Source organism: Theropithecus gelada, chromosome 12, assembly GCF_003255815.1.
Source record: "Theropithecus gelada isolate Dixy chromosome 12, Tgel_1.0, whole genome shotgun sequence".
NCBI lineage: Eukaryota > Metazoa > Chordata > Mammalia > Primates > Cercopithecidae > Theropithecus > Theropithecus gelada.
The window spans coordinates 58308256-58380344 of NC_037680.1; the positions used below are offsets into that span (position 1 = coordinate 58308256).

Below are 72089 nucleotides of genomic sequence, written 5' to 3' on the forward strand. Positions count from 1 at the left end.
TTCACTGCAAGCTCTGCTTCTCGAGTTCACGCCATTCTCCTGCCTCAGCTTCCTGAGTAGCTGGGACTACAGGCACCTGCTACCGTGCCCGGCTAATTTTTTGTATTTTTAGTAGAGACCGGGTTTCACTGTGGTCTCGATCTCCTGACCTTGTGATCCGCCCGCCTCGGCCTCCCAAAGTGCTGGGATTACAGGCGTGAGCCACCGCGCCTGGCAAAAAACAAGTTTTGAAGACTTCTCAAGTCTTTAACATTCATTGTGACTGTGCTGGGATGGAGGAAGAGGAGGGGATATAATATGCAGTGTTTTCCATTCTTATTTCATATAGAATTTTTTTCTCCAGGCAATACTATCAAAACATAAAATGCTACTCTATTCATTTAACCTGATATTCTACTTACCTTATACCTCTCAGCCCCCTTTTGTCTTAATGAAAGGTGAGAATTTGAAGAAATAACTGCAACTCTACCACTCTCTAATCAGATTCTAAATAATTAAGATTGTGATGCACAAAATGCAATTTTTGAGTATATAAATATTATTAAAGAAACAATACCATAACTAGAACCAAAATGGCTTAGCCTACTCAATAGTAAATCTTGTTTTGTAATTTTAGATATCTAATTAAACCAAGAACAATGTTTCCCTTATGATTTACACTTTCCCATATAAAACTGCCTGATTTAACCAAAGTATATGTTTTCTATCCTTGCCTGAACTTATGCCAATTTTAAAATACAGCTGCATAAGCATGATGATAGATGCCATTTGCTAATATGAGAATTATTCCCCCATATGAAATTGATTGACTTTTGCTTTCTGCAATATAATCATTTTAATAGCTATACTGAGCCCCTACATTATTTCATGTGAGATTCACATCAATTTGGGAAGGTAGTTATCATGATTACTATTTCAAAGATGAGAAAAGTCATGGCCCAGGAATATTAGCTGTCTTGCCTTATATACCATGCAGCTAGAAAAAGAGGGAAACATTTCAAACTTCAGTCTAACACCAAAGACCAAGTTGCTTCCACTATGTAATGGTGGATGGAATTATCCACACTTAATATACACTTCTTTCTTTTTCCACCTTGCAAGCATCATTGATTCAGACAATACTCTTGTTTTGTTTTGTTTTGTTTTGTTTTGAGACGTAGTTTCACTCTTTTTGCCCAGGCTGGAGTGCAATGGCACAATCTCAGCTCACCGCAACCTCTGCCTCCCAGGTTCAAGCTATTCTCCTGCCTCAGCCTCCCCAATCGCTGGAATTACAGGCATTTGCCATCATGCATGGCTAATTTTGTATTTTTAGTAGAGATGGGGTTTCTCCATGTTGGTCAGGCTGGTCTCAAACTCCTGACCTCAGGTGATCCGCCCCGCTTCAGCCTCCCAAAGTGCTGGGATTACAGGTGTGAGCCACCATGCCTGGCCCAGATAATACTCTTTATGTAGAGCTTTGCAATGTATACTTGCAGTTGGTGTACAATATAGTACTTGTTTGGGAAAAAATCCTCAAAGAAGCAAACATGTAGACTTTCTTCATGTGTAGTATTCATCATGGAATAAATGAAATACTCTGGGCATTTTAAAACATCTGTAAAAGTTGAGAATACAATGAAAAAACCTTACATTTCAAGGCAATAGCATACTACTTCAAGGGTTTCCTTCTCTATTACTTCTATACCCTCAACATATGTCACTAAAAAATGCCATGTAGAAGAAAACATACATTTGTGTTACTGGAAACTGAAAATGTATATACTGTATTTTGTTACCTGCTGGTATTTTTTCCCCGTTATTACTTGACTCTGGTTGTTTGATTTTTTTAAAACTATGGCTCATTATTGCCTTTCACAAGAATTCTTTGTTGTTGTCATCTGAAAGCGTATTTAAACAACTGCAAACCTAAATAAAATATAAGCATTATAGACATAACATGACACAAATTTTTAAATAATCAATTTAGGTGTCTCTTTGAAGAACACACAAAAAAAGAAACTACCTCAAGAAGACGCATTATCCCTTGTGGGATCAGCATTTAAAAGTGTAGGGGGTACAAGAATACTGAAGAATGTTCTATCATCTCTCACAATTTACAATCTGGCTAGTAAGCCAAACATACCTTCCAGGGCCAGTCATATTATTTACTGTACAATTCAGTCCCCAAATAAATGACGTAGACATGTTGTTGTATATCAGATCCCTGTGGGAGTGGTGTGATCAGGAGTGGTGGAATAGTGGAGTCAAAAAGTTCTGGTTTAGCTAGATTTTGAAAGTCATGAAGATAGTGGATAGAAAGAACAGGAATGAATTAAGAAGCAAAGACAGTAGGCAACAGCACTTCGATATGATAGAATTGAAGCTGGGAGCAGCAGAGGAACAGGGTGGGATACATAAGAACCCTGGATAAAACTTTGAAGGCAGCATATTTTGTGGCACTTGACCAGCCCTTTCAATGCCTCTTCCTAGGTACCTTCTTTATTCATTCTCTTTTTCATCTTCCACACGGGCAGCGAGACTCTGGCCTATTTTGGAGAGCCATTAAACTGTTAGCTGCATCCTACTACAGGACCCTTGAAGGCTGAGAAAGTCTTATAAGTTCAAAGAAAAGATTTTCTAGTAGTGAAATTTCAAGCCATAGAGATACTAATATCACGGTTCTAACTCCCCTGACATTTGGCAGTACATATATGAGGGGAATATTATGATGGTTTTGGAAAGATAGCCTGGATTTTGGATTTGATCTTGGGGATATTAGTAAACCATCAGAAGATGTCCTGGAATTGTAAATCTAGAGCAATGCGCTAGAATGGAGATAGGAAAGAATGAAGGCAGGAAAATCAGTGTGCTATTTTAGTAGTCCATGACTTACGTGTAAATGCCTGGAGAAAAACTAGGCACTATTTCATCTCCAGAGCATTCTTCATTCCAAATTCTCCAAAACTTATGGTTTCCTGTAGCTATCAATGACAATGCACTTACTTACCTTGTAATTCGAATGCTTCCATTAGGACTTTTACTATGCTCTTGACTTTAATTTCAAATGAAAAATAATTCCTTCCTTAAAATATTATCTCTATGCAAAATACTCTTTTCAATCAGGTTAAGATTTTAAAAAGTGTTCTTACTTGTTCTTCAGAGTAGAGTACAATAAAATATTGGAAGCCTTACTTATATGTATAGTTTAGATGTAACATTTAGGGGAACAATGTTGCTTGATAGGTCTGTCACATTGTGTCTGGTTTTGGATAGAATTTGAGTCTTTTTGCTAATGAGAATTTAAACATAACAAAAGGGAATGCTGAAGCTGGCTTTAGAAACAGTTTTGAACCCTGACATCATTTGTTTCTTGTAGCATGCTGTCTCACCAAAATCCAAGCAACTATCTCCACATTGTCCCAATTATTGTTTGCTCTATTCTCCCTCCCCTAAGTCCAACTTCAATATGAAATTTCCAGATTAAATATCCTTTCACAATTCATTATCATTCATAACCACGATAAATAACTTTAAGTATGAAAGTAGCACTCCAGGAAGCTTGGTCTTTTGCAGTTTTAACATTTTTGGCTACACTAATCAAGCACCTCTCTTTCGGTCCTTACCCCAATTCCTTGGACACTAAATAGTCTACATTCAGGCGACTCTTTGAAGTGTACGTTTCAGGGTGCCTAAGCAGACACTCGTTTTCTCGCGGGGGCAATTTGTGAGACTTGGCCTCCCCACTTTCTTTCTATTTTTGGGCGAGGGAGGAGGAGGAGAAGAGAAGGAAAGATTATTAACAAGCAAACTAATCTCGCCCATTCCGCGGGCAGCAGAGGAGGGCTGGCCTGCTCCGCACCACGCCCCGCGCGCCCCCGGCCGGAAGGGGGCGTGGGCCGCCGCCGAGGGAAGGCGCGCAGACGCGCAGCGGCCGGCCTGCCCGGGGCGCGTCAGGCTGTGGGTGGGGAGCAGGGGCCGGGCGGGCGCTCGGCTCCCAGCCGCGCTCCCTCGGGCCACTAGCGCTCCCGCGCCGCGCCCGGCCGGCTTCATGTGAAGCGCCGGCCCTCCGCCCCTTCCCTCCCCTTCCTTCCCTCCCTCTCTCCCTCCCTCCCTGTCCCCTCCTCCTCCTCCTCCTCCTCCTGCGGCGCCCGCTTCAGCTCCCCGGGGCCCCCTGCCCGGCCGGGCGCTGACAGCAAGGGCGGGGGTCCCCGCCGCCGCCGTGTCTCGCACAGGGTCCGGCTGGGGTAACGGAGCCCCCAGTGCGGCCATGGACCGACCCTTGGCGTCGTCGGCGGAGGCGGAGGAGGAACTGGAGTGGCAAGTGGCGAGTCGCAGGAGGAAGGCCTGGGCCAAGTGCCGCAGCTCCTGGCAAGCTTCAGAGACGGAGGATCTGTCCACAGAAGCGACGACGCAGGACGAGGAGGAGGACGAGGAGGAGGACCTCCCCGGCGCGCAGCTGCCGGCAGCGGGGGGAAGAGGTCGGTGCGCCCGGCTGGGCTGCGGGGGGAGGCTGGCGGGCTGGGGAGAGTCTCGTGCGCCCTGGGCGCCTGCCACGAGTTCTGGTAGAGTCTTGGGAACCGTAGGCCGAAGGGAGAGGGGACATTTCCGACCTTCAAACGCGCGCGCTGGATGAGGCGTCCCCAGCGTCAACACAGACTACTGGGTGCCATCCGATTTCCCTGCCAAGGGACACTGAGACGTGTCGCTTAGGCTGCATTTGCCGTGGTGGATTTTCCTGCTTGGGAGGGTCCTGGGTGACCCTGCTGTCGGAGTGCTTCTGTGTGGTAACGCGCTGTCCCCTTGCTCTACCCCCCAGGAAACGTGCCCAACGAGAAGATCGCGATATGGCTCAAGGACTGCCGGTGAGTGCTCCCTGGGCCGCCCGCGTCCTGGAGGAGATCCATGCGGACGGGACGCTGGAGCAGAGCCACTCGGGCCGCGTCCCTGTGGGTCCCGCGACCGTTGTAAGCTACAAACCGGAAAGTGAGCCGGCGGATAGCTTCCTCCTCTAAGCGATTAGAAATGGAAGTGCTGTGACCGCTGATTATTTGGTGACCGTGTTGACTTTACAGTTAGGACTTCAGCTGCTCGCGCGTGGTGTTAGCATCAGAGATCAGAAATCCAAAACAGATGATCGTGCCGTATTATGTTTGTTCTATTTTTATTTGAAAGAATTCTCACATTTCATAGGATATTTTATTTTGCTTTAGTTTTGGCATCTGTACAACTGGCACGGAATCATTTTCCTTTCCAATGTGTTTTAAGATGAGTTTAATTTACCTAACTACACTAAATGGGCTTTAATTTTATTTCTGTTTGGGGAGCTATTAAAACTAGCTAACTTTGTACTTATAGTTTACTTCTTGAACATGGAATTGTCAGATGACACTGGAATTCTCAGGGAATAGAACTTTTAAAAGCATTCAGACTGCATAAATCTGTTTAATTATATGCTTTGGCAAGTGTTACAAAAATGTTTGATAAAATACAGAGGAGATGAATCATACTGCAAGTAAATCTGACTACAGCGAAATGTGCTTGTTTCCCTTTTTTTCCACTTTAATTGCTAGTTGTAAAATCAAGAATGTAGCATTTAAACTTTTGTTGGTGTTTGCTTTTGAGCATATTTTTGCCTTCTCAATTTAGGCTTTCTTAATATTTCGTTCAAATATTAGAGATGGGGTAGTTTGTTTTGTTTTGTTGTGGCAAGTGATTCATATGCCAGTTTGCCTCCTCTAAAGACAGAATATTGGCTACCATGATATTAATGCCCTGTTTTGATGAATCGACTGGAACCTTATTGAGCACTCTTTATGACAGAACTCGTATCCTTTATTGGAAGTGTCATAGACCCTTCTGAAATATGATGAAATATATGGAATAACTTCTCTTTAAAGTTGCACAGAGGCAACTACACTGCTTGAAGTCCTTGGACCCCAGATTTACAATCTAGCTGTAAATCAATCTCCCGGTTTTCAGATAAGCCTTAGATATTAGATACTTCACTCAAAGTATGGATCAAGAAATTGTATTACTGTGCTACTGGTTCATTTAATTGTTAAATACCAAAACAGTCTATAATTTAAAAGCTTGAAATTTTGAATATACATGTTCAGGCCTTTTGGGTGAGATCTGATGAAACTAGTATCTTTTGTTTCCTCTTAGAAATGTATCTGAGCAGTTGTTTTGTTACTTTTACTTAGGTCTTTTAAAGCCTCCAATCTGACTATTTACCTACAGTCCTCAGTACAGTAGTGGCTTACTTTAGGTTTCTTAAAATAGGCTTAGCATTACAAATACGTTTATAATGTTTTATTGTTTAAGTTCAAGTGCATATTAAAAAGAATTTAAAAAATTAAGAACAAGAGAAGAATCACACTATGTTTTAATGACCTATAGGATTTAAGATTGTATAAGAGATCATATCAATTAGATAGTAAATAAGTGCATCTTTTTTGAGACAAGTGCAGTAGGCAAATGTTGACATTCACCAGGACACAGTCAATCCCTGACAATTTCAGAAGTTTTGTTGCCAATACTGATTTATGTGGGAAGATTCTGTAGTTTGCTGCTCCTTCCCTCATGGATTTCCTTTTTGTTCCTACAGTTGGCACCTATTCTACGCAAGAATGGCATTCATTTGTATCCAGGAAAGCTAGAACAAGTAGTCTTTTAATCTTGGCTATATTATCACAGGTTCGACTTAGGATATGTTGCATCTGTATTTTTGTTTTAAATAACAACTCAAGTTCCTTCCCAGAGTTGGACATTCTGTATGTTGTTTATTATGTACAAATGACCTTAAGACAGCATTTTACCCACTTGATAAGTTCTCAAATAGTCTGTTTTTTAGTGCCGTCCATATCCTGAATAAATATACCGTGTTTTCTTTCCTTAAAGGGAGTCTTTATTTTGATAACCATTTGTGGGGGGACTAAGTAAAAACTGCTTGAATTAACATTGAAGAAGTGATAGAGATTTTGATAGAATTTGGAAGGGAGCAACTATAAAAGGAAGATATTTGTTTTCGAAGGAGGATTCCTGTTATTCTGCTTATCTACCATTTTCTGTTAGTGCGTAGACCAGTAGAGACATCTGTGGACAGAGTAATGCAGTGTTTACATCCAAGAAAGTAGCCATCAGGAAAGGATGGCTTTTTAAAGACATACATTAGAATTTTATTAAAATATATGCAAAAAATGGATTAAAGCTTTTATGAGTATATTTATAGTAATTGCTTGTGATTCTTTTACATTTCAAAAGTACTAGTTTTTTAAAGAGCTGCCATTGTTAGTATACTTGTAGAAAGTTTTAACCTTTAATTGGCATTTCCTTGAAACTGGTATTTTCATAATTGATCCCATGTCTCATGTGAATTTTTAACAGGTATAAATTGTTACTGAAGAAAGGTTTGTATCACAAAACAGACTCTCCAATATAAAACAATGTGTTTCTTACTATAACTTGATTTGAGAGAATTAAAAGTGTTTGTTTCTGTATTTGAAAAACAATATTTCTCTCATCTGTATTTGAACTACAAGAATGAAAAAATTTTAGCAATGGCTAATCTTAATGTTGATTCTCAAGTCAACTTTTTAGTAATTTTCCAAGTTAAATGAAAAATGTATGTATTTTTTAGCTAAAAACAGAAAGCAAATCTCAAGCTTCTACATTTAAATAAAGAAAAAGTTGGGGCAAGGGGGAGGCACTATGTGATGCTTTGAAATGCTAATGATAGATTAACAGATGAGGTTTAAGGAAACTGTTGGGCCTCATTTCCAACTACTCTTCACTTTTTAATTTTATTAAGGTTAAGTTACCTATGACTGAAGATTTGTTTTCTTCTAATTTTCTTTTTTGATGGAAGGGGTTGAGAGGAACAGACATTTTCTTAATGCTTATTGTCAGTCATTCTCTCTTTTTTGCAAAGAAAAATGCCAATTCATATGATTTGTCATTGCCATTTTTGCCCCTAATTGTTGGCACATCAGATGTGATTAAATCATTCCTGCTGAACTGACTTGATGATAGGTATTTACTTAGTTACTGAATATTACTTATGTAATCTACTTGCATTCCTTGTGTGTTTTTGGAGGAGAGTTTAACTGTGATTAGAAGCTTATTGAGCTATAACTCTTTAAGTAAGGCCATGTAATGACAACTTTCCAAACAGCCTTTCACAAGACTAAGGCTAATATGTTTATATGGTTTCAGTACACCTTTGGGAGCCTCACTGGATGAACAAAGCAGTAGTACACTCAAGGGTAAGAGAAGGTTGCCTTTCTAAATCTGTTCTTTATGACAGCTCTACTTCTTTGTCCTCTGGGTAAACGTGTATATGTGACTGATAAAAGTGATATTCATGTTTATAATGCTGTTCTGAGCTAGAAGCAAAATGGAAAAACTTTGTTGTAAACTGTAAAACAGTAGGGAGTTTAAGCAAATTGCCTAGCCTTTTCACAGCGTGAAACTTACATCTTTATTGTCCAGTTAGATATTATAAAGACTAATTAAATATAAATATATGCAAATATAAGGAAAATACTTGAGTGAACAAAAGTTGAGTCAACTTTAGTGCAGCATTTTTTTGCTTACATTAACTGAAATTGCCACACCTAAAATTTTACCACCTGTTCAAGACAGAATTCTAAAGTTCAAAGTACAACAAGCATGTGCAGGTAGTTGCAAGGCATATAAAAATATATTTACAGTGTCAGGAAAATCCAGCTCCTGACTTAATATGAGATGGATAAGAAGAATATTTGCTCCAGAATCTGGTTTTCCATGAAACTATTGGTATGTAATCTAATTGAACATCTTCAAAAATATAAGTTTAAAACAGCCTGTAGGTTGGCTTCTGATAACTTTATGTTGCTGGAAAAGTGGTTTCTTTACGTTAAAGTAAAAGCGTATACCTGCTTCTTGAAGTTACATAATCAAAATAATGTCTGAGTACGTTCAAGTCTGAAACATTTTACTGTATAAGATATTTTGCTGGGTGAATTTGTTTTAACTAAAATAGTGATTTTATATGAGGGTAGGGAGGAACAAAACACCAGGATGAGTTTTCAGATGTTTTTTTCAGGTGTGCTTGTGAGAAATGGAGGAAGTTTTGAAGATGATTTGTCATTGGGAGCTGAAGGTATGTTTGTTCGGAAGAACTGTATTTTTGTTTAGTTTTCAAATTTAAAAATGAGAAAGCTCAGGTTTATGATCCTCAACCTAAATTTAAGGGTCTTGAAAATGGCTCAGGTACATTTCACATTACCTTTCTATGTTAATAATCTAGTCATAGTCTGTAGGATATATGTAGGCATGACTCTGAAGAACCATTTGAAGTGTCCATCTGTCTTTCTTGTACTAAATGCTTAAAGGAACAGTTTGTAACAAACCGTGGTAATATAACTGAGGGAAGAAATGTCCTGAAAAAGGAAGGACGCTTAAATATTTATACATGGGAAAATGAAATTGAAGCTTATTTTTAGCGCAAAATAGACTTATGTCATACTTACAGCTGCAGCTTGTCTTTCTCTTTATATTTAAGTGTCTCCTGTCTTTTCCCCGTTTTCCTGATTTTTAGAAGATTAAAGGGGAAAGACAAAATAGCAGAGCTAATAGAATTTTATTAGAAATCATGCTGGTGTTTATTCCAGAAAGCATTAGATTTTAAAAAATGTGTTGTGCTATTTAAAAATTTTTACAGGTTATGTAATGTTTTCCAGTAGATTTATAATAAAGGTTTCTCACACAAAAAATTAAGAATTTTAAATTATTTTACTGGTATTTTAAAAGCTATTTTATAGCTCATTGATCATATTGAACAGATTATTCATAGCTGTATAGCTCAGTTATTAATATGTACTTTTTTAAAAAAACAAGAATTAAAAAAAATCTTTAAAGCTTACAATTGATGAATAGTGAATTTATACACTTAATTTAATATCCTTGATTTTTTGCTGTTTTAAATGCATCTGTAAGGTAAATTACTATTTAGAACCTTCTAACATTTAAAACTCTGGAATATGTGAATATATTCATTCTTATTATATCTGTTTATATGTTTTCAGGCTCTATAAAAAGCTTAAACTTACTGCTTCCCAGTCAGTACAATTGAACATGTTGTGAATCCCTTATTAAAATGCACTTTGCACTTTTGATATTTGCCTTGGTAGTTTGATAATATTGAATGATTTTATTGGAAACCAAAACCTAAAAAGGAATCTCATGAAAGAGTAAAGCTATTACGTTGTTTTACTGAAAATTATTTCAAGGCTATTTCCAGTCATTAAGTAAATAATTACTGAGTGCTGTGAGTTAGGCACCTTTCTGGTGGATGTACAAAGAAACGCAAAATTGTCATGACTTTGCAGATCAGAAATGAAAAGCAATTCATGTGTGCTGAAATAGATATGTTTATAATTAATTTTATTCTTTATATTTGTCTGTAAAAGTTAAATGAACTAAAGTTAACTCTAAACATTGACAACACGTATCTGTTTAGAACTTTAAGCTAAAGTTGTATTATAAAGTTGAAAGGCAATTTTTAAAAGAAAATTTATGTTGAAATAAGTAGAAGTTTTCAAGTTATATGTGTGAAAAGTCAGTTATAACCTTAAAAAAATCTACATTAGAAATTGACGTATACTATTGCCACACTTCATGTTAAATCATATTTTCCTCTTAAGATATTATTCATTAATAGGTTTTTTTTTTTGTTTTTTTTTTTTTTTTTTTTTTGAGACGGAGTCTCGCTCTGTCGCCCAGGCTGGAGTGCAGTGGCTGGATCTCAGCTCACTGCAAGCTCCGCCTCCCGGGTTCACGCCATTCTCCTGCCTCAGCCTCCAGAGTAGCTGGGACTACAGGCGCCCGCCACCTCGCCCGGCTAGTTTTTTGTATTTTTTAGTAGAGACGGGGTTTCACCGGGTTAGCCAGGATGGTCTCGATCTCCTGACCTTGTGATCCGCCCGTCTCGGCCTCCCAAAGTGCTGGGATTACAGGCTTGAGCCACCGCGCCCGGCCCATTAATAGCTTTTAAATTTAATAATTAGTACCACATATATGGTACATATCTTCCTCATTACTTATTTCTAACTTGCTAAAGAAATTTAATTGGTTCCCTATACTTTTTTTTATTTTAAGCACTCAAATGACAGTAGTTAGTTTTATGTTGCCAGAACACAAAAACACCCTTTAAAAGCTCCTGGCCCTGTTCTTATCTATCTGTATATTACTTTTAATGATGCAGATTTAATGGACCAAGATAAGTGTTTAATATATTAGGCATTTAATTCTAATATTGTAGGTAATTTGATTTCTTGATAATTGTATCGTAGTAGTTATAGTCCTACTAACAATTGTGCTCTACATTTATTGTTTTTACCTATAGCCAACCACCTCCATGAAAGTGATGCTCAAATTGAAAACTGGTATGTAGCTGTTTTGCTCTATTTCTTTTAAAAAATGAAGACCATTAATGAAAATAAAGTTTTATAGAATCTGATTTTGTTTATAGCAATAATATCTTGGCCAAAGAGAGACGATTACAGTTTCATCAGAAAGGGAGAAGTATGAATTCCACTGGATCTGGGAAAAGTAGTGGGACAGTCTCAAGGTAACATATTCTGAAATTGTGTTGGAATTACACTGTGTTGTAGATGACCTACTCTTATCATTTTTTCAATCTTGAATTTTACCTTGATAGTATGAAATCAGAAAGAACACAAAAAGAGTGTTTCCTGAACCAGCACAACTGATAGGAGCTTTTGTTTTGTTTTGCTTTATTTTGAGATTAAATAAAAAGCAACAAGTAGGTTTATAATGCTGCCGGAATCCATAAATGAGTATTTGGAGCCCCCTCAACAACCTGAAAGAGGAACTCCATAATGGAGTAACTTGTAATTGTGGAGAACCAAAATTCATTCTGTTAAGGACTTGAGTTAATTCTGACACAAAAATCAGAATAAATTTTTCTAAGTTACAGCTTGATATGTAAGCATAATTTTTTTTCAACATATTAAACCAAAGATCTTTCAAATATATAGTATAGTCAGGCACAGTGGCTCACACCTGTAATCCCAGTGCTTTGGAATGTCCAAGGTGGGTGGATTACTTGAGCTCAGGAATTCAAGACCAGCCTGAGCAATATGGTGAAACGGCAAAACCCTGTTTTTACAAAAAATGCAAAAATTAGCTGGGTATGGTGGGGGCCACCTGTAGTCACAGCCACTTGGAAGGCTGAAATGGGACCCAGGAGGTTGAGGCTGCATGAGCTATAATTGTGCCACTCCATTTCAACTTGGGTGACAGAGTGAGATGCTCTCAAAAAACACAAAAAACAGCAACAACCCCCCCCCACAGAGTATATTAAAATACATCAGTATATGTGCCTATGGAATCCAGTTTAAACTATTATCCAAATTATAATATTAGAATCTGAGCATTTTCTCTGAAACAAATTGAAATGTCTCTCTGTTGAAGTTCCATCTCTAACTTTCCTGTTTTCTTCAGTGACTCTTAGAAAGCTTAGATTATCACTGGTATGAGAGAGAAGGGATACTAAATATTTAATTCCCAATAGAATTAGAGTAGTTACCTTTGTGTAATCCACACTCTGTGAACCTTACTCCTCCTACTTCCTAAGTGGAAGTGGTTGGAGAGAAGTTGAAAGTAAGCTCCTCCCTCAATTCTCTGAAATCAGCTTGTTATCTTTATTGTCTCTCCGAGGACAGTTGCCACTCCTAGGACAAGGATAGCAGAAAAGCTCAAGTTTCACAAAATGTCCCTCAGTTCCCTCAGTTCCTTTTCATTTCTTCTTTAATCTGTTTATTCCTTATTCTTGGTCATCTGTCCTCTACTTGTTTTAGCTGCTTTACAGGGAATCTCTTAAAATGACAAAAAAAATAAGGTGAGGAATCACATAGGGAATCTCTGAATGTGTTCTTTGGGGTTAGCTCTTTTCTGCAACTCTAGCAACTTGAGACAATGAACCCTTTATAAGGGCATTTATTCCTTAGTACACATGTGTAAACATGGTAAAATAATGGTTTACAGAGCAGAAGCTGAGAAAAAAGATTTTATTACAGGAAATCAATAATATGTATTCATTTATAATGTGATATGGACTATCAGTTTATTTTATATTTTCATGTTTCCTTTTTTACCCCCTTTTTTTGTAGTGTTTCAGAATTGTTGGAACTTTATGAGGAAGATCCTGAAGAAATTCTTTATAATCTTGGATTTGGACGTGATGAACCAGATATTGCTTCTAAAATTCCTTCCAGATTTTTTAATTCATCATCCTTTGCCAAAGGGATAGATATTAAAGTATTTTTGAGTGCTCAGATGCAACGGATGGAAGTAGAAAACCCAAATTATGCTTTAACAAGTAAGGTTTTTAAGTGTTAGGCATACTATTTTCTTAAATTATAGCATCTACAGCAAGATGGTCTTATTTTAAAGCCTTAATAATTTTCAGGAATAGCACTGGAAAGTAAAGAGATTGATCAACACAAAAGCCATTTTTACATGTTAAAATTAAGCTATTTTATTACTCTTTATAGTGGTTAATTTGCCTATTTTTTCCCTCCTCCCCAATTCTTGACTCAAGTGTTACCATAACTTACTTGCAGAACCTTATTCTTATCTACAGATCGCTTTTGTTCAAGAAGAAAAGAAGTAGGGAAGGAGTCTTGTTAATCTTAAATGAAGTCAGTTAATTTCAGGAACTAGTCTGGCTGATTTGATCAGTTTCACTCATATCTTTGATTATTTTCTTTCTGTTAGCCAAAGATTCCAAAAATAGGATTCCCTGCATTGTTCATGGATCAGTTTTAAGAGATTAATAAATCCCCCCCCGCAAATTAGGTATAAAATATATATTTACATGCATTTTCTTAGAAGAATTTTGAAAGAGTCTTAATAGAGTTCAAGACTTAAGAATAGAATCACAGCTGTAGATCCAATAGCTAGTTCTTTCTGTTTTATTCAGTGTTGCCATTATGCTTTGTGTTTATTTCTGGTTTTTTAAAAATACAAATTCTAGTGCTTAGAGTAAAAATCTTGCTCCTTCTTCCCACCCAGTGAATGTAGAGAAGGTTTAAGTGTTAGATAAGGAAAAAAGAGAGTTTTATAATCTTTGTGATCTAAGGGTAGTTTTTGGAATTCTAAACAATAATATACATTTAATATATGTGTATGTGTATATATTAAATATAAACATATAATTAATATTTTTTCTTTTGGTAGGCCGTTTTCGTCAAATTGAAGTGCTTACTACTGTGGCGAATGCATTTTCTTCTTTATATTCCCAAGTCTCCGGGACTCCCCTGCAGAGAATTGGAAGTATGTCCTCAGTGACCTCTAACAAGGAAACAGACTCACCTCCACCTTTAACTCGAAGTAACACTGCAAATCGTTTAATGAAAACACTCTCAAAACTGAATTTATGCGTCGATAAAACAGAGAAAGGAGAATGTAGTAGTCCTTCTCCATCAGTTGAAAAAGGAAAGATTCTAAATGTTTCAGTGATGGAAGAAAGTGGCAATAAAAATGATCAAAAGTCTCAAAAAATTATAAAGAAGAAAGAGTCATCTTCTATGTTGGCTACAGTTAAAGAAGAAGTGTCTGGTAGTTCAGTAACTGTTACAGAGAACACTGATAGTGATAGAATTTCTGATGAAGCAAATAGTAATTTTAACCAAGAAACTGAAAATGAACAAAGTAAAGAAACTCAAAGTCATGAGCGTCAACTGGGTGAGGAATCTGGTATTATAGAATCCAAATTAGATAGTGATTTCAACATACCCAGCCACAGTGAGCTAGAAAATAGCAGTGAGCTGAAAAGTGTCCATATATCCACACCTGAAAAAGAGCCATGTGCACCACTGACAATACCATCCATAAGAAATATAATGACACAGCAGAAAGACTCCTTCGAAATGGAAGAGGTAAGTAAAAAATTACTGAGACTGGTTTCAAGTTGCAAACTAGGAAAAAAAGTACCAAAAATGTTTATAAAATAAGAGGTAGCTAATAGATTTATACCAGAAAAATTTATCCTAATTTTGACTTTCCAGGTTTATGTTTCACAAACCAAGAATTGGTCTCAGGATTATGTGATTTCGAGGTAATGGGACAGTTCAGTAGCTCCTCCAGATGTTCATCCACTTGTTGATATTTGAACCTTAAGCCTCTTTTCTCTCTCAAGGGTAAGATTTTGATGCTCAAGAAAGCCCTGAGAGAGTATATTTAAATTCAAAGCAATATTGCATAATAGTTGGAAACACAGGCTTTGAAATCAAACAGGGGTTTGAGTTCTGTCTGCCACTGAATGGCTATGCCTTTGGCCAAGCTTTTCTTGACACATCTCAGCAGTAAGGATATGTGAAGAAGGCTTTGGGGATAGGTCTTGGTATATGACTAGAAAGAACATGAAGATGTTATGTACCTGCATGGGAAGGATAGGGACCCTCGAAGAAGAAGGTTTGAAAGGCCACTGAATAGGGTTTCTGCAAGCCTAGAAGACCAATGTTTGGTTACTTTTTATTTGTGTCCAGTAATACACCTGCTAGTTAACATAAATTTTTAGTTGGAAAAGTTAAAGATACTTATTTTGAATGAGATTTAGCTAAAACTGCTTCTGAATAGTAGGAGCTGAATACTTTTGTGTTGGAATTATATAGCTTGAGGCAGGAAAACTGATGTTTACCAAGCATCTACCCTGTGCTGGGCATTGTTCTTGGCTCTGTTCATTGCAGTCTATGAGGCACATAGTAGTGGTCTCATTTTATACATGAGGAAACTGAGGCATGTGTGTGCTGATGAAGAGTTGTGGCTATAAATTATATAATGCACAATTTGTCTTTTGTAATTTATTACATTAGATTCGTTTTAGTAATAGTTCACAGTGGTTTTAACATCACACATCATTATTTTAGGGAATTAGAAAATGAGATAGTTGATTCAGCTCATAGATGTCCTCTTAGGTGAGTCTCTCTTTCTCTCTCTCCCCCTCCCTTCTTCCCTCCTTCCCTCACTTTAGTGAAGATTTTTCATTTATTGTAAAATTTCAGTTGCTGATACAGATTTTTGCCTTTTTTGTGGTCTGTTAATACTTTAATTACAACTGAATAGTGAAATAAAAAGGGAGTAGGAGCAGCACCTTGGAATATTTTACATTTTCTTTTGAGCTGTTTTTCCTTTATTTCTTTGTATATATTTATATTTCTTCTATCTCTTTACCTCCTAGTATAATTTATTTATCATCATAATGAGTGTGGAAAATGACTATGATGACACATTAAAATCTGTTTGTTCTATTTCACTCTGATTCCTTTTTGACTTTGTTTTGGTCTAAACTTAAACTCGTTCTAGCACTCATAATTAAAGTGTAAATTTTTGCCTACCATTAGAGCCCTTCTTCTATGACAATTAGATATGACAGTTAATTTCCTTGTTTAATACAATAGCAGAGCATAAAGATCTAAACAAATTATGTTAGGTAATTGCAAATCTGATGCTGGTGATTCCGAATGAACAACACTCATATTTTCAAGTAAGTCACTCTTCAAAGAAGTCAAGGAAGTTTATTTTTAATTTATAAAATTCCTGAATTCTAAGCTATAGTTTGTTTTTAAAATTTTTTATGATACCAGACACAAAAGGTTTTTAAAACACTTAGAAAGTGCTAGATGTACTTTTGTGACAAGTTAACCTTTAATGATAGTCTGGGGTTTTTTGCCCCCTCTACTGGCAAAAAAGGTTAATGAAGAAAGTATTGTGGCATTGACTTGAACGTTTTTTTGAAGTACAAGATTACATGCATTGGTGGAAGAATATGGAAGATTATTATTTTTTTTTCAAAAAAAGTATGGTCGACCACAGCTACATTGTAAATATGGGGAATTTTAAAGAAAATAATGTATCTTCAGATATATTTAAAATATGGATAAAAACCTCCTGGAATTATGTTTTCATCCCTTAGGGGACATTAAAGAGAGCTGGTAGAACAATGGATAAAGAAAGGAAATAATGTGTTACTTTAATTTCCTCTTCTCCCAAGCATTTGAATCATATTGACAGATGAAGAGAACAATCTTAGTGAAGCTGACTTTCAGATCCCATTCAGTGTAGTTTGTTACTATTTTTCTTTTGGACCTCTTTCCATGAGGTTTGATTCTTGACGGAAATTTTATTCTTGTGAAAACAATGAGTAAATATAGGTTAGAGCTTTCTCTCTCTCTCAGTAAATCAGTTCTCAGAAAGATATCTGAGCATGAGCTGCTTTGGGAAGCTAGGAAGGAGAAAATGTTGCTGACATGTTGACTGCATGAAGCTGTCTAATCCATCTTGAGACAGGAGGTAAGATCCCACAGTCACCAGAAGCAAAGAGACAAAATACTTAAATGTAAAGAGAGCTAAATAGATGATGAGACTGATCCTGGCCTGGTACAATGAAAGTGTCTATTTCTTATGTTAGAAAAAGTAAAGGCCAGAGACTACTTTCTGACTACAAAAGTCACCTTGCCTTATAAGGGGTCTTGTAGACTATTTAAAATAGTTGTGAATGTTTAGAATGATATTTCTTTTTTTTTTTAGACGGAGTCTTGCTCTGTCGCCCAGGCTGGAGTGCAGTGGCGCGATCTTGGCTCACTGCAACCTCTGCCTCCTGGGTTCATGCGATTCTCCTGCCTCAGCCTCCTGAGTAACTGGGATTACAGGCACATACCACCATACCCAGCTAATTTTTTGTGTTTTTAGTAGAGACGGAGTTTCACTATGTTGGCCAGGCTGGTCTCGAACTCCTGACCTCGTGATCTGAGCACCTTGGCCTCCCAAAGTGCTGGGATTACAGGTGTGAGCCACCGCACCCAGCCTGTAACTATTTATAAAAAGTTATTAAACCCTATTATTGAATTTTTAATTCTTCCAAATGACTTGCTTCATTAATTCTTGTGTTCTTTTTGAATGGCTTATTTTGAATATGTCGTCGTAACTCTCTGAAGCCATAGATTAGTAGTGTGAATGATTCACATGTTAAACCAAAATGATCCTTCTCAAGCAGATGTTCATCTTTTAAGTGTAAGGGAAAAACTTAAGAAGGAGAACTTTTAACTCAGCGTTTCTGTAAGCAGTTGATTGTGTGGTCTTCTTGGCCTATAAATGAATTTTTATTTAAATATAGCCATTATTGGATATACACATAATCTTTTTTAAGCTACTGATGTGTTAGTAACTGTTTCTAATCCTGTCTTCATACTAATTATTGATTTAACTAATGTACCTCACTACTCATTTTTAGCTGTTTTAGGATTTTTCTTTGTTTATTGGACTGAGTTAAAATAATCCCACTTCAATCAGATATTTGACAGATAATTAAATTGTTCCTTTGGCCTTTTAAATTTAAACTGTATATGTTTTGAAGATAAATCCGCCCTAGAATATGAATTCTAACACATGACACGCACAGATGTCTGCTACTCTAAAGCCCAATTAACCACTGTTTTGTTATTTGGTATTTACCTAGAAGACCTAAGTTAATTTTTATTAAAAAATGATTTACCTGACAGTAAAAATAAATGATATTTTTGTGTGTATGTGTAAAACTCGAGAGTATTTGTTTAAGATAAATATTTGCAAGTAATTTATAGAATCATAAACTAGTACGGAAAGAGACATTTTAATTCATTTTCTAGTTTCTTCCCTTTACAAATGAGGAAGCATCCCCTCCCTCATTTGATATTGTTTTATAGCAGTGATTCTTCATCATCTTTCTGAGGGATATAATATTCCCTTTGATATCAGTGCTTCACAGGGGGAAGGAACACAGCAGGTGTCAGTGGAGGATGGTAGAGGAGGGTCTCATGTTGTACATTCTTACTACTTTACTGTTTCAAAGTACTTTGACTTATAGTTACATTTGATCACCCCAAGGACCTGTGAGGTAGAAATTTTAATTTTAATTTTAATTTTGCACTTTAAGTTAATTTTGAGGCTGGGCATGGTGATTCACACCTGTAATCCCAGCAGGTGTGGAGGCTGAGGCAGGAGGATCACTTGAGCCCATAAGTTAGAGACCAGCCTGGGCAACATAGCGTGACTTGTTTCTACAAATAGTTTTAAAATTGGCTGCACAGGGTGGTGCATGTCTGTGGTCCCACTTCTCCCAAGGCTGAGGTGGGAGAATCACTTGAGCCCAGGCAGTCGAGGCTGCAGCGAGCCATGATTCCACCACTGCACTCCAGCCTGGGCAATAGAACGAGACCTTGTTTCAAAAAAATAAAAGAAAAAAGAAAAAAAATGGATAATTATTGCAGATAATTGTCAGAGGCCATTAGCCAGTAAGTGGCATGAATAAGACTTGAATTTGAGTTATTTTTGACTATATATACAACTTGCTAAAGGTCGGATATGTTGGTATGGTCAGGCGTTGTACAAGAACTCATCATCTGCTACACAGCACCATGCTACTACTTTGGAAAAAGAACGATTTCCTCTGACATTTTTTGAGCTGTCATTAAAAATTAGAATTGTAATTTCTAAAGCTCTAGTTTTGATTTTCTTTGAAAACCATTTTGATATACAATGTTTATACAATGACAACAGCTATACAGTCTCTTTTTAAACTTTAGAGGAAGGGTTATTTGATTTAGAACATCCACGTATTGCTATTCTGTGGAATACAATACAGTAGTATTGTGCTTAGAAGATCCCTCTTAGTCAAGGTAAACATGACAGCTATAAAGAAGCCAAAGTGGTTCACTGAAACAAAAAGTACATTTTTTAAAAAAGAGAAAGAAACCAAAGTGAGTGCCTGTCATTTTAGCAGAACATTGATTAAGAAAGATACAGTCGTTATTTCATGAAAACTTTTTTAAATGAAGTAACCCAAATGTGTGGGTTATTCTGAAGCTGTTTTTCATACATCTTTAAATCCCAAAACATTGAGACCAAGCAATTTTATCACTTTGGTTTAGTGTTTTTTTTTTTAAATTATGAAACTTTTATTATGAAAAGTTTCAAACTTACCTGAAGATTAGAGAAAATAGTATCATGAACACCCATTATCCATCATTCTAATTCAGTTTTATTTGGCTATTCTTGTTAATTATGAAAGGCTGCTTATAGCAAATGACCAGAATTCTACGGATCATTTGAAACCATTGAATAGGGAAAAATCTTGTCACGTAAATCTAAAGTCTATGTTCTATATTTGCTTCATAATTCTCTGTGGTATACCCCATCTCAAATTTGACTGCCTTCTTTTGCACAATTGTGACCGATAATAAAATAAGAAATTTACCGGTTATCACTAACATGTCTATTTCTCTCTTCAGCAAGTGAGTACTCTGATTTTGCTGAGTAAACAGAAGAATCCCAACTTTAGTAGTTTTATTAGTAAAATATGACCCTCTCAGCTTTTTTAAGTGCTCCTTTCTTGCAATTAATTATGGAGTTTGTAGTAAAAGGAGAGAGTAGATTTGTTTTTGCCATAGAGTAGCATCTTGAAGAATAGTACACTGATGATATGTGTTTATTAAAGTCATGTTATTTTGTGATTAATTTCATAAGTCTAAGGAAATAGAATGCATGATAATTCTGTGTTTATAGGTGAGCAGCCGGGTGCCATGGCTCACACCTGTAATCCCAGCACTTGGCAGTCTGTGCAGGTGGATCGCTTGAGCCCAGGAGTTGAGACCCCAGCCTGGGCAACATGGTGAAACCCCAGCTCTACCAAAAATACACAGATTATCCAGTCTCATAACCTGGTCTCAAAATAAATAAATAGGTTAAATTGTTCAAAAAATAACAGTGAGAGATTTGGTATATTAATGCCGTGCCTAAGCCAGTATTCCTACAACATAAATGAAGAGGCATTGGAATTCTATTATAATTTTTTGATCTGGTTGATATTTACTTTACAGAAAGTTACTTGAAGTAGATCGAGCCTGAATAGAAGCTAATAATAGACCTTTTGTTGAATATAAAAAGAAAATGCAATTGTTCCCTTGCATATAAGACAATGGTTTTCCTGTTGAACATGTGTCTGCTGCTTTGAAGAATTATTCTAATTTTAACATAATAATAAAGAATAGTAGAATCTATTTTATGTATCTGATTTACAGGTGATGGTTTTGCATGAGCAGTGTGCTTTCAGTTTTCAAAAGGTTTATAAACTTGCGTTCATGAAGCTATATAGAGCAAAGATAGCACAAATTAGAGCAAATTTTAAATTGGGTAATACTATCTTTAACCTTTGGGCTTTAAAAAAATGTTGGTTATTTCACTCTTATGCCTTTGGAATATTTCTTATTCTTGAATAGCTTCATGACTAAAAACTACCAGAGTTTTCCCTAAAATGTGTTAACTGTTAGTGCTCTAATTTTTGTTTTCAAGGTTGAAAACCCACATGTTCAGCTAGTTACCACGCTTTACTAGGATGTTCTTTGTGATTTAAGAACAAATCATTACAGAGTAAAGTGACAGAAATGATTGTGCATCTTCCCCATTCCCCATGTATTTAATGTTGACATAGAGTTAATTATGTCAGAATAGACAGTGTTTGTGGGTTGGAGGTGGTGATTTAGGAATCTGAAAATTTCTAAAGTATGTACTAGTGCAGATAGAAAAATAAAGCACAAAATGACAACTGGGTTTGATACGTTCTTTTGAACAGTGTTTTCAAGGAAGATTTATGGTTAATATCTTTCATTATTTTAGTTCTGTAATGAAACCTGCTTTTCCACGTACAGATCCCAAGTTATGTCTTGAAAGAATTTCAGGACAAAGCAGTCTTACACATGAGCAATTTTTGATATCTGAAAGTTTGGAGAAATTTAGAAATTCTGCAGTGGTAGCACTGTGTTCCATTCTCAAAGATACAAGACTTATAATTACCTCAACTGTGTGTTGGTCATGATGTGCTGTAGTGAGTGTATTAGTATTTCTCCTGGGATTTACCCTACTTTGAAGTTGAACTTTTAGAGAATTTTTCCTTATGGATCTGTTTTTCATGTAATAGCAACATTTTTTTTTGAATGAAGTAGTTATTAAAATTTATTCAAGGTTGAAAACCCATATGTTGGGCTAGTTTGCACACTTGACTAGGATGTTCTTTACTATTTAAGAACTAACTATTACAGGGTAAAATGATGGAAGCTAGTGCACGTCTGATGCACTGATTTCCATCAGTTATTTTTCTTTGCTACAAACTTGAGTGCTATTGTTAATTGGAAAATAGATCAGAAAATTTAGTTGTGGAGCATTCTAATAATTTTGAGGTCAGACTTCTTAAAGTTTGAATATACATAATGTTTTAGTGCACTTGAGTTAGGTTGATTTGTTTAATGGATGATTATTCAAGAAGCTATACTTGTTTGCCTTAGATTCATGTGGTTTTAACTGCTTAAAACTCTTCTTTAGGTTCAAAGTACGGAGGGAGAAGCTCCTCATGTTCCAGCCACTTACCAGCTAGGTCTTACGAAGTCGAAAAGGGGTAAGTGGACCAGTACCCACTAGTTCTGAGCACATTATCAAATATTAGTTGATTTGGAAAAAGGGGTTTTATGTATCAGTATCCATAGTATTTATGAGTGTAAAAAGGTAAAGAACACAGGTAGGCATGATGCATTACTGTTTGGTTGTAGAACTTTTTCTGTGTTTTTTTAAGACTTTTAAAAAATTAGTTTGCTAATTTGTTTGCTTATTCTGGAATGACCTCATTTCACAATTTTGTGTGCTCTAAGTATTTTCCACTTTTGCATAAGAGCTAGTTGGGAAGTGATAGAGCAATGGATTAGGAATACCTTTTACATTGTTATGACTGAAAAATATACTGGTATTATCTGTCTTTGGTGTTTCACTATATAAATATAGTAATGTATTTATAAATATAAATAAATATATTCCTAGGTATAACACATGAATATTCCTCTAGCAAAAACCACCAATTTTTTAGCAATAGTTAAAGCTAGTTAAATTCAAACTATGGGTTGAAGGTGAGTGGTTGTAGATACTGTTCCTCTCTTAAATTATTAATTATTGACCAAAGAACCTTTGAATCCATTCCTTTCACTTCTGACTTGCAACAACAGTAAAAAAAAAATGTCTGATCTTTGGATTTACAAAGCTTTTGAGCTTTAGAGAAAGGGAAAGAGGAAGAGGTGAAAATGACTACTGAAGGTAGGACTGTTTATTTTTGAAACTTTACACATGCTGAACCACCCTGTTTTTTTTTAAACAAAGATTCGTATGTATGTTCCTAGAATAGGAAATTACATGTTTGTTGTCTCCTGATCTCTGAAATTACTTCACAGGAGACAATTTGCATAATTTTTTTTTCTTTTATTGCAATATGGTATTAAGAAACAAGAACTTCACTCTCACTAGGTCACTGCAGATCTGGTTAGACTCAAAATGAACTTTACTATTTAATTTTCTTCCCCTTGTAAGTTCGTAAATTTATGTATGTGTTTCTGAACTGAGTTCATGGTCATCAAGAAGTCTTTGCTTTAGATGGGTACACCGGGGATACATTGGAAAAAGCAGCTTGCCATGCATTAAAAGGAGGATAAGAAAACAATAAAATTACTTTAAGATGTTTTAAGAGCAAGATCCCTGTGGTAGGAATGATTGGATGTGGGTTATATTCGTATCTGGGTTTTTTCCTTTTCTCAGTCAGATTTTTATAAATTAACAGTAAAATGGTTCTGTGTGTTTGTGTGCATGAGAAAGAAGAGAGAACAACATAGTGTTTTCATCATTTTGAAAAGTAGCCTATATCCCATGTAAGTATCTTAGATCATAACTGTAGAGTTAGAAACAGTGGTAATATATTTGCTTCAAAAGTTTAGTACAAATGCATATAGCAGTTTGGTAATAGGACTTTTGAAATTAAAATTATCTTAATCTCAAATCCAGTCCAAGATTTATATACTGAAGCCAAGAGAGGTTTAATGACTTAATGTATGTTACAAGTTAGCATTCGGTAGATATGTTGGGAAAAGTTCAACCATTTTTCTTATTAAAGAGGACATACAGTATTTTCTTTAGTCTAGCAGATAGTAGATAGACAGTTGTTCGGTGTCTTTATGATGATACTAGACAAAGTTTCCAGATTTTTTTCTCACTTTAATGTTTCCTTTAACTTCCTAGTTTTTTATTAGAAATCATATATTGTATCCTCAGGACAGAGATCTAATCCTTTTTTTTTTAGTTCCACCTTTTTCTGTTAAGAACTGTGTTTTTGGAAACAGAAATGCCTGACTGAAGAACCTAGATTGTGATTTATGGTTTACAAAATAGTTTCCCCTACATTCTACTTAGTTTCTGAAGTAGCCCTGTGAGATAGATAGAAGAATTATAATTATCTCATTTTACAGAGGAGAGAAGCTATTGCTTATGATGAGGAACACAGCAAGAACTTGAACCCAGGCCTCCTTGTTTTACCCATTGCCCCAAAACTGCTCTGAAGTCTAAGCAGTCTACATACTTTATGACCTTAAACTGTGTATACTTAGGGCTTAACAACTGTGAGGTGAACTTGGCACAGACTGTACTCTCTTGCAGATAAAACAGACCTTAGCCGAGAGAACCAGTCAGAGCTGCTCACTCTGGCTGCTTTCTCTCTGAATATTTCCCTGTGCTCTCAGACACCTGACCCTGCCCAGCCAGATAGACAGTTTCACTTCTAAATCATTTAAATGACTGCATTATTCTTTTGTTGCTTTAAGAAAATAGGTATCATTGATTGACTCAGCAAACATTTATTGTCAGCTTATTCTAGGTACTGGGATACAAAGAAGAATAGTTTCTGCCTTCAGAAGGCCCACAGTCTAAAGACATGAAAATACATAATTATAGTGATAACTGCTATAGCATAAGATGTTAATCATTTTACCAAGTAATATATTGCCTTATCAGTACTGGCGGTAACAGCTTATTGCAGTTTAGTTTCACAAGTATTACAATTACCTAGGCTTATCAAGGATATGGAATAATTCCTTGTATTTCATTTTGCAGTCTTGTTACTATCAAAATGATATTACAGAATTATTCTAAATTTTTAATGAGAAAATATTATTCCATGGAAACTGAGTCTACAGTGGGGTGTTTTTCAAACCAAGTTGACTTTAATAGATTTTAAATTTTATTTAATGATATTATCTGGCTCTTTTTCTATGTGATTCATATCTTAAATTAATATGGTTTTGGCAAATACACTTTAGCCCTTTGCTTTTGAAGTTCTGCAGAACTTTGCTGTCTCTTGAAGCTTCTGCCTTGATGAATGAAGAACTGTACAGTCTCTCCCATTGTGGTAGTTGTAGTGTGGGTGGAATGTGAACATACTTACTATGCTTAGTTGGCCTTTTTACGTGTGTAAAACATTATTTATAGGTCACACCAACCAGGAATTAGAATTTCGAGGCAGAAAAATAAGCAGAAAGATTTTATAAGGTTAACAATATTGTGTTGTAGTTGAACCTATTTGGTTGAGTTTTATGTAATTGTTATGAAATAATTGTTTCATACCTTACACATTTGCATCATTTAAAACATCATAAAACACCAGAGACATTTAAGTGTGCTTGCATTTCAGATTATTTAATGTACTAGCCTTTATTGTATTTTTTTTTTTTTTTTTTTGTGAGACGGAGTCTTGCTCTGTCGTACAGGCCGGAGTACAGTGGCGCAATCTTGGCTGACTGCAAGCTCCGCCTCCCAGGTTCATACCCTTCTCCTGCCTCAGCCTCCCGAGTAGCTGAGACTACAGGCGCCCGCCACCATGCCCGGCTAATTTTTTGTGTTTTTAGTAGAGATGGGGTTTCACTATGTTAGCCAGGATGGTCTCGATCGCCTGAGCGTGATCCATCCGCCTCGGCCTGGCAAAGTGCTGGGCTTACAGGCGTGAGCCACCATGCCCAGCCCTAATTGTATTTTTTAAATAGAGAAGATAATAGAAGTCTTTACACACTATACTCTCTATTTGAACTTCTAAATTTACCTCCTAAATATCTTTACATATTTACATAATGGAAATAGTTTACTTTGGGACTTCTGTTTTTATTAGAGCCATCTTTTACTTCATCCAGTTTTCCTCCAAGGATAAGACACTGATTGGATTTACCAAAATAGATTATAATTAGAGCTTAAATAATGAGCGAATACTGAGAGATTCTGATAGAAGATCTGATACAGTTTTTGTTTGAATTTGAGTTACCTCCTGTACTTTGAAGCCATAGTTTTGCATAAGTAATGCATACTTTTCTAAGAAGCATTCAAATATTGTGTGTCTTTTATCTGCTGGGAATCATATCTGTAGTAATATTGCTCTCTGTAAAGTCTTATTTGGCAGTTTTTTTATAGCCACTTTTTTTATTCATAGATCATCTATTACGTACTGCAAGTCAGCATTCCGATAGCAGTGGTTTTGCTGAAGATTCTACAGACTGCCTATCCCTTAATCATCTTCAGGTAAAATTTTCTGTTCTAATAGGCACTATGATTAATTTCCTCATTTTAAGGTAATTTTTCTATTACTATATATTTTAATATTGAGTCTGTGTCATCTTTATTTTTCAAGTGACAGAACAAAACTCCTGGCATGGAGATGTTATCTAAGCATTTGACTATAAATTTTAGATTTCATTAATTCTTCTCTCTGAATATTTTTTTTAAATATCTATCTTACCCTTAATTTTTGGACCACCAGTAAACAGAGATTATTGTGATCATTAATTTGTTTTGTCTGTTGTTTTTCTTATTTTTTTAACCATCATTGTATTTCAGTATTTTACAGTAATTGTTTTGCCTATTTAATAACTGACATTAATTGTGAACCTATAGCTTGCTGAGTGTTATACTGATTTTTACACTAGGCTGTATGAGATAACCCAGAGAACAGGCGCATCTTTATCCTCAAGAAACGTAGAGTCTATGTGTAGAGTACACAGAATGCACACAAGAAGCATTTGAAACATTTTTAAGCAAATGCTAAAGAAAATCGGGATGAGAAAACTCCCAAAGAGCTTTTAGGAACGTAGCATTTAAGGGGTAAACAGACAAGAGGCATATCTAAGGTCACTGAGAAAGAATAAGTGAACAGAAACACTGGGAGATGGAGGAGAAACTTTCAGAAGGTATGGAAGAAAAGATAGGAATGCTGACTGTTTTTCAAATATGAATGATAGCTTAAGAGTGAGGGGTCTTTTTGTCTTTTTATAATCACAGGGAATGACTTGGGGAAGGTATTCAACTTAGGGAAAGAACTGTAAGAGAAGAATTGATTCAGAAAAATCCGAGATGAAAGTGGAGAGATACCCTGCTCTTGGAGAGGATATTGATCAGGAACCCAGATTGGAGGGATTCGCTTTGAGTTTCCTTTCAGAAAAGAGAGAAGGAGGGAATGATGGGGAAAGATACAAGGAAGTTTATAGATGTTGGGGAAGAACATTAGGAAATGTTTGTCCATTTTCTCTATGAGTCAGTGTGTGGTATTGAAAGGAAAGGGGGAGGTTGTTGGAAAGGGAATTTTAGGAAAACAGTGAAGTTCTGAAATAGTCTTTGTGAGAAAGTGAAAGGAAGGAGGGATGTGGTTGCTGCTCAGGGGCAATAAAACAATTTTGAGCTTCAGCAGGGCCATAACTGCAGTGGAGACAGTGAAATTATAGAAGCACCGTGTTGGTTTGGTATTTTGTTAATGACTCTTCTTACATATATTCTTCATCTTTCCACCTGTTTTCTTTTCACAGGTTCAGGAGTCCTTGCAGGCTATGGGGAGTAGTGCTGATAGTTGTGACAGTGAGACAACAGTTACGTCACTTGGTGAAGACCTTGCCACACCAACAGCACAAGACCAGCCTTATTTTAATGAATCAGAGGAGGAGTCTCTCATCCCTCTTCAGAAGGGACTAGAGAAAGCAGCAGCAGTTGCAGACAAAAGAAAATCAGGTAGCCAGGATTTCCCTCAGTGCAAGACCATTGAGAATCCAGGAACTAAACAGTCCACCTGTAGTTCAGGGGATCATGTTACTGAAGTTACTGAAGTGGAAGAGGATTTGTTTCCAGCAGAGACGGTAGAGCTACTGAGGGAAGCAAGTGCTGATAGTGATGTGGATAAAAGCAGTGAATGTGAATTTACTCAGTATACCACACACCATATTCTGAAATCATTGGCTTCTATTGAAGCTAAATGCAGTGATATGAGCTCTGAAAATACAGCTGGGCCTCCCTCTTCCGTGGACAGAGTTAATACAGCTTTGCAAAGAGCTCAAATGAAGGTTTGCACTCTATCTAATCAAAGGATAGGGCGTAGCCTGCTAAAATCAAAAGATTTGTTAAAACAAAGGTACTTATTTGCAAAAGCTGGCTATCCTCTAAGAAGGTCTCAGTCTTTACCAACCACCTTACTGAGCCCAGTAAGGGTTGTGTCCTCTGTCAATGTTCGACTATCTCCAGGAAAAGAGACCAGATGCAGCCCGCCTTCCTTCACCTATAAGTACACACCCGAAGAGGAGCAGGAATTGGAAAAGGGGGTGATGGAACATGATGGTCAGTCTTTAGTGAAATCGACCATTTTCATTTCTCCATCATCTGTGAAGAAAGAAGAAGCCCCCCCGAGTGAGGCGCCGCGGGTGGAGGAGTGCCACCATGGAAGGACTCCTACCTGTTCCCAGCTTGCTCCACCACCAATGTCTCAGTCTACCTGCTCCCTTCACTCCGTCCACTCTGAGTGGCAAGAAAGGCCCCTGTGTGAGCACACAAGAACTCTGAGCACTCACAGTGTTCCCAACATATCAGGGGCTACCTGTAGCGCTTTCGCTTCCCCTTTCGGGTGTCCTTACTCACATAGACATGCCACCTACCCTTACCGAGCGTGCTCTGTGAATCCTCCTTCAGCCATAGAAATGCAGTTGCGAAGAGTATTACATGATATTAGAAACTCACTGCAGAATCTTTCACAGGTATGAGAAAAAGTTATCTTTATTAGCTTTTTTCTTTTACTGCTCTGAGCACTTTTTAATTCACAGAGAAGCTAAGACACATCAAATATGAACTACCTTTGCTTTATTTTCTGACATGTCTAAACTTATCTGCATCTGCCTTCCTTTTCTATCTTCCCTCCTGTTTCAAGGGAGAAGCTGTAACTAATCCTGATCAAAGTCGATTTCTCTGCTCATAAGTCTGTCTCCTTTCTGAGAGGAGAGATTTTGCTCATTAAGTATCCTCCCATTTTTAGTCTACCATCCATTGTCTTTGTTTTAGGCTAGAATCTTTGTCAAGCCATTTCTATTATTAAAAAATCTTCCCTCTCAAAGTTCTTTCTCTCCTTTTCTCTGCCGTTTGAACATGTTGACTACCTTTTCCTTTTCCAAGTTTTCTCCCTGTTGGCTTCTGTGGCACCACGTTCTCCTGGTTCTGCTCGTAGCTCTCTGACTAAGCTTTCCCCTTCACCTCCTGACCCTCGATGCTGTGCACAGAGTTAGTCTACTTCCACTGGACTCAGAGACTGGAACTACTCCAGACCAGAAAATAACAAATCAGGTAAAGTGTGAATTTGATTTAAAATGCTCTGTATGTCTTGTCACTTTTTTTTTTGGAGACGGAGTCTCGCTCTGTCGCCCAGGCTGGAGTGCAGTGGCGCGATCTCCACTCACTGCAAGCTCCGCCTCCCGGGTTTACACCATTCTCCTGCCTCAGCCTCCCGTGTAGCTGGGACTACAGGCGCCCACCACCACGCCCGGCTAATTTTTGTATTTTTAGTAGAGACGGGGTTTCACTGTGTTAGCCAGGGTGGTCTCGATCTCCTGACCTCGTGATCCGCCCATCTCGGCCTCCCAAAGTGCTGGGATTACAGGTGTGAGCCACTGCGCCCGGCCGTCTTGTTACTTTTAAAGTCATTCTCAGATTTGTTAGTGGACTGGAAATAATTTTCCCAAAAAAGCTTTGAAAATAAGTAAGTTGTCTTCAGTTTTGCCTTTTACGTTTTCGTGAACATTCTGAACAAATCATGTTTAGACAATTGAAGAATTGAAGAAAATGACAATGTAATATAGTCATGAGAGCATTCAACAAGGAGTCAGGAGGCCTACAATGAATCTAATAAATCTCTTATCGTGACATAATAGACAGGGAGCCACTTGGAAAGTAAAAATCAAAAGTGTAACTTCTCAAGTTATAATAAGATATACCTTCTCCTAAGTTTTATCCTCATGACAATTGTCCCCTGTTTTCTGAATGGGGACAGTTTCAGAATGGGTGTTTCTTGTTCTTCCTTACAAAATATAGTTCTGTCTGTGACGGAGATGTTTAACTTTGCAGCTGTAATTATGTCAAGCTGGGGATTTCCAGGGGCCTGTCCACCAGTACCGTGGCGCATCTTTCTTTCGAGGCCACCTTGTTCTTCTGCTCCAGCTGTGGTCTCTCTCTCCTGGATGTCCCAGCAATAACTCAGCTAATAAATCTCCCCATGCCAACCCCACCCCACACTAGTGGACAGATGCTTTCTATGATGTGGTCTCTGACTATCTCTCCAGCCTCATTCCTTAGCTGTGTGTTTCAGCCATCCTGGAGGACTATGCACAGGGCTGTAAACAGTTGTGTGTTCTTAGATATCTGCACATGCTGTTTTTTTTGTTTTGTTTTGTTTTGTTTTTTAATAAAAAGATGAAGTTTCTGTTTGTCGCCTACATGGAGTTCTGGAGACAGTGGTGTGATCACGGCTCCCTGCAGCCTTGAACTCCTGGGCTTAAGTAATCTTCCTGCCGTGGCCTCCCAAAGTGCTGGGACTGCAAGCCACTTTTTTTTTTTAACCTAGATCACCCAGCCTTTGCCTTTCTTTGCATAATCAAGCCCTACTTACTGTTAAGGCTCAGTTCAAGTAGTGTCACCACTTTTGGGAAAGTTCATGTAATATGAATTTTTGTGTGTCCATCATAGCACTCCTTCCACAGTATTATAATTTTTACAACATTTCGTTTATTTTTCCTTACACTGTGAGAACACCTGAAGGCTGGGAATACCTTTTATGTTTTTATCTCACTGCCTAAAATAGTGGCATATGGGAAATGCTCAGATGTCTAAGAAAGACAACGACGATTGCTTGCTACTCTCTCCAGAGAGTGTAATAATCGCTGTACTCTCATGATGATATTTGCAATGACTTCTACATTTTTGCATTTTGATTTTGTTTTTGTTTTTTTTTTTTTTCACTTTTGCAAGGCCAGAGGGAAGTCCTGAAAGAAATAGATGTGAACTATGTATGTTCCTTCGCCTCCTCCTCCTACATAGATTGACTTATACCCGGAACAGCTAGCAGTAATAGATGTCATTGGGAACTGATTTCTTTTTTCCTGCTTACAAGATGAAGGTTTTTTAGATCCTTTTGTCTTAATGAGAAAAAAATGTAGGCCCCACATTCTGCCTTTTAACCCTTTAAGTGATTTGGAAGTATTCACTTTAACATTGATTTTAATCCTACTTTTACTTTTTTGAAGTACCCTATGATGAGAGGACCTGATATTGCTGCTGCTCCATATAGTACTCAGAAATCATCTGTTCTACCTCTTTATGAAGTAAGTTCTTACTTACATCTTTGTGTTTCAAAATAATTTGTAGAATTTAGAAGTGTAATTTTGTTTTATTGCATTCTAGAATACTTTTCAGGAGCTCCAGGTAATGAGGCGGAGCCTGAATTTGTTTAGAACACAAATGATGGATTTAGAATTGGCAATGCTGCGTCAGCAAACCATGGTTTATCATCATATGACTGAGGAGGAAAGGTAAAAGTTCATTTTGTCTTAGCACTCCTGAAAAAGCTTTTCATTCAAAGTCTTTTCAACTTATATTTTTAAAAATTTAGGTTTTGATTTTACTGCTGTGTACCTTATATCCGTTTTGTGAACCAGTGTAGATAAAATTAGTCATAGATAGTGTTTTACTAAGTAAACTTGTGTGCCTTCACTATCCTTAGGATACTTAGGGTGGTTGTAACCAGTTTTCCAGTGTTTGAGATATTTGTGAGAGGATGGGGGAATAAAGACCAATATCCTTGTGGATATACCTATTGTAGTTGATATTGTACTAATTATTATAGAACCTGAGATTTCTGTACCTTCTGTTAGCATATAGTAGTTGTTGAAAGATTTGTGATTAGGAATCTCCAAACTGCATTTTTCAAACTTTGTGCCCTTCACCATACCAATAGGTTTGAAGTTGATCAGCTCCAGAGTTTGAGAAATTCAGTCCGAATGGAACTTCAGGACCTGGAACTGCAGCTGGAGGAGCGCCTCCTGGGCCTGGAGGAGCAGCTTCGTGCTGTGCGCATGCCTTCACCCTTCCGCTCCTCTGCACTCATGGTATGCTACCTGGAGGGTGGTCGAAGTTTTCACCAAAGATTTATTTATAATGTTCTAATAATTTAGGACTTGTGCCTTCATTTCAAGTCATTTATTTTAATGGTATTAAAAGCATGCATATTGTTTAAGGAGCTTTCCCACAAACCAGTTGAATGTACAGTTTGTAATAATTGTCATAAATAGTATATTTAGAAATATGTTGAAACATTTTAATGATAAATTTTAATAATAGGAAAGAATAAGGGTTAATACGAAAGTTGAGTGTTTTTAAAGGAAAAATGATAGTGAATTAACATATGACTAATGTAAATTTTAATTGTTGCATGTAACTGTGGAGAACACAGATATGTATTTTGCTCAGTTTTTTTTTTTCTCTCTTGCCTTTAAATAAAAAGCGTTTCCTTTAAACTTTTTCTTTATTTTGGATTCTTTTCCATTTGTTTTTAAAGGAATCAAATGGTACCTGTATATTTTATTTTATATATATATTTTTTTCCTAAATATATAGATGTATATCCAAGAGAATAAAAAGAAGTATCTTTTTGTACCACTTTTCATACTTCTAATGTTTCTTTCCGTGACATTTGAACTTCAACAGTTGTATTCTTATTTTTGCAAATCTCTTTGAAGTTGTAGAATATGTTGCTTTGAAATGTTGAAGTAGTGAATTATTATTCTTTATCTTAACAATGTATTTGATTTTGTTAAAAAGAAATGGCCTGAATATACACACATATACTTATGTGTGTATATACTACAAATGAAGTAGAATAAATATTTGTGTATAAGCTCACATATATGTATAGTATAGACTAAGAATGTTCTATATTGCTAATGAATGTACTTTTCAACATGATTTTGATTTATCATTCTGAGAAGTGTGTGTTGGTGACAGGGGAGAACTAGAACATCCTCTTTGCATATTGCATCAGTTTTAACTCACAATAATGCATTTTATGGGATCTGTGACACTTGAGGGTAACCTTTGTGACATAAAGGGATGCTTCCAGGCACTAATTAGCCAATTAATTTTATTTTGAAAGTCTTGCAATTTGAAAATATATATATGTACATTATAATTATGTATGCATGTATATATATATACACATACACATATATATATATATTGTTCTTACCTTTTCAGGGAATGTGTGGCAGTAGAAGCGCTGATAACTTGTCATGCCCTTCTCCATTGAATGTAATGGAACCAGTAAGCTTCTTTCCTCTTAAATCACTGGGGAAGGGAATGATATAACATTTCACAGACACATAGTTTCCCTAGTTTAGATGAAATATATGTTTGTTTTAAATACATAACTTGATAAATTATAGTTGATTGGAAGTGACTTTCACCTTTGAAAGTCCATTGCTGTCTGAAGCCACTACAAAGCCACCTTAATTGCAATAGTGATTTATCTTTCTGACTGAAGGAGGTAATGCACCATAAAAAGCATGTACAGTGGCTCATGCCTGTAATCCCAGTACTTTATTTAAGTGGCTGAGTTGGGAGGATTGCTTCAAGCCAGGAGTTTGAGACCAGCCTAGTCAACAAAATAAGACCCTTTCTCTACAGAAAATTTAAAAATTAGCCAGGCATGGTGATATGTGCCTGTAGTCCCAGGTACTCAGGAGGCTGAGGTGGGAGGATCGCTTGAGGCCAGGAGCTCAAGGCTACAGTGAGCTATGATTGTGCCACTGCACTCCAGCCTGAGTGACACAGCAAGACCCTGTCGTTAAAAAATAATAGGCCAGGTATGGTGGCTCATGCCTGTAATCCCAGCACTTTGGGAGGCTGAGGCAGGTGAATCAACTGAGTTCAGGAGTTTAAGACCAGCCTGACCAACATGGTGGTCATCTCTACTAAAAATGCAACAATTAGCTGGGCATGGTGGCAGGTATCTGTAATCCCAGCTAATTGGGAGGCTGAGGCAGGAGACTCGCTTGAACCTAGGAGGTGGAGGTTGCAGTGAGCTGAGATCAAGCCATTGCACTGCAACCTGGGTGACAGTGAGACTTCATCTCAAAAAAAAAAAAAATTGATTTTTAATTTACACTTCAGGAGAAATGTGCTTTCACAGTATCATCCTGGGTTCTTTAGGTAGTTAGAGCTGTAACATGACCACATTTTTAACAGAAATCTGACTTTATTGTGTTAGACAGATTGGTTCATTTGGGGGCAAAAGCACTATGAGTAACTATTTTTCACTAGTTACTCTTCCTTACAAGTGATTTGGACACCTTGGTGGTAACAAGTAAAATTTCATCCCAATATGTATTCTGTTTCCCTGTTTTGTTGCTTCATCTCAATAGGAATTTACATTTTACTTACCATTTTTACAAATAAAGTTAAGTAGTTACTAAATTAATGGAATAGATTTATGTCTTTACAAATTACATGATTTTAGGCAATAACAACAACCAGGACTTTAACCTTTTAAGCTACCAATCTTAATTCCAAGAGAGAAGAATAACTTTTTTTTGTGATCTCCAGGTCACTGAACTAATGCAGGAGCAGTCATACCTGAAGTCTGAATTGGGCCTGGGACTTGGAGAAATGGGATTTGAAATTCCTCCTGGAGAAAGCTCAGAATCTGTTTTTTCCCAAGCAACATCAGAATCATCTTCTGTATGTTCTGGTCCCTCTCATGCTAATAGAAGAATTGGAGTACCTTCTGCTGCCTCAGTGGGCAAACCCAAAACCCCATTAGTGGCAAGGAAGAAAGTATTCCGAGCATCGGTGGCCCTAACGCCAACAGCTCCTTCTAGAACAGGCTCTGTGCAGACACCTCCAGATTTGGAAAGTTCTGAGGAAGTTGATGCAGCTGAAGAAGCCCCAGAAGTTGTAGGACCTAAATCTGAAGTGGAAGAAAGGCATGGAAAACTCCCGTTAATGCCAGCTGCTGAGGAAATGCATAAAAATGTGGAGCAAGATGAGCTGCAGCAAGTCATACGGGAGGTGGGTAAAATCTGTGTTTAATTCATTTATTTGGAGGTATGTGTTAGAGGAGATTTTGTTTGAATATTAATTATTTACAGGATGTTCTTTTGATTCACTGTATTCAATAATTTTCACAGAGCTTTTAAATTAGCTTTCCTATTGATCAAGTTTGTGTCAATTAAGATATATTTGTAATGGCATTTCTGCAAATTTCTTACTCTAATGTGAAATAATGACAGTTCTCCGTGTTCACTTTGGTGAAAAAGATGTGTGAAGGACTCAAACATACAACATACTCTTTGGACCTCTTGTTTCCACATCTACAAAATGAGGATTTACAGTTTAGATCTCTTCGAAGATTAAAAGCTGCATTTTATAGCCGGGCATGGTAGCATGTGCCTGTAGTCCCAGCTACTTGGGAGGCTAGGGCAGGAGAATCTCTTGAACCTGGGAGGTGGAGGTTGCAGTGAGCCAAGATCATGCCATTGCACTCCAGCCTGGGCAACAGAGCGAGACTCCATGTTTTTAAAAAAAAAAAAAAAAAAGAAACTGTATTTTATCATTTCAATTGATAGGAGAAAATGATTTTGTGATTTTAGTAAGTGTAAATAGATTGATTTGGTTTGGTGTTTTTTGTTCAAAAATCAAAATATATTAAGAGAAGAGGGTTTGCCCTAAGTGATAGCAGCTTAAGAACTTGAAGAATTACCATAGTTATGGATGACCAAAAGAACTGCAAAAGAAAATTACGTATGATTAGTAGTCAAAGTTCAAAGGTTGAGAAAATTAGTAAAATAAATGTTTTTTGCACTGAGATCAGGTAATAGGAAGGAATAGAATAGATCGTTTAAACAGCTCAATGCAGTTATCTCTGTAGTATTATAGTATCCTGTAGTATTCTGTGGATTAAATTGTACATAAGCAAATGTGAAATTTGCCATATATGCAGTTTTCTAATATTTCATTTATGTTGAAACAAATCACATTTCAAAACAAGCATTATAGCAGAAGACTTCATGTCTGTAATTTATTTTCATGATATGACTCTACCAACTAAATGTTTAAAAGGTCTTAATTCTATAAATTTATTTTTCCTACAAATGTAATTATTTTTGTAAGTTAGTTGTGGCTGCCTAATGTTTAGCAAACTCAGCATTCACCCTACTCAGTCAGGTGTGTCTATGATTGATAATCCATTCCTGTTTACACGTTTTATATCAAATATCAGTTTTTGAGTGAAATTATGTAATTATTCCTCTCCACACTACATTTGCTAACTGAGGAAGCGGGTTTTAAGGTAACTTTTTTTTTGTAGAAATGTGATGTCTTTGTTCCCCTTAGCTTGCTTTGGTATGAAAGTTTTCTTTGAAAACTTTATATTGCTCTTTTAGCACAAATACTCCATTCAATGCACACTTGAATCCTCATTTTTAGAATTTTGATGGTGTGATACGTCCTGTAGGTGATTTCCTAAGAATAAAGTATTCATTGCAGACTAGAACGTTGATTCTTTGGCTTATAAGACATAGCATAGAGAAAATTTAGTTATTCCCATTAGGCTGCCTTGGTCCTAGAGAATTAATCATTTAAAAGAACCTCTCATTAAATATGGAAGATTTTATAATTTGCAGACACTGAAACTGACATGCAAGGCAAATGTTCAAAGAATTTTTCAGAATTTATTTAAACCATTAATTAGAAACTACTTAGTTCTGAATTTGGCATTGTCTTGAGGAAGTTGGTTTTAACGTTTATTCTTTTACTCCCTGCAAAGGACCTACCCAGCAAAATATGTATAGATCAGACAAGGTGTAAGAGGAGTATTGTTGTACTTAAGAAAACAAATTATTTTGAAGTACTTTAAAAGCACATTTAATAGATAAATTAGTTTAATGCCAGTTATAATTTAAAAAATAATTTATGTTAATAGTCTCTTAGTTATAATAGTTTTCTGTTTGTTTATAAAGTATTTAAAATTTAGGTTGGTTTTTATTCCAGTCATTCAAATTGGTAAACTTTTTACCTAAAAACATATTCTACTAAATTCCAATTTTTTTTGAATCTTGGTGTATAGCTACCAAGAAAATTAAATTAGATTCTGTCTTCCTAGCAGATCTGAGCCCCTAATCCCGTTAACAAAGCCACCATTCAGGAAGGCAAGATTTAATCTTGGGTTGAACAGTTTTGCAGGTGAGGATTAAGCATGTTTGGCAGGCACTTTCAGGAAAGTTTTCTTACTGCATTCATGGATGCATGAAAACAATGGTATCTGTCAGGCCTTTGTTTCTTTCATTGTACCATTAAGTGAGTTTTTAAAAAGAGCATTTTCCTCATTTATAATGTGTTAATACAGTAGAATTCTTTTTTTGAAAGTCTTTGCAGACAAATATTTAATACACTCATTACATAGCTAAACTTTTGTCATGTTAAAGATACCTCTTTTCTGCATGTGCGTTATAGTAGGAAAAAAGTACACACTGTATTAAAATTTGCCCAAGTCAACTGTGATGTATGTGATCAGTGGCCTGAAACTGTTTGCAGTTACTTTAAAAATGCATAAATGTGTGTAAATAAAAAGATTACTTAATAGGATGAATGAATACATGCCCACAGAAGCCAATTCAGCAAAATTAAATGTCAAAGAGTAAACATAGATTGCTTTGTGTTTAGAGAGTTCTTTGTTAATTACAGTTCATAGACTTGGTTCATGCCTTTTGGGATTTTTATTAGAGCACATCTGACATGTTTTACCCATGTATTTTGATAAATACACAGCTTGCTCATGTGTTCTTGTGGAAATTTCTTTTAGTGATCACTTGTTGTAATAGCTGCCACTTAGTAGGCACTCAATAGATGCATAATAAGTGAATGCGTTCCCCCTTACTTAAGACTCTAAGTCAGTCTTTTTGTATTGTCAGTAAGCATACCTTTCTCAATCTCAGGTAGTCTGTATTTAGCCTGCATTTTTTTGGAAATTGTGCTCATAAAGGTAATTTTACGATCCATCCCAGGGGATTTTCCTCAGTTCTAATCCTTCTAACCTCTCCATAGCATGGGAGACTTTAGAACTAAATTATTTGTCCATACATTTATTCCTTCAATAAATTATTAAAGACATTGTATCATTTTCAGGGCCATTTTATTTATAGTTTGCTTGTTTTTCTGCTTTGTCTTCCTTTCTGTATCTGATACTGTCTCTTGCCCGTGAGCTTTCTCACTCTCTCCTTGATTCATTCATTCAGACACTTAACTGAGTTCTTACTGTATGCTGAGATACACTGATAAATGAGACCTGACCTGCTGGCTGAAGGAGCTCACAGTACACCTTCCATCTGACCTCACCCTTCCTATTCTGATTCCCTTCTGCTCTCTAGAGGGAACTGTCTTGGCAGTCAGACTCCATTATAATCCCCTCTCATTTGAGACCATCTTGCTACAGAGTTTTCTATCTCCACTGTCATCTGAAATTGTTCTTTCTTTGTTGTGGCATACCACGTAAAAGCTGCCATTCTCTGAAAATTCTAGCCCACACTAGTCTCTCATTTACTAGATTTTTTTCTGTTATTATGTCATTAATGAATTAATAAATTATTTTTCCTTTAGTATTTTATGAAACCGAACAGGTGTGGTGGCTCACGCCTGTAATCCCAGCACTTTGGGAGGCCAAGGCGAGCGGATCACCTGAGGTCATGAGTTCAAGACCAGCCTGGCCAACATGACAAAACTCCATCTTTACTAAAAATACAAAAATTAGCCAGGTGTGGTGGTAATCCCAGCTACTTGGGAGGCTGAGGCAGGAGAATTACTTGAACCTGGGAGGCAGAGGTTGCAGTAAGCCGAGATTGCACCACTACACTCCGGTCTGGGTGACACAGCAAGACTCTATCTCAAAAATAAGAAAGATATTTTATGAAACAGTGTTCATTTTGTGTCCATTGAGATTATATCATGCTTGATGGTAGAGATTCTTTTATACTTTACTCCAATCATGCCGGTACTCCCAAAAAAGTTTGACACACATTTCTGGTTTGTCAAAAATGTAGTTTGGCTAGTTTGTTTTTTGAGTGATGAAGAATAATGAGATATAATAAAATGGCCATATTGCATTGATAGCAGGACTGGAAAGACTATATTCATTGTTTTGTGAATTCAGTATACTGTATGTGGTTGTAATTCAGTATATTGTATTTCTGTTTATATACTGTGACTAAGAGATTCTGGTTTTTGTAATATTTGTATCCAACACATACTTGTTTGAAAAGTAAATCTGAAGTGCTATGTGCTTCAAAATCCTTTGATGATGTTTGAAGTTTAGAAATATTGATAAAAGGTAAAGTGAAAAGCTTACAGTATTTAAATATATTCTAGTACAGATGGTTGGTAGCTAAGGAGTGTTTTGTTTCTTTAAATAGCTATGTATAAATCTATGTATTGTGTACCAGTTTTGCATGATAGACTAATACAGGGCCATTTTTGGAAAGATAACAGTTAAGATGTGTTTGAGATGTACTTAGGAACATTTTAGGAAATAAATCAATTTGGCTGACAGGAAACTGGAAACGTAGAATTTTTAAAAGCTTGTCGAGAGTATCTCGAGTGCTTATTTGGGAACACATTATCACTTTATTTCAGGAAATACACATTTATAGCTTTCACAAAGGGCTATTTAAAAGTGATGCTGTATCATTAGAGAGAAAAGGTGGAGATCTAGGCAAATGTAAGTGTTTGGACATCTGGAGAAGAAAGTCCTGATGGAATTGTCATTGCCTCAGGTCTAGTTGCCTTTTCCAACAATAAAATGAAATGTATATCCTCATACCCTATATGTATATGGGAAACAAAAGCTTAGACGGGTGGCAATGATACCATGAAACTAAAGAAAAAGGTTTTTTTTAGAGTTTATGGTTGTTTTGAGGATGTTTTTTATGTTTTAAAATAAATTGTACTAAATGATAATTTCTTCTTCCCATTTAAAATGTGTGTGTTATGTTAGAACAATATGTCTTTAGATACCTTGCTGTCAGTTGGCATAAACAGGCAATATAATTGTATATTATTTTGCCTCTAAAGGATTTTTTCAGCAATGAGAGCACTTATGTCTCTGCTGATTACCTTACAAAGTTAGATAATACTAAAAACATTTAAGAAGTCCTTCCAGATTATTTTTTTGACCTGAGGTGAAGTATTTACTAGAAGTTTTTTAATTTATGAAATAACATTTTCTAATGTCCTCACTTTATGAATTGTGATATTTGTAATCTAGTTAGCTGAATGATTCTAGACCAGTCCTCGGAGTCTGATCTGGGTTGGATGATAGATGGACTCGATTCCCCACTCCCTCTCTATTGCAGGAAGATTCACATGAAGGTGAAATTAAGAAATTGAATCTCTATTTGTCTTTTTTTCCCAAAACAGGAAAAAATAGATTACATTCATATTGGTAAATTTTTGTTTTACTATTTTTCCAATGTAGATTAAAGAGTCTATTGTTGGGGAAATCAGACGGGAAATTGTAAGTGGACTTTTGGCAGCAGTATCTTCAAGTAAAGCATCTAATTCTAAGCAAGATAATCATTAAACGGAAATTATAGGTAAATTTTTCTGAATTTCTTTGTTGAGCTAAATGTAAATAGTAATTGGCATTTTATTCTTTGTTTTGTTAGTATACAGGTTGGTACACAGTTGGTCCTCTAGTTAAATTTTGAGTTTTAGAATGTATGTATGTATGTAATATGTTATTTTACAGTGTGAAAATTTCACACAAGCCTATCTGAAGCGTAAGTCAAATCCCATAATACGAATCTCCAAGGAATTACTTCTATTGGGTCATTTTACTGAAATTTCATTATAGTAATAAATCCTGGAATTGGACCTTCAAACCTGAATCTTACTTTGATTATAATGGTATTTCAGATGTATATTATTTTAAAAAACTGTTGTATGTGTCTGTCTCAGTAAAACGAATTACTTTCACTTTATCTCATAGCTCTAATTACATTAAAAATTTTTTTGTAGAGATGGGGTCTTGCTATGTTGCCCATGCTAGTCTTAAACTCCTCGTCTCAAGCGATCCTCCTGCTTTAGCCCTAATTTCATTTTATATAATATATATTAATAATACTTTTTGGTGAATGCAAAAGGAAATTATACAGTTGAATAGAATAGAACTAAAAATATTCATTGAATAAAACATGAGAAACAAATGTAATTTCAAAAGTATAATATACAATTTCAGATGTAGGAAATTGGAAAATATTTTAACAAATTATGTCACAAAGCAATTTAATAGGAATTATCTTTTTAAAGCCACGGATAAAAGAATTAACTCTCAGGAAGATGTATAGAGATTACAGGATAATCATGTTTCTAGGTATATATATTTGCATAAAATTCTCATCCCCCTTTAAAGAAGCTTTTAATAATAGTATTTGAAAGAGGTTTAAAACTGACTTCTCTTTCTTTTTTAAGGTTGGCATGGATCCTATTAGCTGTGTAATACTGGAATTATCAATGATATGCACTGGTGGAGGTGTTACTTGTGCTTTAGAAGATACTTGCTGCTGAGCTGGGCTACTGTATACAGTGTACAATGTGTATTTCTTCAGCCGTGTATTTTTTAAAAAACGTACATAGAATCTTAGGCACTTTGCTATTTCTTTTCTAAACTATCAAAAACTCTAGCAGTTTGAAAAGCCTAATATTTATTTGTATGTCAATATTTTTCATTTGATTCCCTATTAGAATTAATTATAAAACTTGAAAACTTCCAGACTTATCCAACTTATAAATAACATATTTCTTCAGACTAGCTTCTTAAAACACTGACCTCTATGAGGTATTTACTGTGCAATAATAACTGATTCATTTTTTGAGAGCTTGAAGCAACCAATGATTTTTCCCTCCACTGCTGTTAATTAATGTCACTTCCAAGAAGAAAAACTGTTCTGTTGTAAAAAATATAGTTGCTCTTAATTCTTGAGAGGTTACTAATAGCAGTAGGATAGAATTATATGAGGTTACCTACAACTACTTAATGTTCTTACACTGTAAGCCTTGTTGCTTTACCCAAGACAAATGTAATTTTATCATTGCTTATGTAGTATTTTTCTTTTGGAAATGTGCCTTATGTTAAACACTATGTACTTTTACTTTCTGCATTGTCCAGACTTCTTTATTAGATGAAGATGTTTCTTTTTCTGTCTTTTAAACTAAATAGAGTATCATCCAAATAATGGGGCCTATGACTTGAATGAATAGAAATGAATAAGCTGGTGTTTTTTCAAAATGGAAGTAATTTAGATTTGTTCTCCTCATACATAAAATGATTTTAGTTCAGTTTTAACCAGTGAAAACTTTGTTTTTATGAAAAAAAGGAAAACGGTTTCCTATTTGGTTTTATAATTGTTAAATAAATGTGTAAAGTAACCACCAAATGTTACTAGAATTATTCTTCTATCATTTATACTTTTTTCAACTCCTATTGTGTTTCTTTGTGTGTGATATTTTAATCAAAAGTGGTTGAGTTGTTAACAGTGTTCTTTGAAAGAATTTCTAAAAGGCTTATAAATGTTTGAAATATCACACAAAGGCTGATTTCTAAAAAATGTGTATATTAAAACAATAAAGTATTTATTTTGCCTAAAATGGTTTTAGTGATTTCTTAAACTGCAACATGAAGATTTTGAATTAGATTTGATAGGTAACAAATGAGGTCCAAAAGAATTGCAGCATGTAACCCAATAGGGTGATACTCTCTTTTCCTAGGGAAGTGTCTATGATGCTCTAAGAAAACAATGCTTTAAAAAATGCTGTTTAACACTAGACCACCCTGGAGAGAGGGCATGATTGAGGCCTCTTTGGCTCATCTAGTTCTGTGGTCATAGTAATTACCATCCGAGGACAAATAAAACTTTTTAAAACTATGCTATTAAACTACAAAGAATAGATATTAAAATACTATTTAACTCTTTGTTCAATAACAGCAGTAATAACACCTATCAACCAAATGCCCCATATTAATAGAAGTATAGTAATCAATTAACTATTTAGTTTTGAAGTCCCTTTTAGTTAATTTTTGACAATACCCAGATTTTGATAATCAAAATTAGAAATATAACAGTTGCAATAATAGGCTGAGACAATGAGCAAATTACCTACATAGTATGAATGAAATAAGAGGAGTCTCAACAACTATCAGAGTTTTACGTTCCTTCTCTCCATTTTATTGTGTACTAAACATTTGAAAGCTATCATGTTCAAGCCACCGTGCTAGCTGTTATGTGGAAATGAAAAATGAAAGGGTCTGAAAAAAAGACAAAGTCAAGGCATCTTTTAATTTATGGATACATTTAGAAGTGTCAACAAATAACTAAAATAATTTGAGAGACTACAGCCTGGGGTGGTCAGAGAAGCCTACCAAGGAGATGCGATTTGAGTAAAGTCTTAAAGTAATCAAGAACATTAGCAAAAATTACCAAGAATACATAGATTGAGTTTGAAATACCATGTACATGATGATGAAAGCAATTTTTTTTTAAATGCCAAGTTCATAGTTTGTGCGTATTGTGCTAAGAACTTGCACAAAGCATAGAAGAGGAAGAATCTTGAAATGGTGATTTTGATGTTTGGAGTTGCTGTGAATGATACACCATGAGAAAAACAGGCAGATTTTGAAGTACATTTCAGATTTGAAGTACATTTGAAAAATTCTCAGATTTGAAGTATACTTCTTTCCTCTAAATATATTCAGTTGAATTTCATACATTTAAAAGTAGAATATTTGCTCAGCTGGCCATCTTCAACCTTTTCAGAGGAAAATGAGAATGCAGTAAAGTGTATATAAAAGAATGTAAAGACAAAGTAAGTCTGGGCAGTTTCTGGAGAAATGCTCTGTTGCCCATGTTCTTCACCTGTACAAATGGGAGTGTGGTCTTAGGGAAGGAATTAAGCAAAATGAAGTGTATGTTCTTCTCGAATTTTTCCTCTCTTGGAAAGAAGGAAATTATAGCACTTCTAGGAAGTGGGAAGAGGAAACATCCTATCACCTTTTAACTGAAGCTGAGATTCTACGCTTTTAAGCATGACTTAGAGTTACTTGTGAATATTGAAAACATTTAAGTAGCACTTATTCTAATTGCATTCTAAATGTATAAAGTTAAAATGTCGTATCTAATTAATAGTTCCTATCCTATACAGTTTCAGTTTCTTCTACTTATTGCTATTGCATGAGGCCTTTTAGTTTTTGTTCTCATTTCCACAACTGATGTTCTATTACTCATATTGAGTAAATAACAGTTTACATACAGTGTCAGTATAATAAATAATACTGTCACAAATCATAAGTAATAACTTGCATACAGAATGTCAGTGCTCAGCAGGGAGTTACAAATACATTAAAAGATAATGCATATCAGACAAATATCAGAGTCCATTTTTCTCACAAGGGTCTTTTTGCACACCCAAAGGAGAAAGACTTAAATTTTTGTGAGTAACGAGCTTATTTGCTCACTCCATGATGGTAGTATTAGTGCCTATTTCACAGTTGTTAGAGAAGAATGTAAAGGAACAGCACAGCGTTTGGCACAGCTCAGTAAGTTAACTGTTATGGTGATAGTAAAGATGGATAAAGATAGTTGACAGGTAAAAGAGTTTTAGCAAGTCGAAGCATTAAATGGGAAGGACAGAATATGAACTTACAGATCTAGGACTGACCTTTTCAACTTTGTTGTGTTCTTTCAAGCAATTGAACTAGGGACTGGTAACAGACTGCTGATGCTACTGTGATATAAAGGGTGAACATTAATTACTGATTTTAAATTTTCAAGAAATTTTGTTCTTTGAAACCAAAAAACTGGTCATGGAATACCATTTAGGACAGTGCTTCCCAAACTTTATTCATACAAATCAAATTACCTGAGAATTTGTTAAAATGAAAATTCTGATTAAGGTCTGGGTCCTACCTTCTGGGATTGAATTTCTGCATTTCAAAAAGCTCCCAGGTGAGGTTGATGGTGCTGCCATGAACTGCACTTTAGTAGCAAGGACTTAGGATAGTAGGTCTTCACTACCTGTCTGCTAGATGCTTCAAAGGAAGGAATTTGTTAAGTAGGAAAAGGATTTTAATCTCCAAGGGGACGTCATCTTAGATGCTCCTTCAAGAAACTTTTCATTATAGCCAAAGTTCAAAATGAAAAACAAATGTAAGCAAAACACATAGAAAGGAGACCACAGGAGGGCCCACCCAAGGCATTGTGGAATTGTACAATGGCCAAGGAAGGCTGTGTGACAGCAATGATCACAGTTAAAAAAAATTGCCAATTGCTGTTGATGGCAATGAGTAGTAAGGTAGTAAGTCCTTATATTGTGTAGACTGGATGTTGAGAAAATGCAGAGACCATCTGAGTGCTTCTAGAGTCAACCAGTCAAGAACCAGAATGAGACCCAATAAAGACTTAGTCTAGAGATGCTGCAGAAAGAGATCGAATCTGGGATATGGAATTTATTTATAGCCATTTATTATACCCATTGGAGTTTGAAGGAGCTTATCATTCCTTTCAGAGAGATTAATGATATTTCACCTCTGCAGAGCACACTAATTTGTTATTCGTGTTCCTGAGTTGTTTAGTAAATCCATGTACTGATGATTCATGGTTTTGTTTCAGTACATCTCAAATAATTTTATTATTTCAGCAGTCCAAGATAAAAAAGAAAAAAAAAAGCCCCTGAAGTATTATAAAGCAGATATCTGAGGAGTAGATTCACAAATATCTATTAGAACTCTGCCTGGGCAGAGACTGCTCTTGATAGAATCACCAGGGTCATCAGTTAAATCTCAGTTGTGAATGTCTTGATTTATGTTTAGTCAAAAAGGACTTGCATTGTTATTATTTTATTATTATTATTATTATACTTTAAGTTATAGGGTACATGTGCACACCGTGCAGGTTTGTTACATATGTATACATATGCCATGTTGCTGTGCTGCACCCATTAACTCACCATTTACATTAGGTATATCTCCTAATGCGATCCCTCCCCCCTCCTCCCACCCCACGACAGGCCCCAGTGTGTGATGTTCCCCTAACCTATGCATATCTGTACAATATAGACATTTCAATAAAATGATGTGTTTACCCAGTCTTCTTTAGTCTGTGATGACAAATGGAAATGCATTAATGATGACAGATATATTTTTCTCTTTTTCCATCATGTATTGAAAGATATGTTCCTCTCCTAAATCTCATCCATTAATATTGGGGCTCCCTGAGAGTTATTCATACATCTTTATGACAGTCCTAAGAGGTCAATTCTAAGTGCTTTCCTCTTCTCTTGCTCTCTCTGTTGAGGGATCCAGTGCTCCCCTGCCCTTCTGCTGGGGACCTCAATTGGCAAAGGTTATGATGATAACATACTGTATGGAAGTGGAGGGAGTGCTTCTCTTGCTGAATTATCTCTTACTACCTTGGCAGCATAGCAGCATTGCTTATAACCCAGCTTTCTCACGTGAATCCCTTGTGAAAGAATCTTTGATCATTTCTGCTTTCAGACACATCTCTATGGGACTTGGCCATGGGTAAAAGAACTTGAGGCAGACATTTTGCTATCCTTCCTATCCTCTTTTCTCCTCTAACACTGGCAAGTTCTCTTGCTGTCTGCTAAAATGCCCCCATTTAAATCAACTCATTCAAATTTACCTTGGCTGAATCATAGTAGGAATACAGTGTGGGACCAAACTGTCCCCTCCTACGTTCAGAACCAGACATGCATTTTAATGAAAAATATTGAGCATTCATATTCTAATTTTTCTATTCTGAAATCTTACCACAATTAGTTTCATTCGACCAACATTAATAAACAACTATTGAATATAAGGAGCTAACAACAATTTTTAATGACCTGATTATACCATTTACTAATTTACTAATTTTACTAGCATTTGAGTCAAGTCTTTCAAAATTCACAAAAGTGAATTTTTATTTTGATACAACTTATTCATTTTTTAATTGTTGCATGAAAAAGCTGAAAGCAGAATACAAATAACATGATTTCATCAGGTATATTCCTAAACCATTTTTTAGAGTAGATTATTAATTCTCTAGAAGTCTTTGGTTGGTCCATTCTGCTCTATAATGGGAAAGAGAAATGAATGAAATGGCCCATGATTCTCTGGATTCTGGATACATATTATGGCAGAAATTATTTTTAGAGGGGCATAGAAACATTGAAGGAAACTTAACTCATCATCAGAAGTGTACATGGATTATAGCGTACAGTTGTAATCATTACTCAGGATTTTAGGACCATTTTTCCCAAACAGGGTTAACCTCCCACAGGTTTTGAATTTGTGTCTAACAGTCCATTTATATTATTTCTTGGTTAATGGATTAGCTGCATTATGGCAAAGCTGGCTGCAAAACAATTTTCTCTAAAATACTTTATACTTTCCAGTTAATAACAAAAGGAAAGGGAAAAGAGGAAGAGGCAGTTGGGAGAACTAGTAATAGGCTAAATTTAGACCTTTTCATGAGAAAAATTCTTCTACAATGAAAAAATTCTAACCACTGGTACTCTCAGAGCAATATGTATTTTTTAAATAGCGTGTTCTCAATTTCAGCATTACCGTTCTGCTCTTTTCTTCTTGCCCTTCAAAAAATTCCCTTGAGACTTCAGGTTGTGTAAAACAAGTTAGTTCTTGATGGGATCAGACCTGTAGGTTTGAGTCTGTGTACGGAGCCTGCTAAACACCAAAGACATCTGTATTCACTTCTTTTTCAAAGCAAATAGTGCTGAAAATATACATAACTGAAGGCAGTAGAAAAATGTAAACACCGAGGAGTCCAATTTAGAGACAGATAGACCTCAATCCCAGACCTAGCATTGCCACTTTCATACCTAAGTCTCACCTTCCTGTAAAATGAGAAGTAACAATTGTGCCTACCTCTTTGGTTTACTGGGGAGATTAACAAGTGTAATAGCACAAGGATATTTAGTTAGCTGCCTAGTATGTGGTAAGAGCTCCATAAATATTAGCTATTAGCAAGAGGTAATAATAGTAGAAGAAAAATATAAAATATATAGCAGTATATTAAAATGTCAAGATGATACACTGCATTGGTTATCTGAGTCAAACATGAAAGAAAATACAATGGATTTTATTCCAACTTTATGTTAAACCATTAAATGTAAAAATTATGTAATTTGTCCTGCCTAATCTTTATTTAATTCAGGGAAAGTTCAATGTGGGGTACATTTTTCAGAAGTCTCTCCAACTATTTTGAAGAATCCACGTAATTAGCACCATTAATTGGGATCACTAATTAGATAGTTGCCAATGATAAAATGCATCACCCTGTATCATTTACTTAGATTTGGGGCTCCAGAAAACTGGCATTTTTAGTTTGGTTATTTGTAGCCCTTTAGTATTTTTTTTATAAGAATGCCTTGATACTAATATTTTCTTAGGATTATCCTGTTTCTCTTTTCTATTTTTTATTTTTTTAATTGATGAACAAGTGAACGGAGCTTTTAAAAGCCTTCCAGCATAGTGATTCTCAGCGGGGCAACGACAGTTATCAGAGTATGTGTTGTGTGTGTATATTTGCATGTGTGAATGTACACACATATGTACAGGCATGTCATTGTTATTCAGTTTTGTGATTTTTTTGTTTGGAAAATATTCTTTTGAAATACAAACTATAGAAAAGAGCCTTTTAAAATTTCCTGAGCTGGTGAATATGGGTTTTTTAAAAGTTGAGAACAAACTTTCTAACAAATTAAGCCATTTATACTTGCTAGCACTCAGAATTAAATGGTTTGATTTGTTATCAACATAGAAACGTTACAAATAAAATATACTCTATCCAGAGTTCATTGTAATATTTACTTTTGAAAGGTTCTGCTCTTCAGAATATTAGAATTCTAATGGATGTTCGATAGCCAAGTGATTTTCAACTTGATTTAATTCTGAAAGACACACAATCTAAAGTTGAATAAATATTCAATGGCTAGATATTGCAGAAGAATTGGACAACAATTTTTAAAACACTACTGTGGAACAGGCAGCATCTTCCTGCTAGAGGGAAGAATGTACAGCTCTGGGTCAGCTGGTTGCTGAGAGAGGAACACTTACTTCACTATGACTTGTGTATCTTAAGAGACCGAGAATCAGGAAGTGTGGACATCAGTATTTTGTGACCTTGTCGTTTCATTACAAGCAAGAAAAAGAAGAGGCACTTAGGGGAAGTGACAGCTGCTGCCAACTTTTTGTTTCTTATTCAAACAAGGAACATTAAGGCATCTCCAAAATATTCTGGTACAATGCTAGAAAAACATTCTGTATGCAGCAAGTGCTTCTTCTCAGCCCATCTATTTTTATGGTTGCTGGTGAGAAACTTCATAGCTATCTCCCTAAAAGTTAAGAGACTTTTAATTGATGGTGCTGATCTATAAACACAACTATAAAGAGAGCTTCACAACATCTGTAAAAAGCCCCTGGTTTCGTGGTTATTTTGTTACTAAACTGTATATTTGGCTTTATAAAATTACATTTATAGATTATACTGCACATAATGTCTTTCCCTTCAAGGGGATATTATATACAAAGATCATGCCATCTGAAATATTAGCCATTTTAGATTACTTTTTACATTTTCCCCTTGTTGAAATAGCTAAGTAAAAGTTCCACTAAGGTCCAATTACACTTAGCAAATATATTTTATCTATTGTACGCCAGGTACTTGGCTTCTTTTCACCAAGCTCCGAGATTCTATAATAACTCCTTCATATCCAATTGTCCTGACTGTTAATGTCTTACTTTCCACCCTCTTACTTCTTGAATTATGGCACTATTTCCCACCTGGGCCTTTCTGCCTACCAGAGTTTGCCTGTAGTCCATGTTTTTCAATTTTGTTAGAGTGATTGTTCTAAATGCAAATATGATCCTGTCACCTCCTCACTCCTATTGCTAAGAGTCATCCATGGATGTCTCATTGTTTTGAGTTGAAGTCCAAATGCATCCCTTTCTTTTTCTTTTTGAGATGGGGCCTCACTGTTTCCAGGCTGGAGTGCAGTGGTGCAATCACAGCTCACTGAAGCCTCAAGCTCCCAGATTCAGATGATCCATCCATCTCAGCCTCCCAGGTAGCTAAGACTACAGGCACATGTCAACACACCCAGCTAATTTTTGTAACTTTGTTGAGATAGGGTCTTACTATGTTGCCCAGGCTGATCTCAAGCTCCTGGGCTCAAGCAATTTGCCCGTCTCGGCCTCCCAAAGCACTGGGATTACAGGTGTGAGCCACCGTGCCCAACCAAATGCATCCTGTCCTTTCTCCAATCCTCATTTCTCAAAGCCCTCAATATGCAACTGTGCTTCAGTCATACTTGAAGCACGGTTGAGTAACCATGCTGCTCCATGCTTCCCTGTATTTGCAAGTTTTGCCCTCTCTGCTTGGAAGTCGTTTCCTTTTTCTCCAATGCCACCCATGCGTCAAACATCTATTTCTCCATGAAGCCCTTTGTGACCCACCAAACAGAAATCACCACTTTTTTATGTGTTTCCAATGTACCTAGAACATACATTTAAATGTGTGTGTGAACATACGTGTGTGTGAAGATGCATATTAGCTTTATTGAAATATTCACAAAATTCACTCATTTAATAATACATACAAATCAATGGTCTTTAGTATGTTTACAGAGTTCTGCAACCATCATCACAATTAATTTTAAACCATTTTCATTACCCCCTAAAACTCTCAGTACCCACTAGCAATCACTCCTGATTTCTCCTCAACCTACACCCACCATAGCTCTAGGTAGCTACTAATCTGCTTTGTGTCTCTATAGACTTGCCTATTCTGGACATTTCATAGAAACGAAATCATACCATGTGTGACTTTTTCTGGCTGGCTTCCTCACTTAGAATAATGTTTGCAAGGTTTATCATGTTGTAGCATACCTCAGTACTTTGTTCTTTTTTGTTGCCAAATAAGATTCCCTTATATGGATATGCCCACATTATATGGATATGCCCTCAGTTTGTTTACCTATTTATCAGCTGATAAACATTTGGGTCCTTTCCATTCTTCGTTTATTATAAATAATGATGCTTTGAACATTTATGTGCAAGTTTTTCTAAGGACATGTGTTTTCATTCCTTTTGTGTAGACAGCTAGGAGTGGATTCGCTGAGTCATATGGTGACTCTATGTTTAACATTTTGAGGATTGTCTTTTTTTTTTTTTTGAAATGGAGTCTTGCTCTGTCACCCAGGCTGGAGTACAGTGGCACAATATTGGCTCACTGCAATCTACATCTCCCGGGTTCAAGTGATTCTTCTGCCTCAGCCTCCCAAGTAGCTAGGACTATAGGCACATGCCACCAAGCCCAGCTAATTTTTGTATTTTCAGTAGAGATGGGATTTCACCATGTTGGCCAGGATGGTCTTGATCTCCTGACCTCATGATCCACCCGCCTTGGCCTCCCAAAATGCTGGGATTACAGGTATGAGCCACCGCACCCGGCTGAGGATTGTCTTCTAAAGTGACTGAACAACTCTACATCCACCAGTAGTGTAAGGGGGTTGCAATTTTTCCCACATCCTTACTAAACTTGTAATGATCAGTCTTTTTTTATTCTAGCCATCCTAGTAGGTGTGAAGTGGTAGCTCGCTGTGATTTTCATGTGCATTTCCCTGAATGATGTTGAGCATCTTTTTGTGTACTTATTGGGCATTTATATATCTTCTTTGGAGAAATGTCTGCTTACATCCTTTAACCTTTGTTTATAAAGTTAGTTATTTGTCTTCCTATTATTGAGTTATGTGAAGTCTTTAAGTTTCCTAGGTGCAAGTTCCTTAGATATAGGATTTGCAACATTTTTCTCCTATTTTGTGGGTTGTCTTTTCACCTTCTTGATGGTGTGCTTTGACGCTTGAAAGTGTTTAGTTTGGATAAAATTTAATTGATCTATTTCTGTCTTTTGTTGCATCTGCATTTTGGTGTCATATCTGAGAAACCATTGATTAGCCCAGGTCATAAAGATTTACTCTTAGTTATTGTCTAAGAATTTTGTAATTTTAGCTCTTAAATATATGTATTTTATTCCTTTTGAGTTACTTTTTGTACATGGTGTCAGTTAGTGGTCCAATTCTATTTATTGTCATGTGAAATAATTTCAATAGAATGTTTTCAATATTTTCAATAGACATAAAATTCTATTTTATTCCAATTCTATTTATTTTCATGTGAAATAATTTCAATAGAATGTTTTCAATATTTTCAATAGAAATAAAATTGTATTTTATTTCATGTACATGTCTTTTATTTTTTTTCATTTATTATACTATATGCAATTCATCATTTAGTTTTCCCAATTATAATAAGAGAGAAACATGTCTTACTTACTATCATATACCCAGCCCAGAGTTTGGCATGTAGTAAGTGTTCTATAAATATTTGTTAAATGGAGTTGAACTAGATGGAAAATATTGACTTTTCCCCCATTATTAAAAACAACAGATTATTTTGATTGAGATATATAATTATTTAAATTTCAGTATGATAATGGTTTACAAGAATATGTTCACTTTATGAACATAAGGATTTCCAAACTCAGTCAGACCTATAATCCATTTAGATATATTTTGTTTACTGTCAGAGAAGAAGAAGAGCTATATTATGGAGTGTTTAATTCTTTTCCATAATTTTGACATCAGTGATAAAAAATATATCCTCTGAATTATTAATGTCTCTATGCAAGTCTTTGTTTACTCAATGTGGCAGATTATATTTTTTAAAGATAGGTCCAAAAATATCTCCTATCCCAAATACTCTTCTAAACTTTGCAATTTCCTCATTAAGAACTGTAATCTATATGTTTTCCTCCTCTTGCAACTGGTTGGTCTCTGTGACTGCTTTTGAACAATATGAAAAATAGAGTGTGGTGAAGGTAATGACTTCTGACTTTCAAGGTTAGAACATGAAAAATGCCATGCACTTTTATCTGATTTTCTGAATTCTTGCTCTTGTAACCCAGCAACCATACTGTCAGGAAGACCAAGAAGCTTGGGAAGAGGCCTAAATGGAGGAAGACAGAAGCTTCTGGCCTTTGGCCCTGGGGGAACTCCCAGCCAACAGACAGCACCAAATCGCCAATCACTTGAGAAAGTTATCATGAACGTGGATTCTCCAGCCCTAATCAAGCCACCCCAGGTGATATCATGTTGAGTTGAAACAAGTTTTCACTGTTAAGCCCTGCCTGAATTGTGGAATCATGAACAAAATGAATGATTGCTGTTGCTTCAAGACACTAAACTTTCAGGATACTTTATGTCCCCAGAGATATCTGTTACGAATTTTAGTATCTAGAAGTAGGATGCTGCCATAACAAAACCCTATATTTGGCATTGGCTTTGGGCCTGGACTGTGGGAAGCAGCTGGAAGGGCTTTGAAGAGATGCCTAGTGAAAACCAAAGGCTTTCAAGTAGAGTGTTAGTGGAAACCTGAAAGACCTTGAGGAGGTTCTCAGTGAAGGTTTAAAGGAAAGTGAGGACAATGGTATTGGAAGGTAAAGGAATGGGAATCCTTGTTGGGTGATGGCACAGAGTTTGCCAACATAATCATCTGTGGTAATGTGTCAAAGAGGAAATAAACCTGCTAAACTCAATTATCTAGTTAAGATTTCCAGGCAGAATATTCAAAATGCCACCTGATTTTTTTTTTATCACCTATGACAAAATGTGAGACAAGAGAGATGAGCTAAAAATAGCTTTTAAACGTAAAAGAGTCAGAATTTGCCAGGTTTGAAATAAAATTGTGTTTTATACCCAGATCCTCTAAAAACAATTACCAAATTAAAAATGGCTCTGGAAAAGATAAAATCAAGTGTGGATCCATAAGATTCTTTGTCAATACTTAAGAAAGATTTAAGAGAGTGGCTCACAAAACATTTCAAACAGAAAAAGGCATTTTTATGGATCTTAAGGCCTGTCTGGCCACCTCTTCTCTGTTAAATAACTGGGTGCTCAAGAGCGCCAGACTCCTAAGGATATATTCCCATAACAGTCTCAAGAAAACCACAAATAGATAAGGGCTTATCTTGAAGAGCTTTGCAAATATGGTTTTTGTCTAATGGAGTTGATTATCAATTAATACACAGAAATCTACAAGGATTTTTAAAGAATTTATTAACTTGAGCTAAAGGTAGAGGAAACAATATAAAACAAAGAAGGCTTTGGATCTTCAAATGTTTAGAGTTTGGAAGCAGGCCATCTCACACTACTGTTTTGTAGCATCAGATTATGCATTGCCATGCTGAGGTAAATCATTCTCCTCTATGTGTCTTAAATCTTCATGTTTCTGTCTTCAAAGGGCATTTCTTATTTCTAATATGACTGGGATTTGAAGAACAAGATGTTGTTTCCAGTCCATCACTTTAGTAGGTTTTAAGGGCTTCAAATAAACTGTCACTCTGACTCAGATTGAAAAACACTAGACTTTGTTTTTCTTTCAGAATGAGGTCTCTTCCAACCCCTTTACAGTTTATGATTCCCTTGTATCTATTTTCTGGCTTTATTTTGTATTTCTTAAAATGCATCGGCCAGGACTACATCCAATGCCTCAGAACAGATGTATGCTGCTTTTGCCAGAAAAGAACAATATTATGTTTCTTTACCACAGTAGTACTCTTTTTGATGATCATGAAAACTATATTGTTTATATATAGATTATATTGTTTTGCTAAATATTGTATAGTTGGAAGATTACATAAGTATCTTTGGCCATAAATCTCAGAACAAGGAGGTAACCGTTTTAACTGCTTAGATTAGGAACAGTTCAAAGATTATGGCAAATAAAGTAGGAAGCACATATCTTACCAAATGTGGTTGGTAGAAACAGTAAATATTGGCAGAATCCTGTTTGAATAGTGATGAAGGATTATTCTGTGTTTTCTATTATTCACTTCAATGATGTTGAGTTTGAGGAGGTGAAGTGGAGCCTAAATACATCTGGAACATTTCCTTTTGCATTTGACATGTGGGGACTGGAAGATGGTGTTGCAGCAGGTACATATTTGGAATTGTTTCAGACCTTGTGTGAAGTATGTCTCTCCCTGTTCAGTATGCATTTGCAGTGTCAAGAGTAACTAAGTACCAGTTGAACTACATTCCTCATGAAACAATCTTATTATGGCAAACCCAAAGACCTTAGCCCTGCTGATAATTTCCAGAGTGAAGTGTTCACAAGATGAAATGGAAAAACATCAGCAGCCCATCTTTTTCTTTGTCATCTTTGTTTATGAAAACCTAAAAATGTGAATGAGCTTTCCTTGTTTGTGTTTCCCAAGCTTCATAGGGACATACATGGAATTTGTCACTGTGAGTTAACAATTCTATGGATGTTCTATACAAGTGGCTTTCTACTGTTTGAACAACCAGTCCGTTTTGCTGGATTCAAAGTTATTTACTTACAAAGAAACAAACCCAATTTGCTCCAATTATTAACTAAAGACCTAATGTTGATTGATGGTGGAATCTAACTTTTTAGTTCCTTATCATTTAATTAGTCAATTTTTGTCCTGAATAACAGAGTGAACATCAGGTCTTCATTTCTGATTTACTATAGCAGGATAACTTTTTTCATATTAATTCATGTTTGTTTTCCTAGTATTTTGCTCACTCTATTTAGAAGACAAAGGCCAAGCCTTAAAATCGCTTGCCTCAGGGTTGTGATGCAGGACTGATTTCCTAATACCAAAGGAAAATAGGCTGCTGTTCTAAACTAGGCGCTCCACAGTACTCCACTCTGACCTTTGTCTTTTGACTGTTAGTTGAGAAAAACCACTGCCACCAGCACCACCAGACAGCAACAACAACCTTTATATGGCAGGGTCCCTGGAGAACCAAGTATGGTACAGGCTGGGTATTCTCAGATGAGACACTCGCTGTTCAACTCAGATTACTCCTAGAGAAAAAGAACTTCCTGTAGAGAGAAGACCACACACCCTTTGTATAAGATAGTTCTCAGGGAGATGAAGGGACGAACTTTTGTGAACCTCAAAGTTCATTTAAAAGTAAACAATCTAATAGAACTTCCTGTCACTGGATTAGAAGGAAGTTAGGGACTTTAGACAAAAGACAAGGGCCAAAAGAATTTAGGGGATTTCTTAAATTTGTAGTTTTTCCATGATTGTTTGGTTTTTAATGTCCATCTGCTTTCCTAAAATGATCATTAGTGATAAACATTCATTGAAAAAGATCTGTGCACAGCATCCTCCCCTTTATGCATGGGACATATGATCCAAGAGGTTTTGAAGATGCCTGAAATCCCAGATAGTACTGAATCCCCTATGTGCTATGCTTTTTCCTGTACTTAGATACCTATGTTAAAGTTTAGTTTACAAATTAGGTAAGGAAGAGGTTAACAATGATAACCAATAATAAAATAGAACAATTGTACCAATACACTGCAGTAAAAATTATGTGAATAGGATCTCTCTCCCAAATATCTTACTGTACTCACCATTCTTGTGATGACGTGAGATGACAAATGCCTACATGATGAGATGAAATGAGATGAATGATGTAGGCACTCTGACGTAGAGGTAGGCTACATTTGGATTATCTGCTTTTGGGTGATCTTGCATCATGGAGCCATGACAATGTTGATGGTTGGATGTCAGGAGCAGATAATGTCAATGACTAACGGGCAGGCAGCATGTACAGCGTGGATACTCTGTGCAAAGGGGTGGTTCACATGGCGGGCAGGACAGAGAGAGACATCTTGAGATTTCCCCATGCTCCTCAGAATGGCACACAATTTAAAACTTGTTAATTATTTCTGGAATTTTCCATTTAATAGTTGTGAATCACCATTTACCACAGGTAACTCAAATTGCAAAAAACAAAATCATGGATGAGAGGTCAGGGGTGGGCTACAGTACTTTTCTCGGGGATCAGGTAGTGAAACTGTGCCCAGTGTTTAGACACTCTTTGGGGAAAAGCCCAAGGAATAGTACACAAAGAGGGACTCTCATCTGGTGAAAATCTGTTGATCCTATGCTGTTTGACTGATCCTACAACACAAATGAGATGGGTATTTAATTCATTCAATGTTAATTGAATATGCAGAAATGGAATTTTTTTATTTCCCTTAAACTGAACTTGCTTATCATGTCCATTTGTATTTGGTGCTTATCAAAGTATAAATTTCAAAAAATTAAAAACATGACTCAAATATAAAATCAACAAATGTAGAAGACTGAATTGATAACCAAGGAAACTAGAGGGATAATAAAGCTAATTGCAAAATGCACAGGTCAAGCAGAAATATTATAGTACTCGGAAAAAATACTGAAATAAGATCATTACCTTAAAATTTAAAATTTTGGGTTTTACTCTTTTCTATCAGAAAGAACTTACTTATATCTCTACAGAGCAAAATTAATTTGAAATGTTATTGAACAAAAATTATTTGAATTTCTGTCAGCTTTCTACAAATTAACATTTCCTTTTTTAGAATTGTAATATACTTTAATTAACAGAAAACAGTAAGTTGAAACAAAGCTATATGCTCTTGAAGAATCAACCTGTTGTCTGTTTTCAACTTTGGGATTTTCCCTTTTAATGTGCTGATGTAATTAATTATATTTTCTCTCAAACTGGGAAGTACAGGGTAGTTTCTTCTGATTTATGATTCCAATAAGGCAGTACATTGTAATATCAATTATTTTGGCATTTATTTCGTGCAAAACTGTGAACCAGTATTGATTTAAAAAAATTTTAAGTGCATTCAGAAGTCTTAAAATAAAATGGTTAATGAAACTAAAGGCTTAATGAATTTTAAATACCAAGTGTATTAATATATTACAAAATATAATTTAAATCATAATTTATAAATATGTAAATGCCAAACACTATCATTTTATTATAAACCAACAAAAAATTTAGAAAAACAAAGTATTAAATCAAATACTCTAAAAGTACTAAAAGTTTAATCATAAGAAATAACATTATTCAATTTTAAATTACAAAAGAAAACAAAATCTGTGAATGATGATGTGGTGAAGTGACAAGGTTACTTTTGTGTAAATTGTTCCGATGCTGAAAAACGCTTTTTGACTTTAGTCAGAATAGTGTGACCTCTAACTCCAATTTGAATATTGTAGAGGTGTAAAAGAGATGCTTTCTAAATGAGGACACCATTGTTTCATGTAAGGTTTTGAAGTGGTGTAACTACTCTCTAGGAACGTCTCAAGATGTAGTGACATAAGACATAAATAATGCCAGTTCCACTGCCTACCCTTCAACTCCGGCTACGTTAAAGATTTTCTTCCTAATATAGTAGTTCCCACTTATCCTCAGGGGATATATTCCAAGACTCCTAGTAGATGCCTAAAATTGTGAATAGGTAGGAACCTGATTGCTGTCAGTCAGAACACATTTCTGTTCATGTCTTCTGCACACACATTTCATGTCTTTTAGCTAAACACTTATCACACACTGTGGTAACAACTTTCACAATTTGAAGTGAGACAGCAAAATGAGTGCAAAATTTCTTTTTCCTTCCCACTTACATGGACAGAAAATTCATTTTTAATGTAGATCTTAGCAACTTCAGCATATAATTTGTGCCTTTTTTTAAAGTCAAGAACTTTCACCTTTTCACTTAAAGGATGCACTTTATGGCTCCTCTTTGGCATATCCAATAGCCAGCATCACTACTCTTGCACTTTGGAGCCATTATTAAGTAAAATAAGGGTTACTGGAACACAAGCACTGTGATAGGTCTTCTGTATTTAAATAAGCCCTATGCTATCTCCATTATATGCTGCACACCCTAGTCTAGTATACTTTGAGGCTGCTTCCAATTAGAATTCCAGGCCCAGAGTGAAGAAAAGTTGTTTCTGCCCACAGTTCAGAGCTATTCGGGCATTTTTGTCATGCAGCTTACTGTCCAACCTACCCTTCTTCCTACCTGAGTTGGAAGCAGGGCAGGGGCCTCTCTGTAAACTCACCTATGACTCACTTACCTGCTCTGCTCACTTTCAAGATTCTTTTCATACCTAAGAAGGTTTGTTAGTTTTTGTTTTCTTTCTTTGGGCTGGAAGACTGTTCTCATGTCATTTCCTGTGTCATTTATATTTAAAGATTTTTAGTAAAATAATTTTCTCAGCCTTCCAGGCTTTGTTTCTTGATATTGAAAGGAAAAATTATAGAATTTTTAAAACAAAAAACCAAAACAAAACAAACTGTGTATCTCTATCTCTTACCTGCCTCTTGAAATTAAAAATAAATTTCAGACTGTTCTTGCTGAAACTAATTTGAGGGATCTATTTTTGAAAGCAAAAAGCCAAACTCTAAAAACTTTATCTATTCTAACTATAATAATCTTATTCTTCCCAGAAGTAATGAATATCTGTAACTGAATAGGCATAAGATTTTAAAAAGATACGAGGAAGTGCCAAAAAGAAAAGCATAGTAATGTATTCAAAAGTATTACCTCACTACACAAATAGAATACAAGATTTTCTACCCACACATAAAAAAAAAGAGAATTAGGTAACCACAAACAATTGTTTTAAAATAGCAGTATTGAGTTCTAAGCCACTTCTCTCTCTTTTCCTTGTCCATGGAACTGCCAGAACTCAGATGTTGAAGTCGTTTTCTTCCTTGGCAGAGTTTCTGGCATGGATTCCTTATAGCTAGTGTGCATTTGCTCCCCCTCACTCCACTGGTCTCTGGATTGCTGCCTGTCTACCGTCTTCTGTGTCATACCTTGGAGTGTCATTTTGGGGTTTGCTGGGATCCCTCCATCTCTCTTAGTCCCAGGGTGTGCTTGGGCTCTTCTAGCAAATAATACTTCCCAGCAGTATTTTGTGTGTGTGTGTGGTTTCTGTGTAGAGCAGTCTTTTTTCATTTTCTCAGATTCTATTAATAATCCCATGTGTCACAAGCATTTTGTATCCTTTTTAATTTCTTGAGAAATTAGAATAATATTCCTCACAGGCAAAGTCAGAGGACAAGTCATATGGCATTTGATTGAGTCACCTCAAAGTATCACCTTGTACTGCAAAATCAACCAGTTTCCTATGTTTCAAATGAAACATCTTGATGTTCCTTTCCCAGAGTTTTATTTCCTTCCTTCCTTCCTTCCTTCCTTCCTTCCTTCCTTCCTTCCTTCCTTCCTTCCTTCCTTCCTTCCTTCCTTTCTTTCTTTCCTTCTCTTTCTTTCTTTCTTTCTTTCTTTCTTTCTTTCTTTCTTTCTTTCTTTCTTTCTTTCTTTCTTTCTTTCTTTCTTTCTCTTTCTTCTTCTTTCTTTCTTTCTCTCTTTCTTCTTCCTTTCTTTCTTTTCTTTCTTTTTTTTTTTTTTTTGACATGTTCTCTAGCTCATTGCAGCCTTGAACTCCTGGGTTCAAAGGATCATCCAGCCTCAGCCTCTGAAGTAGCTGGGACTACAGGTGCACCACTGTGCTTGTCTACTTTTTTTATTTGTTTGCTTTTTGTTTTGTTTTTTAATAGAGATGGAGTCTCACCATTTTGAGCAGGCTGATTTTGAACTGCTGGACTCAAGTGACCCTCCCTCCTTGGCCTCCCAAAGTGTTGGGATTATAGGTGTAAGCGACCGAACCTGGCTACTGGAGTTTTGTAGATACCTGGCATATTCTCTGAGAGGCATTGGTATTGCCTTTACCAATACCTTTTTGGAGTTTTAATTTTTGATTCTTTTTTTCCTCTGGAGTCCATTTACAACTTCTTCTTGGGGACCATCAGAATCTTTTTCAAATATACCCACTGACATTTTGTCCTGACATGTTAGAATTCTGGGTGAATATGCAAATTAGGAATTTCTGGAATCCAACTCAAGCTGGTTAAATGACAGAGGGATTTATTGGCCCATAATTGGAAGCTGACATGTAAGTTGGCTCCAGGGTTGGCTTGAGTCAGCTACTCAACAGTTTCCTTTTATCTCCTCTCTGCCTCTGGCAGGGTCAGCTTCTTCTGAAGCTGGCTCTACTTTGTAGTCACAAAATAGTTGTGTCAACTCTCATAACAATGTGGAGAAACACATCTATGGAGGAAGAAGCTTACAGTCATGGCAGAAGGTGAATGGGGAGCAGGCATGTCTTACACGGCAGGAGCAGGAGCAAGAGAGCGAGTGGGGAGGTGCTACACATTTTTAAAGGATCAGATCTCAGGAGAACTCACTGTTTAATGCAAGGACAGTATCACGGGGGATGGTGCTAAACCATTCATGAGAAATTGGCCCCCATGATCCAATCACCTCCCACCAGGCCCCACCTCCAACATTTGAGATAAAATTCAACATGAGATTTGGGTGGTGACACATATGCAAACCATATCATATGACCTTTGTGTCAGGGACGAGCATATGTGCTAAAGATTCTACATACGTGTTTCTGAAATGGTTCAGGGTGTCTGCCCAGCCTATTACTACCATTCTTTGAGAGTTTCCCTTACCAGAGAATGGACTTATTATAGCTTGTTTGTTTGATGAAGTTGATTGGATTAAGAATAGTTATTTGGTCCAGATTAAGCCAATTGTCTTCTCTATGATTTTTTTCACTGTATTTTAAAAATACCATCTCTAGAAATTTTGAGGTGGGATTCAAACTAGTCAGTTTCTGCTGGTCTGTGGGAGCAGATCAGATATATTCCAAAATAGAACACTAGAAGCTTGGGGTGGCCATTTTTCATATGTTCAAGAGAAACAGGATGGATTGTGAGCAGAGTTAAGGTAGTATTTGGCCCCAAAGAGGGAAAGACAAAGAAAAGTATCCTTGGTTCCTGATGACTTTCACATTCATGGTTCAGCTGCACCTTGGCCCATTATCTGTGCAACAGGTTTTTCAAATGAGGCACAAAGATAAAGAACAATGTAATAGATCCAAGGAATAATTATCTCTCTCTACCCAATGCCTCAGAAGCTAAAGTGGGGTGCTAGACTGCCTGTGCATGATTTGCTAAGGTATAACAAGATGGTTCTGTCAGCAAGGTCACGTACCCCAGCTAGTATAAGAGGGAAAACTTGGAGAACAGAGGTTTGTGTGTGAACTTTGAATGGTCTCCTCTGCCCCTCCTCATGGAAATAGCAGGATGTTTTATTTCAGCTCAAGCCAATGAGTGGGGCTTCAAGAGGACTGTGAGGAGATTTTGATATCTGTATCCTGGAGATTAATGAACATAGTCAATAGTGTTTAACTTAAGTCTGAAAAGTCTAAAGTCAAGAGATATAAAAGGAATCCACTGGGGCACTGGGAGTAGGCTGCATTTCCACGCAAATTGGCTCCTGAAAAAAAAAAAAAAAGAGAGAGAGAGAGAGAGACACTCTCCTCCCCTAACCCTGCAAAAGAGAGTTGACCTGGGGTTATCTTAAAACAGAAACTCTTAAATGACTATTTCAGTCATTTGTTGTATACATGAAAAAATAGTATGTTACTGGTTACTCAAAATGGAGCTATCTAGAAGAAGGCATTGCCAAGGTCAAAGAAACTGCATTGCAGATCTTTAGTGAGAAGCTCTGAAGAAGCAACAAAAGTGTCCAACCAAGAAAGAGTCAGTAATGCATCTGCTGTCCAGAGAGCACCAAAGCCACATTTTATCAGCTGCATAACCCAGCTCCTTCCTCTGGTCCCTCCTTCCTTAGTCTGACTTTGGAGAAGCCAGAGCCGTGGCTTACACAGTGTGGGAGGAGATAGAGTTAGGAACTTCTTAAGAAACCAGCCACATCCCCACCCCACCTTAAACCTCCATTCTGGGAATGAGGAAAGCTTGACACTGAATAAGAGTTTAGATATTCTATTTCTTTACTGAACTGAACTCTAGCTTGGGTATTATTAGAGTAGCTGGTATGTTTAATGCCAAAACATTACCTAAGAATGCATACACCAACTATGGACTTTATCTATAGTTTTATCTTTAATAGTGAGAAATAATACATTCATTTTCTTTTCACATTGTATCACTGATGGAGGTATCATATAATCATATTAACATCTCTGCAGGGTAGATGTTATCTCAGTAGGAATTATTTTCTTCCTTCTGTAATTAAGGAAACTGAGGCTCACAGAGTTTAAGTAAGTTTCCTAAGGTCCCACAACCAACAGTCAGAAGAACAAGGCTATGAAACATGAATGTTTCAGCCAATCAGTTGTTCCCTTCCTGTATGCTGCACTGAACCTCGAGGACCAACAAAGAACTTGAGAATTCAAAGTGGGCAATATTTTATCTAATTTGGGGAAACAAGGATGTTCATGCAAGGGGAATGGTTCATGAAATGGACTTTCAGGATGAATAAGTTTTTAGCAAACAGAGATGAGAGGAAAATAATTCTAGGACAGAAGTGACTGAACTAAGAAACTGAGACTGGATAGGGTGTAGTCTACAAACTGTGATAGTCTAATCTGGATACGTATAAGATCTAGGAAGGGTTAGGGAAAGATAAGTCTGGAAACATTGTGGGGCAATAGAATAGTCATTCTTTACTTTTTACCTTACTCCCTCTTCTGCAACGGCCTCTTTCTTATTCTTTGAGAAAAAAATGAAGATACCCTTTTCATATGATTTGGAACGTAGAGATTATGTGCTAACATCTCACTTGGTACAGGGGAAAACTGCAAGAATTTTTTAGAGAGGTGGACCTAATTTTGAATCCATTACTACTATAAGAACATACTGTTTCTGAAACTCAATTTCCTTGTCTGTAGAGTAGAAAAATTACCCCATAGTACCACAGTGGGGGATAAATAAAATAAGATGAATATGATACAGAATTATAAAGTAACTATGTGACCTTAAGCAAATTACAAATGTCATGTCTCTGTCCCTCAGTTTGCCCTCCCCATTGTGTTGTTAGTGACATGTTATATCACTGTTTGAAGTACTTCACTGGGAAGATTTTTTTTTTTAAGCAAAGCAAGGTATTCTTATAAATGCTCAGTAGATGTCAAACTTAATTTTGTATGTGTCCAAAATTAAGCCTTTCATTTTAGTTACATAGAAAGGTCCTCTAAGTGAGGGTAAGAGAACATTTGAACTGAAAATTATATGTACTAGGCCTGAAAATTTTTAATGGCCTTATTTAAAATGAATATAAAGGTACTTAAGGAAGGCAGCAGTTGTAGGCTTTCTTAGGAAATCAATACTCAGAAAACTCAAGGTTGGAAATGAGAATTAAAAACCACAGTGAGTTTATTTTAAAACATGTAGTCTGTCATCTTTATTTTCCCTTTGGATTACATAGTGTTTATACCCTGAGGTCTATTTATGTTGCTGCAGCTCTTTCACTGACTTTGAAGTGAACTTTGTATGGTGCTAGAATCAGAGCATTAGGGCTTAGAGATCATGTATTCCAGACCTCTCATTTAAAAAGAGTAAATTAAGGTAAGAGAGTAAAGTGAATTTCCTTGATATCTTTGTTTCCTCTGAGATGTAAAAATCTCCTGTTGTTCTTAACCACTAGGCTAAGTTCAGTGACAGCAAGAGTCATCCTAGTTCATCCCCTACCATGGCCCCAATCTTCTCCTTAACCTAGACAGTGACTGGCACTTAGCAGACACTCCACTTACAGTTCTGGAAAAAAGCTTTTCTCTCTGAATAAAGTATTTTACTCTCATCAGAAACTCTCCGGCATTCCTGGTATGGCTTAGGAGACTGATCATTGATAATAAATAAATAAATAAATGTCAAATTCCTGCTGTTCTTCTCCCAAATACATGCCTCATGGAGGTGCCTGCAGGAGAAACAGTTCCACAGCAAATCAAGACCTGCAGTTTAAAGGATTCTACTCTTGCTGGGTGTGATGGCTCATGCTTGTAATCCCAGCACCGTGGGAGGCTGGGGTAGGAGGATTGCTTGGGGCCAGGAATTTGAAACCATCTTGGTCAATATTGCAAGACCCTGTCTTTACAAAAGAATTAAAAATTTATCCTGGCATGGTGTTGCCCACCTGTGGTCCCGGCTACTCAGGTGGCTGAAGCATGAGGATTGCTTGAGGGATTGCTTGAGCCTGGGAGGTCAGGGCTGAAGTGAGCAGTGATCACACCACTGCACTCCAGGATAGGTGACAGGGTGAAACCTTCTCTCAAATACAAACAAACACACAAAAACAAGGATTCTACTCTTCTAACTTCAAACCAACAAAAATAAGGATTCTACTCTTACAAATTCTCACCAGCAGATTCATTTAAAGTCACTATTTCTTCTGTCCAGGGCATCCTAATACATGCAGTTGCTCTCATCCAACTGACTAGCACACAGATTTGTTACCAAAGTTTAATACCAGTTGGTCAGAAGGCTGCCTATTTCTTCTGGGTATCTCTTCAATGTTCCAGAAAACAAATTTCATTTATTCTTATAAGTCTGACTGTCCCAAAGTTACCTTATGTACAAAAATCTGTGTATTTCTTTTGGTGTGATTCAGATGCAAGCAGAAATTAATTTTATTCATATTGTTATCTTTAAGACTATGTGGATTGGAGAAGGATTTATAGACAACGAAACAGTAAAAGATTAAGTCAAACGAAACAGTAAAAGATTAAGTCAAACAAAACAACTTAGTGCTTTTGTAATTTTGGAGGCTTTTGTCTGAAGGGAGATAGCTAAAGCTTGGCAAAGGCTTCCCATGTGTGACAAGTAGAAGAGACAGCTCCTTTCCCTCTTCACTGGGGCAAGCACCATAGTAATTAGAGTTAAAGGACACCAATAGACCTTTTTATTAGAACCAGATAACTTTCTGGTGTTTCTCAAACAAGAGAAAGGCACCTCCATGGAATCTCTTTCATCTGTTTTCAAATTCTTTCTACCAAGACCAGTTCTTCCGCCAACTTCACCTAATTTATGTATGATCTACAGCTGTGGTTTACAAACTGAATTCAGGTGGCCAGGCAGGGACCCCTTCCCTAGCGCCCTCCCACCGACTAACCGCCCCCCACCACACACACACACACACACACACACACACACACACACACACGCACGCACACGCACATACTGCCCCACCACACACACACACACACACACACGCACATACTGCCCCACCACCTCGACCTCCACATACATTCCCCCACCCCCTCCAGCAGTGAAGTCTAGGAGCACCGCCGAATAATTTAAATTTTCGAGGGGAAGCACAGCGCCATCTGTCGGACATCATGCCAATTACTCTTGGTAAGTTGGGATTTAACTGTTACTTTACACTTTGGACAGCTAGGTACTCCTTTTGGCCTAAGGACACAGTGAAAAATGTACCGAGACCTAAGAGAGCCACGAAACAAGAAACTTCAGAAACCTCTGATATCTGATCAAGAGTTAAGAGACGTCAGAATCATCACAACTGACAAAAGGTTAGGAAAAAATTCCAAACATTTCTATTTATTTCCTACAGACTTCCCCATTATATTTTTCGCTGCCTAAACAGAAGCAGACATCTGTGATCAGGAGCTGGGCTGTGGCAGTTATCATTTTATTGCCATTTACTGGTTATGAACCCTTTGTATGATATCTTCCAATCTATATGAATAGATAGATGATATGTAGCAGTATGCATGTGTTTAAAGAGAGATTTTTTTTTTTTTTTTTTTCCCTAGGCATGTCTCCATACATGCATATTTTAAAAAGTTAAAGACGGGTTTCATGTTTCAAAATGGCTAGGACAGGAGCTGTGGAGTTCTCAAATCCTAATTGAGGGCTGTCACGGGGAAAGGTGCTGATAGAAAAATCAGTCTCATCCTAGGTGACCTCTGTCAACTTTATAAGCTCTTTGATGACTTATTAGTCCATTTATAAAACAAAGAGAATAATACAGATGTTATTGAGGTTTGTGTTTATAAAATATTCTAAGATGCTCAGATAAAAGGTGTGACTCACAGGAAATGCCAAATCTGAAATAAATCATCCTTCTGAGTCACAACTAATACCTTTCAATGTGATGGAAACTTGATATTTGAAAACTCCCTTGAAAACAGATTCCTGTTTTCATCAGCTGTACCTTTCCTATGAAATTTGTTTCCATATTTCTTTCCTGTTTACCATGCTTTCAAATTGGTTGGCATTTATAACTTGAAAGGGGACCATTGAACAATTACTTAAGGGAGACAGACACAAATACAATTTTTTTTCCACCAGGTAAAGGCCATGTGCGTGTGTTTAAATGTAATTATCCTTTCCCTTTTGATTTTTGTCAATCAAGGAAATAGATGTTACTGAAATGTCTGATTGTTTTATCTCATCACTACCAACAAAAACTGTTCCATTAGAGTCCAGGAGGCTTTCTATTTCAGAATGTTTTCTAGACAATATGTGGTAATTCAAAGAGATCAAAGTAAATGTCTCCACCTCAATTCATACAAGCCTTGATAATAATACACTTTCAAAACTTGTCTATTCTAAAGTAACATTTGTCTACTAAGCCCTTTTTTGGAGAAAATTTAAATTAGTGGGAGGACCTTATACACTATCTTTTTCATAACTAACACTTTTCTTGATTATTAAGAAGTAAATAAAATGATCTTCAATTCTAGCACACAGAGATAAGCGCCATTGAAATGTTAGTGTGCTTTGGTCTAGTCTTTTGTCTATGTATGTTTTAATATTATCTACTGTTTTAATTTTTATTCATCTCATTTTGTGTTACAGTTTCTTTTTTTATTAAGTTGTGCAGGTTTGTTATATAGGTATACACATGCCATGGTGGTTTGCTGCACCCATCAACCCGTCATTTACATTAGGTATTTCTCCTAATGCTATCCCTTCCCTATCTCCTCCCCACCTCCCCCCTACCACCCTTGCTGATAGGCTTGGTATGTGAAGTTCCCCTCCCTGTGCCCATATGTTCTCACTGTTCAACTCCCGCTTAAGAGTGAGAACATGCGGTGTTTGATTTTCTGTTCTTGTGTTAGTTTGCTGAGAATGATGGTTTCCAGCTTCATCCATGTCCCTGCAAATGACATGAACTCATTCTTTTTAGGGCTGCATAGTATTCCCTGGTGTATATGTGCCACATTTTCTTTATCCAGTCTATCATGATGGGCATTTGGGTTGGTTCCAAGTCTTTGCTATTGTGAACAGTGTTGCAATAAACATACATGTGCATATGTCTTTATAGTAGAATGATTTATAATCCTTTAGGTATATACCCAGTAATGGGATTGCTGGGTCAAATGGTATGTTTGGTTCTAGATCCTTGAGGAATTGCCACACTGTCTTCCACAATGGTTGAACTAATTTACACTCCCACCAACAGTGTAAAACTATTTCTATTTCTTCACATCCTCTCCAGCATTTGTTTTTCCTGACTTTTTAATGATCACCATTCTAACTGGCATGAGATGGTATCTCATTGTGGTTTTCATTTGCATTTCTCTGATGACCAGTGATGATGAGCATTTTTTCATATTTTTTTTGGCCACATAAATGACTTCTTTTGAAAAGTATCTGTTCATATCCTTCATGTTACAGTTTCTTTTGGTAATTTTGATTACCATTCGCTCCAATTAAGTCAGTCATGTAATATTTAACATACTTTTGCATGTGTTTAAAAAATGGCAGTTTAAATTTATTTTAGATACTGTAAGTAAATTGAAATTGTGAAGTATAGATTTAAAATATATTATTTTGAAATTTCCATCTGAAATGTTACGTAATTTTATGTTTGTTGAGTCACTCTGTAATTAATTCTAAAGCTCATACCATGAGCTGTTCACGCTGTTAAACCTTAAAATTGATTTGAGGAAGAAAAATTTCATCAGCTGTTTTAATTTAAATAAGTATGCATGTGCTTTGTCACTGGATAATTGTTCTAACTCAGGCTGGGCGCAGTGGCTCATGCCTGTAATCCCACCATTCTGGGAGGCTGAGGTGGGTGGATTATCTGAGGTCAGGAGTTCGAGAACAGCCTGGTCAAAATGATGAAGCCCTGTCTCTACCAAAAATACAAAATTAGCCAGGCATGGTGGTACACACCTGTAATCCCAGCTACTTGGGAGGCTGAGGCAGAATTGCTTGAACCCAGGAGGTGGAGGTTGCGGTGAGCCGAGGTAGTGCCACTGCACTTCAACCTGGGTGACAGAGTGAGACTCTGTCTCAAAAAAAGAAAAAAAAAATTGCTCTTATCAAACAAGCCCTTGAAATTCCATTCAATTCATGAAGCCATCTCAGTTTCTTCTGGGACAGGTAGTAATTTACCCATTCTCAACCATTTAGAAATATTGTAAGTCCCTTTAACTTACTGAATCATAACAGACATTCGTTCCATTGTTTATACATAAAATTACTAAATATTAGTTAATGGGTAGTCCTAGATAAAATTTGTGAAGTTAGGTTGTCCTCTGCTCAAAACTGTTTCTGTTGTGAGTATTCTTTTTTTTCTTCTTATGCCCAAGTAATCAAATTCTGATAATGCCCATTGCATGCCTTAGGAATCTGTCTCCCATGTCCCACTCAGCTCCTCTTTCCTGGCAAGGCTTGTACTTTGGACTTTTCTGAACACCACACCTTACCCCATACTCATCAGCCAATGTTGATTCTTCTGGTGGCTGAGGGTCTTGTTGGATGACTGCATTGCTAATCTTGCCATTGCATTTCGCTGAAGTGCAAATAACTGGTAAATGATTCATGAGTCATGCCTCCCAGATTGTGTACTCATTTAATTAATGGAAGGCTTTGAAGGCTTAATTCCTGAGAGGGACTGAGCAATAATGAAAGTAGATTGAAGTATTTTGAAGGGTAGTGAAGGAAAGAAAGCTACACCCATGTGATCATTGGGTTTCCAATATAGCTGTTTTCAGTCTGAGTCTCAGAGGCTGACTTTGATGCAAGAACATTTGAGCAGGAGATAAGCTAAGGAAGTGCTCTCAAGAAAAATCAGTAGGGGCTTAAGGGAAGCAGAACAGGGAAATGGAAGTAGCTAAGCATGGACTAATTTCAGGTCAACTCCCTTTCTCAGCCTCATCCTGCAGGGAGTTGTGTAAAGGAAATTACATTTCTGAGTTTGTCCTGGCTTGAGGAAAGGGAATCATTTGCCATAGCTTGCCCTGTGGTGGCCATAAACTCCCTGGCACTTCCTGCTGGTAAGTACGGCCAAAAAGGCTGTAGTAAACCAAGGACGGTCTCCTGAAGATCGAGATTGTGAGCTGTTAGAAGTACAAATACAAAAGCTGGGGATGGGCATAGGAATCATAGGGATGTGGATGAAGCACCATCTGTATGCACTGTAATGGTGTGAACTTGAGAGGGAACAGAGTGGATGAACAATATCCATGCAGCCGTGACTTGGGCAGTGGGTCCTTCTTCCTGAAGGTAATTAAAGCACCAGATCAAGATATAGAATAATATAAGTACCCCAGAAGCCTTTCTTGTACTCACCTCCCATCAATAGACCCCTTGAAAAGGTAATCAGTACTCTGATTATACTTAGTTTTGCTTGCTTTGTAGCCTTATGTAAATAAAGCATACGCTATGTACTCTTCTTTGTCTTTTATATTTGACTTATTGAGAGATGCATCCACATTGTAGCATCTAGAGGTTGTTCATTCTTTTTCATGGCTGTGGAGGATTCAGTTATATAACTGTTTCACTATTTATTCTACTGCCGATGGGAGTTTGGGCCATTTCCAATTTGGGGCTATTATGAGTAATGGTGTTATAAATTTCTTTAAAGTGTATTTTGAGGCATAAATGTTTGCATTTCTGCAAGAAATATGTAAATACCTAAGAGTAGATTTGATTACATAGACTACACATACGTTAAGCTTTAGTATAATAGATACTGCCATATAGTTTCCCAAAGTGATTATAGCATTTTAACTCCCTCTAGCAGTATATGTGAATTTCAGTTACTCTACATTCTCTGCAATATTTGGGAGCCTCAGACTGTAAATTTTAGTCATTCTAAATATGCAGCTTGTTTTTTAAACTGTCAGTAAATTGAAAACCCACGATTAGGAATTTTGTAGAAACTTCTCTTGATATTAGCAACCTCATTTTGAGAAATGCCAATATTAGTAAATAACTACTCTCCCCACGCATATGATAACTGCTAAATATTATTATTTATTTACTCAACTGATAAACTTTTTTTATTTTTAAGCATTTGGATCTGAATCAACAAGATATCTCTTATATTGTGTATTGCTAGAAATAAAGGGTTATGTCTATTTAAATTTGCTTTATATAGAACAAAGTTTAATGCTACATAACCCATCAACTAATTAATACATATCTTTAAAAAACATTTTAGGTTGGCTAGTCTTTAGCCTAGAACTTTCTAGCTCCAATTTAAAATTAAGGCACTCCAGCAAAATATGTTGGAATATTTTGACATCTGTGTATATATACATAATAGGAGATGAGTCATTTTAGTGTCAGCTGAAAAAAAGCCACATTTTAGGTGTATAAGACTATTTTTAAAAGTTGTAATTTTGTGTAGACTGAAACCTGATAGCAGGTGAGAGAGAGGTGGCTGTCTGTCCATGCATGGACTGTAATTAGAGAAAGATTTGAGCAGTATGCCTGTCCTCCAATATCATTATCACTATATATCATTTTACTAGTATGATTTTATCTTTTTAAGTGTTTTAGGACTCTGCAGTATCCAGTTAATAATGTTTAACTTAGGTAGTAGCCAGGCTGAAAAATATGAAGCCATTGTAGGAGGCTCCAATGATCTAAAAAAAAATTAGACTTTTATTAGATGGCAAATTTGTTCTACCATGTGATTTTTGTGTTAATTTTTCTCCTTATAACTAAAAAAGTCTTACAAAATAAAAGGTAAATATTGCCTCAAAAATTGTGGATATCTGTATAAA

General features: G+C 36.3%; 1 protein-coding gene across 5 annotated transcripts; it reads left to right on the forward strand.

The window, feature by feature from the left end:
- Window positions 1-3886: 3886 nt before the first annotated feature.
- On the forward strand, window positions 3887-42915 carry ITPRID2 (ITPR interacting domain containing 2). 5 transcript variants are annotated; one of them, XM_025404538.1, is made up of 18 exons: window positions 3887-4460; window positions 4799-4844; window positions 8197-8246; window positions 9068-9124; window positions 11369-11408; window positions 11495-11593; window positions 13158-13366; window positions 14227-14927; window positions 22402-22474; window positions 26363-26451; window positions 27729-28940; window positions 31473-31550; window positions 31630-31757; window positions 32183-32333; window positions 33478-33543; window positions 34825-35289; window positions 40745-40862; window positions 41740-42915. In XM_025404538.1, exons 1-17 carry the CDS (start codon window positions 4250-4252, stop codon window positions 40847-40849), a joined length of 3780 nt encoding a protein of 1259 aa, XP_025260323.1. In that variant the 5' UTR covers window positions 3887-4249; the 3' UTR covers window positions 40850-40862; window positions 41740-42915. The 5 variants fall into 5 exon arrangements, with proteins under 5 accessions (XP_025260323.1, XP_025260325.1, XP_025260326.1 ...); XM_025404540.1 differs by lacking the exon at window positions 40745-40862; XM_025404541.1 differs by lacking the exon at window positions 33478-33543.
- Window positions 42916-72089: the final 29174 nt, after the last annotated feature.

Excerpts from the sequence above, each read along its gene's own strand:
- ITPRID2 (XM_025404538.1), top strand. The coding sequence starts at position 4,250 with ATGGACCGACCCTTGGCGTCGTCGGCGGAGGCGGAGGAGGAACTGGAG. Across the intron at positions 4,845-8,196 it reads ATATGGCTCAAGGACTGCCG|TACACCTTTGGGAGCCTCAC; the intron begins GTGAGTGCTCCC and ends ATATGGTTTCAG. Across the intron at positions 14,928-22,401 it reads ACTCCTTCGAAATGGAAGAG|GTTCAAAGTACGGAGGGAGA; the intron begins GTAAGTAAAAAA and ends ACTCTTCTTTAG.